Raw genomic sequence first — 72,089 nt, forward strand, 5'->3', positions numbered from 1 at the left:
GAACGGGACGTCTGATTGGGGAAGGACGTGAGTCACGGGGACTTTATTATCTAAAGCCTAGTTCATCTGTTTCCTGTCTTTCAACTTTATCTCCTAAACTTTTGCATGATCGTTTAGGTCACCCAAGTTTGTCTAAATTAAAAATGATGGTTCCAAATCTTAAAAACATTAGTGTCTTAGATTGTGAGTCTTGTCAGTTAGGGAAACATGTTCGATCTTCCTATCCAAAGACATCTGAGACACGATGTAATTCTGCTTTTTCCACTATTCACTCTGATATTTGGGGACCAAGTCGTGTTACTTCCTTTGGTTTTAACTATTTTGTTACCTTTATTGATGAGTTCTCTAGATGTACCTGGGTTTATCTAATGAAAGAGAGATCTGAACTTTTAGACATATTTATGTCCTTTTTTAATGAAATTCAGAACCAATTTGGAAAGACAATTAAAATTCTCAGGAGTGATAATGCCAAAGAATATTTTTCTAGTAAACTCTCATCCTTTTTATCATCTAAAGGAATCTTACATAGGTCAACATGTCCTCATACTCCACAACAAAATGGTATAGCTGAAAGAAAGAATAGACATCTCATTGAAACTGCACGTTCCCTGATGTTAAATACTAATGTTCCTATTCATCATTGGGGGGATGCTGTCCTCACTGCCTGTGTTTTGATAAATAGGATGCCTTCTTCTTCCCTTGATAATAAGATTCCTTACTCCATAATTTTTCCACACGATCCTCTATATCATGTCTCTCCACGTGTGTTTGGGAGTACCTGTTTTGTTCATAATGTCTCTCCTGGTCTTGATAAACTTTCTCCAAAGTCTATTAAGTGTGTCTTTTTAGGATATTCTCGTCTTCAAAAAGGATATAAATGTTATTCTCCCTCAACAAAAAGATACTATATGTCTTCTGATGTCACATTTTTTGAAGATACACCCTTCTTCACCTCCTCTAAGCAAGAATGTTCATCTGTTCAAAACATGCTTCCTATCCCATCATGTGATCCCTTAGTCATTCCTACTTCTTCAGTTCCCAATCACACTCAAAATGCAGATGACATTATTCAACCACCTCCTCCCTTGCCTGAAGATCCTCGAGACTCAGCTCCTTCTTCACCAGATTCCCAGACCATGGATCCTTCACCCTCTGTTGAATCTGATCAGGCTTGGCCTATTGCTCTTCGGAAAGGTATTCGATCAACTCGTAATCCTTATCCTGTTTATAACTTTTTAAGTTACCATCGTTTGTCTCCTACCTATTTCTCCTTTGTTTCCTCTCTTTCTAACATCAAAGTTCCTAATAATGTTCGTGAGGCACTTGATCACCCTGGATGGCGACAAGCCATGATTGATGAAATGCAGGCACTTGACAATAGTTGTACTTGGGAACTTGTATCTCTTCCTCCTGGTAAGAAACCTGTGGGATGTAGATGGGTTTATGCTATTAAAGTTGGTCCTACTGGTGCAATTGATCGGCTAAAAGCTCGTCTAGTAGCAAAGGGATATACTCAGATTTATGGTCTCGATTATTGTGATACATTTTCTCCTGTAGCCAAAATCAGTAGTGTTCGTCTTTTTCTTGCCATGGCTGCCATTCGACAGTGGCCACTTCATCAACTGGACATTAAAAATGCCTTTCTTCATGGTGATCTGGAAGAGGAGATATACATGGAGTAACCTCCTGGATTTCGTCGTGCTGCTCAGGGGGAGTCTAATTTAGTTTGTAAATTACGTCGTTCACTTTATGGTTTGAAACAATCACCTCGAGCTTGGTTTGGTAAATTTAGTCGTGTTGTGCAACAATTTGGATTGACACGATGTGAAGCCGATCATTCAGTATTTTATGGGCATTCTACTCCTAACAAATGTGTTTATCTTATGGTCTATGTTGACGATATTGTGATTACAGGAAATGATGTTGCGAGAATTGCTCAATTAAAAGATCACTTGTTCAACCACTTCCAAACCAAAGACCTAGGTCGGTTGAAATACTTCCTTGGTATTGAAGTGGCACAATCAAAAGAAGGAGTCGTCATTTCACAAAGAAAATATGCCCTTGATATTTTGGAGGAAACAGGTCTTACAGATTGCAAGCCTATTGATAGTCCTATGGACTCAAATCAAAAGTTAATGAGAGACCATGGTGAACTTTTCTCAGATCCAGAAAGATACAGAAGGTTGGTGGGAAAACTAATATATCTTACTATAACAAGACCTGACCTTTCCTATCCAGTGGGAGTTGTGAGCCAATTTATGCAAAATCCACATATTGATCATTGGAATGCTGTAATACGCATCCTTAGATATGTAAAAGGGAATCCAGGACAAGGAGTGTTATATGAAAATAAGGGAAGTTCTGAGGTAGAAGGATATTGTGATGCAGATTGGGCTGGTTGTCCAAATGATCGAAGATCTACCATAGGATATTGTATACTCCTTGGAGGCAATCTTGTATCTTGGAAAAGCAAGAAACAAAGTGTTATTGCTCGATCTAGTGCAGAAGCAGAATATCGTTCTATGGCCTTGGCTACCTGTGAACTCATGTGGATCAAACAATTCCTTCAGGAATTAAAATTCTGTGAAAATAAGACTATGAAGTTGTATTGTGACAATCAAGCAGCTCTTCACATTGCCTCTAATCCAGTGTTTCACGAAAGAACAAAACACATAGAAGTTGATTGTCATTTCATCAGAGAAAAGCTATTGTCCAAGGATCTCATTACAGAATTTGTCAGTTCTAATGAACAACTTGCAGATATTTTGACTAAGTCTTTAAGAGGGCCCAGAATTCAGTTTATATGTTCCAAGCTTGGTGCATATGATCTATATGCTCCAGCTTGAGGGGGAGTGTTGAAATGTATTATGCATATGTTACTGTGTAGCTACTGTGTAGCCCAACTTTGATGGTTGGGATTAATTCCCACCTACTACATACTCTATTTATAGAGTATCACACATTGTAATATATCATCTAAGAAATAAAAACTACTTATGTAGTTATTTTACAAAGGCAGATTGTCCAAACCTAAATAAGGGTGAAGAAAGAGGCCAAAAAGAAGTTCTTATAGAAAAAGAAGACATATATTTCTTGGGCGAAAGATAATGAATCTACAATAAGCTTAAGCGACTCTGATGATCAAGCCAACATATGTTCGATGGCTGATGATGACATCTCTAAAAATCAGGTTATTTCAAAATTAAGGACGAAGCGTTTGGGTGTGCAACAAAATTTGAAGTATGGTTTATCAAATTAAGGGGGAGTTTTTAACATGAAAAGAAGAATTTGATAATTTTTTTAAATTACTTCTCTTTCTTCCTAAGGTATCAAATATAGGGGGAGTTTAATTTTGTTTAAATTACTCAACAAGGAGAAATACTTCTTTATACTCTTTTTATTTATTTGTTATGATTTCTAAATTTATTGTATTTCTTATGTTTTGAATTATGTCTTTGGTTTCCCTTTAATAAAAATTATGATAACTATTATTTATTTGTTTTGCCTTTTTTTTTGGCATATATTTAGGGGGAGAATATTTTTTAATCATACATAGCTCTTTTTAATAATGATAAAAAAGGGGAAGAAATATGTTTAAAGACATAATTATATTTATCTCTTGTCTACTAATATCTTTTCTTTAAGTTATATATGAGTTACAAATTAGTACAAGTTACAAAATGCTTTAAATCAAAGAAAATCAAAGAGTTTTTTATCATCATCAAAACGGGGGAGATTGTTAGTATAAAGCTGAAGAGAAGAAGTTTTGATGATTGTCAATACCCAATTTCGTCCGGGTAAATAAAATTCATCACAAAAATAAAAAAAAAAGAACAAAAAATTAAAAAAAAATATTATTTGTTTTACTATTTGCACCCCCAAATTAAATTTTTTACTTCCTCACCACCCCTTTTCTCTTATCACACCCCACTCTCCTTATCACCATCCACCTCACCCTCCATATCACATTCCACATCATCTACCTTTTTCATTTACTTTTTCCACCTCATTTCCTTATTAATTTTTATATACCAACTTTTCTAATTATTCCACTTACATTTTTAATTATATCTTCTTCATCAATATTATTTCACCTACTTTCTCCACCAACTTTTTATATTATTTTCTTTCACTTATTTTTCACATTAACTTTTATTATTTACTATATTTTATTTCATCTACTTCTCCACCAACTTTTTATATTATTTCTTTCACTTATTTTTCACATTAACTTTTATTATTTACTATATTTTATTTCACCTACCTTCTCCACCAACTTTTTATATTATTTCTTTCACTCATTTTCCACATTAACTTTTATTATTTACTATATTTTATTTCACCTACTTCTCCACCAACTTTTTATATTATTTCTTTCACTTATTTTCCACATTAACTTTTATTATTTACTATATTTTATTTCACCTACTTCTCCACCAACTTTTTATATTATTTCTTTCACTTATTTTCCACATTAACTTTTACTATTTACTTTTTTCTATTATATTTTATTTCATCTAAATTTTCCACCAACTTATTATATTATTTTTATTCATCAACTTTCCTCATCCTTAACTCTATAAATACCTACATTCTCTTCACTTCACATACACACAATTACATAATATCCATCTCTTCTCTCTCAAAATCTCTTCATTCCATCCCAAAACTCTACATCATTTTTCTCTCACATTTTACTATTTCCTAATCCCTCTATACATAGTAAATCCCATACCATATTTCTACTATAAATTCATCTTCTTCACCATCAATCTATCTCTTCTCACAACTTATTACAAGCAAAGTCTTGCTTCATCATTCAAATCTTCAACAAGGTACACATTTTCTTTTCATTGTATTTATATGCATTTTGATCATTTTTTTAGTTTATAAATTTATCCTGTTTTCTACCACAATTTTATCCTATGCTTTTTCACATTTTTATGTCATTGATATTTCAACTCACTTCTCTTTCTTAATAAAAAGAAAATAAAAAAAATATAAAACTTTATAAAACATGTAATGATATAAATATCGGTATGAGTACTCGTGCGATCGTACGCATCAGCTTAGTACTCATTACCCAAAATATAAAATAAACAAAAAAAGTCGTATGAGTACTTGTGCGATTGTACGCATCAGCCTAGTGCTCATTACGCAAAAACAATAAAAATAAGAAAAAAAGTCGTGTGAGTGCTCGTGCGATCGTACGCATCAGCCTAGTGCTCATTACGCAAAAATCTAAATATTACATCAAAATCCCAAAAAAAAAAACTATTTTAGAGGTTAAGTACATGTGTGATCGCTCGCATCATCCTTGTGCTAAAAACCTTTTCTTCTTTCTCAAATAAAATTATAAAAATATGTCTTAAAGGGTTAAGCACATGTGTGATCGCTCGCATCGTTCTTGTGCTAAAAAACCTTTTCACCTTCTTTTTCTCAAAAAATACCAAAAATATAAAATCTTCAAAAACTAAAAACATCTACATTTTCAAACAACAAACAATCTCTCAGCCAGAACTACGTGATCCTTGATTCTCCATCAAAAGTGGAGATACGTAGGAGCAAGGCTAGTCCTTGTCAGGTTCACTTCCCCAAAATTCCAAATTTATCCATAATCGATTTCTCAAACAAATTTCTCAAACAATTCCTCAAACAAAATTTTCAAGCAGTTTCTAAAAGAACTACGTAACCCTGATTTCTCATTTTAATGAGAATACGTAGGAGCAAGGTCAATCCTTGTCGGGCATAAAAAACTAAAAAAAATATATTTTGTCTCTTTAGAGTTTTATTTTAGGGAATAGCTAAACATTTTGAAAACCACATTCGTATTCGCGTATTTAGTTAAAGGTACTGCCTTAGGGCAGGCGTTGTAGGGTGCTAATACCTTCCCTACACGTAACCGACTTCCGAACTTAGAATCTGGTTTTTCCTAGACCATGCCTTATTATTTTATGGTTTTTCCGTAGTTTTCCAGAATAAACTATGGTGGCGACTCCGAATCTCTTTTTTCAAACGCGTTTCTTTTTTTGGGTCGTCGTCCCGTTGCGATTTCAATTGCAAAAGATGACGACTCCGCTGGGGAATCTAGAGAGTCAGGCCATTTAATTAAATGTGTGAATTCGACGTGGTTTTGCTTTATGTTTTTGTTCCCTTTTTCTTTATCTATGTTTGATATTTGGAATAATTGCATGTGAGTTCTTTTATTTGTTCTTTATGTTTGAAATAATTGTTGGATATTGAATTCTAGAATAGATGACATGGTTATATCTGCCTGGGAGAATTTTCTGGTTGTTTTGCAGGTGAGGGTTTGGGTATGCATTGTATTCTCTCTTCACACACACTTTATGAATATCATGAGTGGGGCCCTATACCCGGGTCTGAGTGTAACTTAGAAATAGAGGGGTTGTGTAACGGTGCCATTTGGGACATACTTCCTGTTTGGCTATCGTGAGAACCCCAGCTGGAGTTTGTTTTCTTCACTTGTGTCTCCGCATCTAGTTGATGACTCGACTATTGTGGAGATGTTGTGAATGGGGCATAGCTCTAGTGACCATTGATCTTTAGGCTCAGGGAACCATCCTTGTGAGATCGCATGTACCTAACCTTGAATCTTAACCGTTGAACCTTCCTAGGGCACAAAGGGAGATGTGTGTCGTCTTATAACCGTTATTTTTGCTTCATAAAATTAAACACTTTGTACATATCACTATATCATTATGCGTCTTTCTCATGCATTTTTATGGTCTTGTTGTTGGTTCTAGGTAGGAAGTTATAAATTTGTGACTAAGCCCTTGAGGTAAAATGGAAATTAACATGAGATTTGAAGTTGACCGACCTTCAAGTTCAAACATTTTAAAGGAAAGGATAGCCATTGAAGCAGAGGAAGGAAATATGGATGGTCTGAGAGAACTGGTAAAGAAAATGAAGACATCCCAAAAGGATGCATTCAAGAAGGAGTATGGGAATTTATTGAGCCTGTTAGAGGTGGAGGTCCAAACATCAGCAATTACTACTTTAGCCAAGTACTATGATCCACCACTGAGATGTTTCACTTTTCGAGATTTCCAATTGGTGCCAACAGTGGAAGAATTCGAGCAAATCTTAAATATACCTCTCGAGGGAAAAGCTCCATACAACTACCTTGGGCAGTATACCCCTGTCTTGCAACTAGCAAGAATCATGAAAGTACATCCTATGAAGTTGGAGAGCAAGTTCACAATCAAGAGCAAAGTGGGGGGCCTTCCTCAAGGATACCTAAAGGGATACTTGCATCGTTTGGCTGAAGAGGAAAACTGGGAAACATTTATGGATGTATTGGCTCTTCTCCTCTATGGTGTCATGCTTTTTCCTAATGTCAAGAATTTCGTCGACTATGCCGTTGTGAGAATTTCGTCACTGCCATCCTGGCTGAAGTTTATGGGACCCTTAATCATTGTTATGAGCTAAAGGGAGGAAAAATGTTATGTTGTCTACCAGTGTTGTATATGTGGTTCATCTCCCGTGTGAGTGAGGACGCCTTGAATGCCACGTGTCACATGGATGAGCTATTACAGTGTAAACCAAATGTGAAAGGGGCAAATGAATGGGCGCAACTTTGTGCAAGTTTAAATGAGGAGCAAATTAAATGGTGTGTCCGTTGGCAACATAGATCGCAAATCATATATCATTGCGGGGGCTACCTTAATGTACCCCTCATGGGTATCAGGTGTTGTATTAATTACAATCCTATGTTAGCACAAAGGCAATTTGGGCGTCCTATGAGAGGATCACCTACACCCGTATCTCTTGTCATATTGCAGATCTATTATGAGGAAGGAACCTTTGTTGAAGTGTTTCACCAAGTTAGGAATGCTTGGGGCAACATTGTTCGTGCAGAAAAGGACCCTAGACCATGGACTATTGATGAAGGAATTCCTTACAGCCATTGGATTGCATAGAGGGTTAGGACAGTGAAGTTGCCTTTCAAGTTAATTTCTCCTAACCTAGATTATGAAAAATAGTTTCATGGGACTGAAAATGAAGAAGTAAAACCGTTGAAGGCAGAATTCGAGCGAATGAAACTAGAAAATATCAAGTTGACCAGTAATCTTCAGAACCTACAACATGATTATGTGAATCTTAAGCAAGGTGGTGTGGAAAACAGCGAAGCATACGAGGAGTTGTTAAGAAGACAAAAGCAAGACCTGGTAACGACCAACATTGAGCTGACCTTGAAAGACCGAGAATATGGTATAATTGAAATATCAAAGCGTGTTACGAAGCAATTGTGTGACCAATTCAAGAGGGACAAGCAAAAAGCACTAGAGGAGCTGCACAAAATGCATATTAGAATGGAAGACGTCGAACAACAGGCAAAAGCAGCGGTGACAAAACTGAAGAAGGAACGTTGGCATCGGGCTGAATCAGAGACGAAACATCAAGAGTTGATGAATCAGATGAAGGAGTATACCGTTGAACAAGAGCGAGTTAAGGAAAACTGGAGGAGAAATTTCTCACAACTAGCTTTCCTTGCCAATGAAGCCATTAAGGATGTCCCTAAGTTATTAGTTGATGCTGAGTCTGCATTGCCGATCTTTAACCCATCTAAGAAGGTTGAAACTTTCCTTAATTACTGCAAGAAACTGATGAGAGAAATGAAGAATGTGATGGTTGAGGCTCGTGATAGATGATCGTGATTTTGCATACCTCACATGTGTTGAACTTAAATGTTGTGGATGAACTGTCCTATTGACTTTGTTTCATGTTAATTTCCAGATTATACATTTGGTAACATTTTCACATCTTTATAACTTCTTACGATAGTAATTGCGTTGCTTTGCCTTTTCTCTTTTTCTTTTTCTTTTTTATTTTCTTTTTCTTAATTTATTTCATCTAATGAAATTCAGTTTAAAAATAATAATACGGCTCAGTCTCCAAAACACCCTAAAGGACACGAACCAGTGGCCAAATCATGGAGAACCAAGGAGAAGTTCAAGAGGGAATGAAAGCCGATATCCAACAGCTGAAGGAACAAATGAGTCAAATCCTAGAGGCCCTGAATGCCTTACAAAGCCTTGGAGATTCGTGCGCACAACGACCACAACAAAGAGTTCCAGAAGCACATACTTTCCCTTCCTATGGTCTTCCCCCGAATTATACTCCACCCTCAAGAGTGGACTTGGGACATCTTGACACTCAAAAGGCCGAAGGTAATGCAGTTGAAGTAGAAGGCGAGCTTGGGGCAACCACTTTCACAATTCTTGGGAAGACGATCCAACCAGGTATTAAGAGCATGATAATGAAAAAACAACCTGAGACGAAATCTTCATCTTGTGTCGTTACACCAGTAGATTTGAAGGACGACAAGAGTAAATTAGAAGTCTTTGAGAAGAGGTTGAGAGCCATAGAGGGCGAAGGAAGTTTTGAATTTGGAGATGCTAGAAAACTATGTTTAGTTCCTGATGTGGTGATACCTCTAAAGTTCAGGTTGCCAGAGTTTAAGATATATCGGGGAAATACTTGTCCAAGGAGCCATATAACCATGTACTGCAGAAAAATGGCAGCTTATGCCCACGATGAAAAACTTTTGATTCACTTCTTCCAAGAAAGTTTAACTGGCGTGGCTCTAACTTGGTACATGCGCTTAGAAACGACTCACATCTACTCATGGAAAGATTTGGTTGATGCATTCCTAAGGCAGTATGAATATAATAAAGATCTAACACCTGACAAAGTACAACTGCAGAACATGGTGAAGAAAGAGTCTGAATCATTCATAGAATATGCCCAAAGGTGAAGAGAAATTGCTGCTCAAGTAGAATTGCCTCTGAGCGACAAGGAGATGACTACCATATTTTTGAATACTCTACAACCACCATTTTATGAACACATGATAAGCAATGTCTCCTCAAGTTTTGCTGATATAGTAGTAATTGGAGAGAGGGTTGAGGATGGCATAAGAAATGGAAAAATTGCACTAGGCCCAGATCTAGTAGCAAGTTTAAATGAGTATGGTCCTAGACATGAGAAAAACAAAGAACGAAGAGCTAATTCACATTTTACTACCTATCCTCAAATGTCACATTCCTATGGGTCCAATCGAGCCATTGAGCGAAGAAATTACAATCGTGATGAAAAGGTCGCCAATTTTACTCTAATCCCCATGACCTATACAAAGCTACTGCCAGATCTTCTCCGTAATAACCTCATAGAGGTTTGTCCAACCAGGCTTGTACGACCTCCGTACCCAAAGAACTATGACACAAATGCCAAGTGTGATTATCATGAAAGAGCGTGTGGAAATTCAATAGAGGCATGCAGGGCTCTAAAGCATAAAGTGCAATCTTTGATCGATTCAGGATGTTTAAAGTTTGAAGAAAGTCAATCCAGTACTGTGGCAAGGCGTGAGTTCGCCTCTGCGAATGCCATGGACAAATGAAAAGGACTTTAGGACTATATAGGAAAGCATAGGTTATTGTAAAGGTGAAATTGATGTTGTTTTGCCCATGTTTTGATTGTCATGCTATGAGGACTATGCTCATTGATATCACGCTTTCATCCATGACTTTTAGTGTGAACTTTCATTACGTGGTATCTCCAAGGTTTACTGGAAATCATGTCCTAATAGGGTGTCGTGGAGAAAACGAAAGTTGCAAATAACAAAATTGAAAAAAATAAAGGCAATCTTGAGTCACTCGTCTTTCATGCAAATTGCCAAACTCTTTTTTTTTTAAAATAGCAAAAAGGAATAAAAAATGATAAATCAAAAATAAAAGTTGTAGTGTCAAACTTTTCCGAGGTCAAATGTCTAATCAAAAATAATAATTTGACGTTTTCTCTCAAGACGTTTGTGCGCATGTTGCTTGAAAACTCTCACCCTTCACCTTCCAAGAATAAATGATTTTCCCCCAACAAACACTGTCGCTACCCTCAGTAACAAAGTAAACCTTTACACTGGGGCAGATTAGTCTGGCCAAAAGTTTTCTCGCTTGCGCTAGTAGGGTGATCCTTGAATCCATTGGGACAAAAAGAAGAAGAAGAAAACAAAAAAAAAACAGAATAAGTCAACTAGATTCAAAAACTCGAAAAGGCGATCTAGAAAGAAAGAAAAAGGAAAAGAAAGGAAAAAATGACTCGTGTTGAGGTCATCTAATCGTAGAATTAATCTTTTGAAAGTAAAGCAATCAGAATTTGAAATGATGTGTGGCCTTCTTTCTTTATCTAAAAAGAAAAATTATATCCATTGTCACCCCGTTTGAGCCAAAAATAAATTCTTTTTCAAAATTATTCCCAAGCAAGGGTTATCATCAGTATGAGTCAACTCGGAATGCAAATGAAGAGTACTCAATGATCAAACGAGGGGAATCCTTCAAAATGGTAAACAAAAAAAAGAATCTCAAAGTGGTAATAATTAAGAAGAATGAAAAACGAAGTTTGAGAAAAAGTAAAAGATGCAATGCCTAGATGATAACTCTTGTTTTAAAAAAAAAAAAACCAACAAACATTTATTTGGGCCTTTATATCTTTTCTTTCAATACCTTTTAGCCCCTAGCCATGTTACAAGCCTAATAAAGTCCACGAAGATTGAATAATGATTGCTCAAATTTTCATAAAGCTTAATTTTGTGATAAGACGAAATGACTTCTAATGTGTCCAAAAAAGGAAAAAGAAAAAGTTGAAAATGAAAAAAATTGAAAATAAATGAATAAAAAATAGGTAATGTCTCAGGAAGAGGGGATCTCCCTGCCAACTAGCCAGAACTACGTGATCCTTGATTCTCCATCAAAAGTGGAGATACGTAGGAGCAAGGCTAGTCCTTGTCAGGTTCACTTCCCTAAAAATCCAAAGTTATCCATAATCAATTTCTCAAACAAATTTCTCAAACAATTCCTCAAACAAAATTTTCAAGCAGTTTCTAAAAGAACTACGTAACCCTGATTTCTCATTTTAATGAGAATACGTAGGAGCAAGGTCGATCCTTGTCGAGCACAAAAAACTAAAAAATATATATTGTCTCTTAGGGAATAGTTAAACATTTTGAAAACCACATTCATATTCGCGTATTTAGTTAAAGGTACTGCCTTAGGGCAGGCGTTGTAGGGTGCTAATACCTTCCCTACACGTAACCGACTCCCGAACTTAGAATCTCATTTTCGTAGACCATGCCTTGTCATTTTATGGTTTTTCCGTAGTTTTCCAGAATAAACTATGGTGGCGACTCCCAAATCTGTTTTTCAAATCGCCCGTTTCTTTTTTGGATCATCGTCCCGTCGCGATTCCGGTTGCGACAATGATGTCTCAAAGTCAAGTCTCAAGTGCTGTTGTTGCAAGAAGATCTTCATGAAGACTTATCTTGTGTTAAAGCTTTTGTAATTTAGTAGATTTATGTATAGGATGTGATTTATCTTTAATTTTATTTATTGTTTGTTTTAGGTTGCGTTAAAATTCATTTTGAATAAGAAAACTTGATTTTATACTCAAAATAATCGATTATCAAATTATAATAATCGATTATCAGTAATCAAGTATGACTTGCCATAATCGATTATCATAAGCAATTATGAGAATTTTTAGCAAGTTCTTTTTTATCGTTGTGTATTCATTAAATGCATAATCAATTACCATAAGTGGATAATTGATTATCCCACGTTAAATAACTGGCAACAAATTTTTGGAGGCATTCTTGAGTGAGATCTCTATAAATTCTATTAGGACTCCCATTCTAAAATACGAAATATGTTTATGTCAAAAATCTTATCTGTTGTGTGTATTGATAAGTGTTCTAGGATTTGTGTAAGACTTGTGCATTGGCTTTGAGAACTTGGTGTGTGCATAAAGCGAGAACTTTCACTAAGAGTGTGATTGAGTGTTGTTGTTGTTGCTCAATTAAAGTCAGTCATCCTTTGTGAAGATTCAAAGGAGGTGTTCATCCTTTGTGAAGATTCAAATGAGTGCTTTGTGAAGATTCAAATTAGGTGTTCATCCTTTGTGAAGATTCAAAAGAGGTTGTTCATCCTTTGTAAAGCATTCGAAGGAGGTGTTCATCCCTTGTGGGTTTCAAGGGAAGTGAGTTTCATCTCTTGGGATAACAAGAGAGGTGTTCTAACCTTAAACTCTTTCATTTTCTTTGTAATTGTAATAGTTTTTTGGTTTGTGATAGTGAAGCGTTAATTCTCGATTGAGATTAACAATTAGACATAGAATCTGTTATCTAAACCAGTATAAAAATCACCTTTGCAATTTTCTTTATTCTTTACTCTTTTATTTGTTTAAATTGTTCTTAAAGAATTTATGTTTTATTTGAAAATTATTAAAGATATTATTTGCGATAAGAAATCAATTTATCCCTTTTGGTTTGTTGTAGATGCTAATCATTCCGTTGCATCCCTCGTTTGTTTCTTATGATCTAGTGTACTTGAAAAAGTTCTTTATAACTTTTGTAGAATTATGCGCGTGTAGCTGTTATAATATAATATAAGTCTAAAATATTTGTTTTCGTGTTTTGGTGATTGTAGGTTTCTTTTCAGGTTATTGACGCTCTGTAGCAATCATTCCCTGATGGGCAGTTTGATTTGGTGTTGTCCATGGAGAGTGGAGAACATATGCTTGCCAAAACTAAGGTTTCAATTTAATTTCTCTTCAACTATAAACATCATCAATTTATATACATCCTTTTGATTTGCAGTTCTTAGTTCACCAATTTGATGACAAACATCTTCTATTTATACATATGTAGTGTAGGCATTAAGTTCACCTAAATCACTAGGTCCGACCTGTCAAGCTCTTCTGATCGTCGACCTGGCGACTCTCCTGACGGTTGACCTACTGAGCTCCTTTGAAGGTCGGGCTGCCAAGCTCCTTTTTACGAGTGGGTTGTCGAGTTGTGTATAAAGGTCGGGCTACCAAGCTGTTTTTCAAAGAGGTCGGCCTTCCTTCCAGAACACCTCCTTACATGTTTTGCACATTTTGCACATGGAATAAAGCCTTCTATATAGTTGGTATGCCACTTGTCATCTGATTCACGAATCAATGCAAGATATTAAAGTATTGTGTTAGCGTAATAGAGAGCTACTGTGTTTATAAATACATAGCTCTCCACATTGTATTGATACTCTTCGATTATTAGTGAATTGTTGTCGAGATTAATCGATATTCTTTTTTCTTAAGAGTCACCGTTTAGAGGTTTTCTATAGCTTTCTCTAACCTCCTTCCCTAGACTAGGTTGATCCTTTCTAGGAATCTGCAACATATTTTGTCTCATTCACGCCATACGAACCACTCCTCGTCATTTTGCTTTCATTGAGTCCAGACTGTGGATTATCATGGCAATTTACTATCATTGTGATTGCTCGTTATTGTTTTTGAAAAAAAAAGACAATATATAAATGAGCATTCGTCCAAGTCCAAAGTTATGTGTAATCTCTAATAGTTATGCTTTCTATTGATATTTTGTTTGTTTGTTAAATCTTTTGTTATCATAAGAAAAAAGTGAGATCGTTGAGACCATTGGTTGTCTAATTCCAAAAAGTCTTTTCAATAGAGTTTTGATGATAACTAAACTTAGAAGAACTTAGTCTAGTACATGCTTTACTCATATAAAACTTTTAATGTGTGTTTTATGCAAGCTTTAGTTCTCCATATTGTCTATCCTTCTCATCGGATACAATTCATTTGATCTCTTCATGAAGGCATTAGACGAAAGCAAAGTTCGTTGAGAAAGCGCATAAGCATCAAAAGAAACAAAGCACTTTAGACAAAGTGCATTAGTATTAGATGAAGCAAAGCACATCAAATGGCTCTTGTATGTAAGAATAAGCAAGATCAAATAAGTGACTTTAACCAAGACATATTCAATGAAGGCAATGAGGTTCACAAGGGAAAGTGAGCTAACTAATTGCAATTTCAAACTAGTTATGACCAATAATAGATGAAATTGTAAAAATTTCATGATCCTTGTATTTTTATGGAATCTTTCCCTATTTAGTGAAGGCATATCACTCAAGTGAAGTAGTTGTGTTCAAGAACATATATCTCTTTGCTATGGTATATTATGCATTCATTATTTAAAATTAAATAGAAGTCAGTCAAATTTATGGCAAAGACGGTCCTAGGCAAGCATGTGTGATAAGCATCGTATGATAGACATAATCGATCATCTTATTATTGCACAAAAGTTTTTCTACATGCACACATCAAAGCGTTCGCGATCTCAAATCCTCAATTAAAGAGTTGAAATCGGAGTAAGATGATCCTCCTTCCTCCACAGCTCGTTTTGCCATTTTAGCAATATCCTTGGCTCTGTTTCTAATTTCCTCTGCTTCATCACCCACCATTATCCTCTTTAGAGCCTTCTCTATAACCTCCTTCTTCACAGGCTTCCCTCCCATTAACCCAATCCACGTTTGCACCCCAACACTCACCCCAATCTTAACTATGTCCGTCAAAAACTTAGCATTGTAAAATTGCTCCGCGTACATGGGCCATGTCACCATTGGTAACCCCGCACACACTCCTTCCATAGCTGAGTTCCATCCACAATGAGTCACAAACCCCCCAACCGCTATATGATCCAAAATCATCACTTGGGGTGCCCAACCCCTTATGATCAAACCCTTTCCCTGATCTACCGTTCTTTCTTCAAACCCTTCTGGAAGCCATTCCAGATTCTCACTCGACCCTTTCTTCACAACCCAGATGAAAGGCTGCCCCGAAGCCTCCAAACCCAACGCAATTTCCTTCAGTTGAGCATTGGGGAAGGTTGTCATGCTACCAAAGCAAACATAAACAACCGAATCAGGTTCCTTCGTATCAAGCCACTTTAAACACTCGTGCTCGTCAATCGTTGCTTCATTTCCTCTGTGTACTTTTTCAGCATTGTCCCTATTGGACAAACAAACTGGTCCCAAATGCCACGCTTTTCTTCCAAGCTCGTTCCTATAATGATCTGCGTAAACTGGTTCGAGTTCGTAGAAGCTGTTGGCGATCACGCCGTAGCTATTCAATTCCGACGCGTTAGCTTCTTCAAGAATCTTGGTGAATTCCAAGTCGTGCTTCGGGGTCTGCGGAAGCTGCATCTTGGTGAGCATTATTTCCCCCGGCAGATTCGGAACCACGAAGGGCTCGCTGTACGAGGAAACCTTGTCCTGCGGCTTGTATTTTCTCACGCACGCGGACACGCACAATGGGAAGAATCCTAATCCGTGGAACACAATCCTAGGAATCCCGAACTTGGCAGCAGAGTCCGTAGCCCATGGGAAGAACATGTCGGCGATTATGAGGTCAGGGAGTTCTTGCTGCAGCAGCTGCTCCAGTGGGTCCCGCAGAAGCACGGTGGACTTCAAGAATGGGATGATCTGCATTCCGGAGAGGCGGTCGGAGTTCTCGCAACCTTCGGGCAAGCCAGTTTGCTCCGGCGACGGGAATTTGATGGTTTTGATGGTGATGTTGGCTTTTCCTACGGTTCTTGAAATGAATGGCTCGTTGAGGGGAGTGGTGACTACGGTGGTTTTGAGTCCTCTTGAGGCAAAGACTCTAGCCAGCTCAATAGTGGGTATGATGTGACCATTTGCGAAGAAGGGGAAGAAAAATACGTGAAGCTGACGATCGTGACCCATGGTGGGTGTGTGAGAAAAAGATATTTTGCTGCTACACAAACTAGAGTGGCCTTACTTTGGTTCTTGTTCCAGCTACTTATAAAGTAAGAAAACGTTTTTTTAATAATTTTTTTTGAGAACTTTTTAACAACAAAATAGTTTAGGATTGATCTATTTCAAATGTGCAGAATAATAAAATAATTTGTAAAAAAAATAGTTTAAAAAAGTTGTTAACATATTATAGTTTTATAAAGTAGTAGCCGTTGAGCAAAGGAAACCGCGTTTTGCACGGGTTAACATTAAACTACCATTTTTTATTCACGTCATGCATTAGAATATACTTTTTGTAGAGCGTGCATGGTGGAGCTGTACCCCCACGCGATCCTCGAGCGTATAATAAAATGGAAGAGTAATGTGTTTTAGTTTTAGAAAATGGGAGTGAACATTTGGAACAATTGTTTGTTACCGAGTAGATAGATATATGGTAACTTGTTATAAACACTTTCATATATTATAACATGATATGTTAGAAGTATTGATTAAATACTCAATCGTGATGGAATTATTTAATTATATTTTATTTAAGATAAATTTCTCTACTTTACATGTTATATTATACTGTTAGTTGATTTTATAATTTCATTATTTGTAATCGTTATTGTGTTCAGTAATAATATATTGCCAATATAGAATTATAAATGTTAGTTGCTAACAGAAAAATGTATGGAACTAATTGAAAGAAAAAAGATGTTCTTGCAAGTTTGGTATTGCAAAAAGTTACAGATAACGTAATGATTAAAGGGTTAAATATATTTTTAGTCCCTAAACTATTGGTCGTTTCTGGTTTTCGTCCCTCTTTCAAAATAAGGTACAATTTGGTCCTCATTCTTTTCGAAACTTTGGTTTTAGTTCTCGAAAACTAACACCGTTAAAAATGTGCTGACGTGGCTAACGGTAGACTGACACACGATTTTTTTTTCAAGTGTTTCTCACTTTTTCTCCCCTTCTCTCTCTTCCTTCCATCTTCCACCCAACTTCATCCCTGGTTACATCTTTTTGAGTCTGCATATCAATGCTTTACTGCATCATTGGCATTGCAGTAAAAGGCTGTTTAAGTACTTGTCATAAAATGGAGCTCTTCATACGTCTTCCCTCCCCACTATTCAACTTCCTTCCCCATTTTGAAAGAAGAGAAGGAGATGACATTAACACCTTTAATCAATTGTCAAATAAAGTGCAACATGAAGATTCTGAAAGGATAATTTTTCTAAGCTTTCATTCCATAGATAGAGAATCCATCTGCTAAAAATTCCAATATAACACTCTTAATATCGGGGTTCAGTGTAGTATTAAGATTAACGGAGACACTAGGAGTATTGTGTTAGTAGGACGGGTGGTAATAGAATATTACAGTCATAAGGATTTATTAATGGAAGGTTATCTTGAATAATGCGAAATCCCTTTGAAGCAACTATTTGGGTTCGAAGGAAACAAGTACCATGAAATATTCGAAGTAGAAGTTTGAGTTTTATGTGGGGAAATTGAGATGTATAGATCTAGTACAACACGTCATGCGTATTTTCTTAAATTTTCTAATGGGGGAAGCGAAGGAAAAAATAAAGTTGCATCTAGCAAGGGCTTTAGTAGAAATGAACAACACCCGGATGATTGATGAGAAGAATCCGGAGCTTACAAATGAAGGATTGAGTCCTGCATTGGGAAGTGGAAGCATAAATTTTCCATCTTCCAGAAAAATATTGGTGGAAACAGTATCTAAGATGAGTGAGCTTCTCTAGCATGTTTTAATCAGAAACAGGAGTCTTACAACTGACAAATACTTTGGACATAATGCATCTTTTTGAAATAGGGGTGGTGTGGTGGGTTCAGAAGGTGAGAAGAGGGGTGTGCTTTTGATGTTATGAAAAATATGGGTCTGGAAATATATTCATGACTCTTACGCGTGAATTTAATTTAATAAGAATTTCATTTCGCCCCAATTTGCATGAGAAAGATGTAACCAGGGATGAAGTTGGGTGGAAGATGGAAGGAAGAGAGAGAAGGGGAGAAAAAGTGAGAAACACTTGAAAAAAAAAATCGTGTGTCAGTCTACCGTTAGCCACGTCAGCACATTTTTAACGGTGTTAGTTTTCGAGGACTAAAACCAAAGTTTCGAAAAGAATGAGGACCAAATTGTACCTTATTTTGAAAGAGGAAAGAAAACAAAAAACGGCCAATAGTTTAGGGACTAAAAACATATTTAACCCATAATTAAATAATTATACTGAAAATTATCCTAATTATTGAATACCAATTGAAATGATAGTTAAACGGAATACAAGTCTTATTTACCTTTAAATAATTGATTGATAAATTTACACCAGGTATAAACATCAACGATCGTAATATAGTCATTTAGGTTTTAGTTATAATTCTTTAATTACAATAATTTAAAATTCTATGAAAGAATTATTTTTTTCATTATCTATGGTTTTAACGGATGATAAATACATTTCTCACGACTCGAAAAGTTGTCAGGAAAAATATTATTGACAAATAATTTTTAGTGATTTTGTGTGTAATCGTCATTATTTGTGGAATTTTTCAAAACCTCAGCTACTTGTAAGGATTTACAAAAGTCGTTAGTACTTGCTAGGGTTAAGAAAAATTGTTAGTATTTACAAGAATTTCTCGAAATCGTCAGTAAAATTTTGAGTTTACATAGTTGTGGTTTCCATAACTGTTGGTAATGTAAATAATTTAATTTTTTTTATCATTCAAATGATTTGATTATCATAAAGAAATCAAAAGAATTGAGATTTCATTAAATCCCTAAATTCGAACAGGATGTCTTCTTCGAACAAGATGTCGAAGGACCATTTTTACCAGGCTTTTCCACCTTCAATCACTACCTCACCCTCACCCACCTCGCTGACGAGATAAACCACCACCAGACCATCACCGTGCTCGCCGTCGACAATGGTGCCATGAATGCCCTCCTCGACAAACACCTCACCCTCCCTACCCTAAAATCGTCCTCTCCCTCCATGTCCTCTTCGACTACTTTTCACCCAATAATTATGGTTTTCTTCATCATTCATATAACTATTCACCATTACTTTTAATCCTTGAATTAGGCATGCCGACACCATTTTCAGTGCTTATTTTATTCCTTTTAAGAAGGGCACAAGAGAACTGAGGGAAGGGGAAGCAAAGTCTGATTCCAATCAAAGTACTCCCTCAATCTTTCATCTCTAATCTATTAGCACCCAATTTTACAGAGAAAAAGCTTGGGAAATGCGGGGCAAAGAGTTCTCATATTTATTATCCCCGATTTTTTATTATCTGCACTCAACTCATTGACTAACAAACTCTAATTCATAATTCATCGTCTTTCACCTGCAAGTTTAATTGAATAAAAAAAAAAAGAAAGAAGATCTCTAAGATCCATGAAATTTACCATTACCAAGGTTTGCACACAAAGAATTTTTCTTTTATAATAGGAAATCAGGTATACAAAGAAGAAGTTGAAGAAGAATTAAGAGCATAGGAAGGTGGCATCAACGACACAAGCATGAGATCCATGGTGTCACAGTGGCTCTCCATGTGTGTAGGAGATGATGGAGAAATTGAGTTACCACGAAGAATCACAGCGCTTCCGACGTGGGTAAGGTCGTCGACAATCTTCATGGCTCTAATCAGTGGCAAGGGTGGTAGCTGAACGAAAACTTGTTGGCCCTAGTGGTGGCCATGGAGGATCTACTAAGGAAGGGGATGAAAAGTTGCCTTTCTCTTTTGATTGAGTGACAGGAACCCTTAAAGATTTGGGCTTGGATCTTTTTGCTTGTTATGTTTCTATTTTCTTTTGTTTTATTTATTTATTTTATTTAGGTTTAATATTTTGCTTTTTCATTTGTAAATTACACATAATGCGAGCTTTATATGCCACTTGCTTAACAATTGTGCAGTCACCATGTCAAAAGAATATGTAGACATATTTGAGACGATTATGCAAAAACAGATACCTCGAAAATAATTAAACCTAAAAAAAGTTATTAAACGAATTTAAAAATTATTGATGGTTGAAAAATATTAAAATATGATATAATAAAAACTGCCTAATTAACTTAGAAAACTTGTCATGACACTATCAATATTAATAAAGTTAAGATACATTCATTAAAAATAGGAGGTGAAGTGTCAGCACTTTTTAAGGTGAAATGAAAAAAAAAATAAGTAAAAACTAGTTCTTGAATCGTAGGTAAATTAAAAAATATACTTGAAACAAATTGTAATTTTTGGGAGCTTGCAAATAAAGAAGTAATAGAAAAATGTTCGAGATATAAATCACTTAATATCAATTAAAGGAATATGACATACGAATCTAAACCCAAGGACCATCCACGTACCTCTGGTGGGAGCAGGAACATTAGAGATGTAGGAAGTAGAAAAATTGAGGTCCAACTATATGATGGGTGGATGCAACATATTCTTGGGTCATCCAACATAGAAGGCAATTGAACTAAGAATGAAAAAGGAGAGAATTAGAATCAAGGAATTGCACAAGACCAATTAACCATTTTCAGTTTACAAATTTCTTTTGATTATATAGGGTTTAAGTTTTGCTCCTTGTTAATTTTTATTTAATTGATTCTTCAAAAATATTTGTAGTCCTCTTTATTTTGTTTTAATTTATATATCATATTTTACTGATTAAATTTTTTATTTTGAATTTCTCTGTTCGGAAAAAAGATAAACACTAAGAGAATTATAAGTACACATCATACAACAATATTTGTATTTTATTTTACTCTATTTTTTATTGAATATATATATATATATATATATATCCAATAACTAAAACAAAAATAAAATACAAAAAATTGTTTCGAAGGAATTTTACAAAAAAAATTAAAATAAATATATTACATATATATTTCAAGCTTCAATAAATCAAAAATTTAAAGTGAGCGTTATAATTTTCAAATAACCATTGAAAAAATATTATTATTATTATTGAAGATACACGTGTGTGTACGTTTACTTTGTTATTATAATAAAAAATAAGTTATTATAACAAAATTAATTGAAAGTATTACTAAAATTTATAAGTTGTAAAAATTAATTGGTTTTTCATAAGGATGATTTTAACAAATGATGGATTTGACTTAGTTATAACACTTTGTACTGAATGCCTCACCTTAATCTTCAAGTTTCTCAAAGCATGCATAAGAGCAAAATGACAGGACACCAAATAATAGAATCCTTTTTTTTTGGTATTAAAGGTATTCAATTTCACAAAATATATTTCAACCTTGAATAAATCATTAACACCGGCAGATCTCGCAATGGTGAACCCAACATTAGAGCAAAAGCATATGCAACATGTATTCTTGGAACATTATACGCTAAGAACAATGTCTATTTAAATCTGCTCTTAACCAATCCATGAATGCAATGCCAAACATATTATACTGTCTTCCACTTCTCAGTTCCTTACACTAAAAATGGTAGGAACAAGATAATAAGAGAAGAAATAAAGAAATAAATGACATAAGAATTATTTAATGTGGTTCACATACAAATGTCTACAAATACATATGTATATATGTATATTTATGTTTAGTGTATCTTTCAAGCTTTATAAAAGATTGCTTATATACCTAAATAGATAACATCTCACAATACTGACCGATGTGAGACTAAATTAAGCTCTACAATACTAACAATTCTCTCACTTGTAGCTTGATTTATATTATCACTTAGTGAAATTGCCTTCATCATCAAATACTCTTGAAGGCCAGTTGAGGTAATACAAAGCCTCAACTTATTGTTGTGACAATCTTGGTTAACTTGGAATCTTCGACAAAGACAAGTCTCTATCATTTATCAAGTTTATGATAAAATGATACTTCAACTCAATGTGCTTGCATCTAGAATGAAGAATTGGTTTTTTAGCAAGATATATAGAACTTTGACTATCATTAAATAATGGAGGGTCATCCTACTCTTTCCCTAATTCTTTTAGAAGGTTCTTCATCCATATCACCTCCTTCACTGCTTTTGAGATAGCTACGTATTCACCTTCAGTAGTTGAGAGAGAGACTCTTCCTTGAAGTTTAGACTTCCAACTAATAGTTATATCACCCAATGTGAAAATATAACATGTGCTCTTTCTACCATTCAGATCTCCTTCTAGGTCTGCATCAGAGAACTCTTGTAAAGTGAGATTGCTTCTTCTAAAAGACAAATGCATTTTTGAAGTGCCTCTTAAATATCTCAATATCCATTTCACACCTTTCGAATTCTCCTTTATAGGATTTAATATAAACCTACTCACAACTCTCACATCATGTTCTATGTCAGTTCTAGTGCAAACCATAACATACATCAAGCTCCCTACTGTAGATGCATATGGGACTTTAGACATGTAATATTCCTCTTCATTTGTTAGAGAAGATTGCCCTATTGAAAAACTTAAATGAGTTCCCATAGGTGTATTCCTGGTTTTAGCATTTCACTACAAGAAAATTACCAGCAGATTATTACCGACGATTGTTGATCCATTGATAAAACACATTTATCGGCGAATTTACCCATGGAGTTCAGATTGATACTTACCGACAAGCCTATGGTCGTCGGTAATGGACTTGGTTACTTACCGACAAATATATCCACCGGTAATACCGTCGGTAAACATCATCAATCATTACCGACGGGCGATGGTCGTCGGTAAGCTCTTCGACCCTATGAAATCTGAACTTGGTTTCCCTCTCCCCTCATTTTTGTTTTCCACCAAAAACCCTTCCCCCAACCTCCCTCAACCCCTAATTTGAAACCCCTCAGGTGGTGGCACGACAATGCACGCTAGGAGTTAGTGGCACTGGCGGTGTAGCGAGCATGATCGTGGTAGTGGCGGTGGCGCGAGGCTGATGGCAGTGACCCTGCTCGCGATTTGTACAATTGTCCCACATGCCTTTGGTAATCGATTACAAGACCCCTATAATCGATTACCAAAGGCATGTATGTCAATTGTACAGAAAGTTGAACGTGACTTCCTAGCTGGGTGAACTAGGCTCCCCATGTATACCTGGACTTTGTTTTTTAGTGATTTTTTCAATTTGTTTTTCTTGGATGAGTGAGTTTCCTTATCAAGACTTCAAATCACATTCCACATAAACTTTCACTACAAGAAAAAAGTGTATTACATACAGCAAAAATCCGTATATAAGACCCAAAATCCGTATATAATACGTCTTTATATACAGATTACATACGGGCAAAAATCCGTATATAATACCATCGTAGCTAAATTTATATACGGATAAATCCGTATATAACTTATATACGAAAATTATATACGGATATATCCGTATATAAGTTATATACGGATAAATCCGTATATAACTTATATATGGAAATTATATACGGATATATCCGTATATAACTTATATACGGATAAATCCGTATATAACGTATATACGGAAATTATATACGGATATATCCGTATATAACTTATATATGGATATATCCGTATATAATTTCAGTATATACGTTATATACGGATTTATCCGTATATAACTTATATACGGATATATCCGTATATAATGTTCTAACAAGAGCTAAATAAATATCCTGTATATAGCAGTTCTCCATGCACAATATACAAGCAGACCTGGACATTATAGTGAACATTCAGCATTGTTATAAACAAACCTGGACATTATACATTACACATTGACATATAAATTTAATAAGGTTTTCAGATACACTTAATCCACAAAGGAAACATTGTATATGAATACATAAATATTGTTTACATGAATATAACTGCAACATTTGGTAAGTTCATCAACAGATTGTAGTTGTTGTTCTAAATAAGTTCAACAGTAATGGAAATAAGTTCTATAAAATGCCTAATAATGCATGTAATCATTTCCATCTTGTGGTTGTTCATCTGGTGGTTGCTGGTGTGGTGGTTGCTGTTCTGGAGGTTGCTGTTCTGGTTGGACTACATTGGGTACGTCATTTTGAACTTGAGGATTTTGAAGGTTTAAAAATTGTTGTGCAGCCGCGGCGGCTGAAGGCGGAAGGAATGGCAGGAGGACGCCAATAAAGCCTTCAAGATTTTGAAGCTGCTGACCATATTGTTGTAACTGCGATTTCAGGTTAAGAATTTCTTCTGAATTTTGAGGTTGAGCAGTAGAAGATGCCTGTGTTTGTTGGATGTAACTATCAACACAGTCATCTTGGGAAGTCACATTTCCAATGTCGTATACGCGTCCCTTGTATTTTCCACCAGCAGCCTCTAACCAACATCGGTTTCTCAATCTTTCCTCCTCCGCAGGGTCTAGAGGAGAAGATGTTGAGACACCAACAGATGCAGTCTCAGATCTAATTTGAGAAAATTTTGCAACAAATTGTTCCTGTTAAATGAATAAATATTATCATTACACATGAGGTTTAAAAACCGTAAATTTATAATGTGATAGAGTTAGTACAAACTTACATGGGTCCGCCTAGACCTTTCGTCCACAAATTCTCCTGTTGATTGACGAATATGTGTCTGCTGAAATATTTCATCAACATGCACAGACCGACCAAGCTCTTGTGACTGCAAACAAAAGGAGTTGTTAATAAATATTTGTAAAGTTTATGATTACAAATATAACAAAAAAAATGTACAAGTTATATACCAAACGAATAGCATGCTCATGCACGCTTATAGATCCTCTAGTGTGCAAACAACCACCCTTTTCAGATGTCCGATTCTTCTTTGCCGTTTCACACTTTTGTCTATAAAGTGGCATGTTCCACTTTTCCAAAAGAGCATTCCAAGTATCGTCCCCCAGCCAATCAGGTCTTTTTCCTAGAGTTCTAGCTTTTTTATACATCTCTGAGAGTCTATGAGATGCCTTGGTGTGATAATTTTTTTTGACCTTTTCCTCATCTTCAGGCTTCCATGAAACCCTTCTCTGTTATATTAGAAATAATAGGTTTGAATAAGTAAACAAGTTCAAAGTATAAATTAAATGCAGGACACCAACTATTGACTTGTAACAGGATTAGGAATGAAAATTGTTTACCTTAAAACGTTCGAAGAAGACATCTCTGGTTGACTTAGGGATTGCACCCCATGTTAGCCATGGCTCATCAAACTGTTCCTTGATGGTGGCTGTGATTGCCTTGGATGCAGTTTTTGTAGGATAAAACCTAAAACAAAATTAAACTCAAACATTACAATAATACAACAATGAATTGTGTATATATTAATTGAGTTATTTTTTTTCTTACCCTCCTCCAACGGGTGTAATCATTGGACGACTATTGGAACATGCTTCCATGTTATTGGCGGCTGAACTAGAATGTGGATCTGCATCCTCTATACCAGGTGATGCTGCAATATTTCTGGGAGTTGATGGGTTAGAACCAACATTGGGAGAGAGTGAAGCCTGAAGATAAGGAGGCACTTGGTATGGAGTGGGTGTCAAGCCAGGCACTTGTATTGGAGGTGGAAGAGATGTACCAATAGAGGTAGGTGAAGATGTAGGAACTTGATGTGGAGTGGGAGTGAAGGCAGGAACAACTAATGGAGGTGGAACAGATCTACCAGTAGAGGTAGAGGTAGGTGTAGTTGGTTGACTGGTTGAACCAATTTCATTATTGAAACGTGTCATCAACTTCACTACGTAAGTTTTCTTCCCCTTGCCCTTATCAGAATTTCCTTAAGGTGGAATAGGAGGGCCAGAAGGACCTGATGCCATATTCTTGAACATAATATATATTTTTATACAATAGAAGAAAAGAAAATTTAGAAATAGTACAATCAGAGATAAATGCAATATATATATATATATATATATATATATATATATATATATATATATATATATATATATATATATATATATATATATATATATATATATATCAGAAGAAAGATAAACAGACTCAACCATTTTTCAACAGCATTATTCCTTAATGAGTCCAACCATAATAAGTGAAGTTTGCTCACTTCAAAACCTCTATTCCAAGCCAAAGCCCGCAAGGGGATGTTTTAATATGTTCAAGGTGTATACATACATACATATATATATTTGATGTCAAAGTTTTAACTGTAATGTCATATTCAAGTGTTGGATGTATCACTATATATCTTTCTCTAGCCAGTACATGAGTTGCTTGCACCAATTCATATATGAGGTTGAATCTATATTGTGTACGCACCAAATGGCTTTGCATCCTAATTGGAACTTCTATTATGCGAATCATAGGGAGGAAACAAACACAGCTAGCGTCCATGAATCAACAAATGTAATCAATCATACAAATTGTTACTAATAACAAAATATCATTATCTGTTTTGTAAATGGTAGAGAGAGAGAAAGGGGTGAGAGGGGTCGTAATCTTGAACTCTTGGACTATTGTTTAGAAGTAGAATTACTAGTCTTCAGGACCAAGAAAGCCTGGTAACATGCAGGGAAAGGACACAGACCAGTAAAAGTTTATTAAAAAATTTGAAAAATTAAGCTGCAGCAAAGGACAAGGTTGTCACTCACGTGGTTCAGTTCTTTTGAAGTGATTCTGCTAATGGGGTTATGACATGTGTCTGATTCCCACAAATGAAAGCCCTCGAACATGGACCAGTCAAACACAATCAGCAAATTCTTGGAGATTAAAAGGCTGTTCAATTTGTCCTCATCCCGATTTTGGTCTTCCATTTCCATTTACTTCTAAAACTACTTCCATCTTATATTGTCTGTGATACCATCTAAACCTAACTTAATTTCACATTAAAAACTTCTTCTATATTTAATGTCTATGCTCCTTTCCCAATGCCAGATCTCAACAACGAACTAATTTCTAGCTAGATCATTCTTTTGTGTCTATTTTCTTCATAATAACTTGCTTGTGCACAATTTATGTAAGTTTTTTCTTAAACATAAACTAATTTTGGTTGAATAACAGGAAGATTATTTCATGTAATACGTAAAAAATAACTCATTGGTGGTGTCTTAGAGATGAATTATTCCCACCTCGTGCTATAGTTTCTAATGATAAAAACTTTGGAGAAATTCAACAATAATGAAAACTGAACCAGACTTAAAAAATATAATACCACATTTAACTTAAAATCTTACTAAAATGGATTTATTATTTATTTATCTTATAAAATGCTTGATTTTCAGAAAACTTAACAGTTTTTTTGTAATATACATAGAATGGTTTGGAATGGAAGGTCGTTGTAAAATTCATGCAAACTGTTTGATCATTGAAAATGGGTACTGTTGAGCATGGTTGGAGGCAATAGTATATAAAAGACATGTGTGAAGAGTAATGAATGATTGTTTGGGAGACAGGTATGGACCTACATTTGAAAAAACACCTTCCAAAAGTGCTCATCCTGTTAAGAGCCTTTCTTTCAGCCAGTAGTTGCACTGTGATATAAGTTAAAATAGGACAAGTCACGCCTTCTAAATCTATTCATTAATTATCCTCACGATGTCCATATGGAGGCACACCCACGGTAGCAAGAAGGGAGCAAGGAAGTGAATGATGGTCTTAAAGAAGAGAAGGAGGCTTTGAGAAAAGTCTCACGGTGGTGCAGTGGTCAGAAGCAAACAGAAGAGAAGAAACCCACACACTCAAAGGAAATTATTTGTTTATTTGGCATGGGAATACACGTAGGAAATGGGGTGCAACTTTCCCTTATTTTCAGAAAAGTGGAGACTTCTTTCATTGTGGCATGCGCAGGAAGAATGAAGAAAATTCTAAACATTTTTTGGAGGCAGCAAGCACACTGTCACCGAGAAAACACACAACACTCAAAGCAGCAATTGATGATAATGGGAGACCAAAAACATAGGGAAGCTGGCTGGAACGGATGAAGGAGAGCACCTCCAAGAATATAAGAGGAGAGGCTGGTCGTGAAGTGAGGGGTTCCAGAGAGGCAGGACGGACGGGCTGGGAGAGGTCCTCTCTTCCAGTAGCTCTTAGAGTAATCTCCATGTAGTGCAGTGTAGTTCTTCACTAAAAATGTAATGTAGTGTAGTGTAGTGTAGGAGTAGATAGTAGAGAGTTTGGAAGGAGAGCAGAACCGTGGAAGAGTGTAGAGGCTGCAAGGTACGGGACTGCAGCTGGACAGGGAGCTGGACCGTGAAAGTGCTGGAACAGTAGGAGATGGACACTAGAGGAGAAAGCACGACACTGTGTGGTGTGCATGTTCTAATTTGATTTTCCTATTTGCTCTACGAATTTCTTGCACAAATTTAAATGCAATTCAAAGTTGGTTTCATGTTGTTAATTCCAGAACTGTATACTGTTTTTATGTTGATACTGTTTTTAATTTCTGCTGCAATTTAATCTCTGTTGTTGTTTACCTACCGTTTAATTTCTACTGTTGTTTGTACTGTGTTGTTGATTATTGCACTTTCTGTACTTACCTGCCAACAGGTGAAAGAATATATTTGAAAATTCTGTACTTACTGTTTGTACTGTTATTATTTACTGCTGTAATTTTAATTTTTTTTTGGTTTTTACTGTTTTACTGTTTCTATCAAACACTTCCTAAATTAATAAAGTTAAATAAATAATGAGCAATACACCCTAACTCTTAAGATTGTGGACATCATTATAATAAAGCGACAAAAATAAGGAGCAATACACCCTAACTCTATTCAGTGCTAGAACTATGAAATTCATCTTCATTGTCATCTTCACCCTGTCCTTCTGCATTGTATTCTTCTGATTCCGTTGTATCTTCATCTATTTGCCCTTGAAATGATGAAATATTGTTAGGGTCAACTTCTTCAAGACCAGCTTCTACATCTTGTAATCGGACTACTTCTTCAACTTCAATGATGTCATTAACATGTGACATTTCCTCCACTTGGTATGGCACATCGGCTTCTACATCATTAGAATCAATGCGACCTCTAGGCTTCGTTTTTATCGCAACACACCAACCTCGTTTGTCCGTGCGTGATGTAGGATATGGTACATAATACACTTGTTGTACATTATGTGCAATGATAAAAGGATCAAACAACACATATCTTTTATCCATTCGAATATCCACAATGCCATACTTTGAATCCACCCTTGTACCTACTCTCGATGGATCAAACCAATCACAATAAAATAATACAATTTTCTTTTCAATGGTTGTTGAATTGTATTCCAACTCATAGATGTGTTTAATGACACCATAAAAATCATCTTGACCTCCTTCTGTTAGCCCTTTAACATGAACCCCACTATTTATTGTCCTCTTGCCCTGACTCCATGCATGGGTATGAAATTTGTATCCATTAGCAAAGAAGGTGTGCCATTCCTTTACACACCTTAAAGGACCAAGTGATAAATCTCTAAGATGTTGGTTTCTCACACTTAAAGGATCGTTATGAACCTACAACCATTCATGATATGAAACTATTCAACAATGTAATCTTAAAAAATTAAGGAAGAAATGAATGTGTAAGATTGATAGGAAGTCGTACTTTTTGCCTGAACCACAATGGGAAATTAGCATGTACGTATGTCGAACTGTTTGACTCAGATAGTTGATAGACATGTAAGAATGAGCTGTCAACATGTACGTCCAGATTAGATCAAAGAAAATTAATTATATCAAATGAAAGAATTGGGAAATATAATTTATTTTGGAGGCTTACTGAAGGTAAGGTTCAACTTCATTGCAATTGATCAATACATGAACATGAGCTGATCTCAATTCTTCATCACTTAACCAATGTGTTGATTCCCTTCCAGAATGACGGCCAGGTTGGTTAAACACTGATAATGTTGTCGTAAAGCTTTCTATTTCAATGTCTACTTCATTTCTATTGCTTTGTGGTGTTAACATGAAGTTTTTGAAATAGTGGGAACAAAAATGAGTTGTTTCTCTGTGCAAGTATGATGCGCAAATAGATCCTTCAACCCTAGCCTTATTCTTTACTGAACGTTTAGCATATTCCATGAACCTACAAATTTGAAATTGATGTGTTAGGGTTTTTGAATTATGCCTGGTAAATTGAACAATAACATGTCATATGGGTACCTTTCAAATGGGTACATCCACCTATAGTGGACTGGTCCACCAAGTCGTGCCTCATATGGAAGATGGATAGGGAGATGTTCCATAGAATCAAAGAATGAGGGAGGAAATATTCTCTCCATCTTGCACAGAATGATGGGAATGTTTTCTTCCATCTTCGCCAGGTCATCCTTGTTCAATGTTGTAGAACACAAATCTCTAAAGAAATGACTTATCTCTGTAATGGGATTCAGAACATGAGCCGGTAAAGAACTAAACGCTATAGGAAGTAAGCATTCCATAAACACATGGCAATCATGACTTTTCATCCCAATGAGCTTTCCCCTATTCACATCAACACACCTTGACAAGTTAGAAGAATATCCATCAGGCATCCTAAGACCTTTTACCCAATGACAAACTTGTTTTATTTGGTCTGTTGATAGTGTATAATTTGCTTTTGGCTTATACATGTTTCCATTGCTATGACTTTTTAGCTCCAAATCTTTTCGTCTACAGTACAAACTTATATCCATTCGGGCCTTGTCATTGTCTTTTGTCTTCCCCACAACATTCATCACAGTATTAAAGATGTTGTCAAAGAAATTTTTTTCAATGTGCATGAAGTCAAGATTATGCCTTAACAAATTATCCTTCCAATAGGGTAGATCCCAAAAGATGCTTTTTTTCGTCCAATTATGCCACTCACCGTATCCATCAATTCTTGCCGCACCATTTTCAGTTATTTTAGGATAACCATTGATTCTATTCCAAACTTCAGGTCCTGTAAGATATGGTGGTGCGTCATCCATCTCCACTTCCCCCTTCTTGAAAGCATTCCTATTCCTCCTAAAAGCATGGTCTTTCGGTAAAAACCTCCGATGAGAGTCAAACCATGAATTTTTTGCCCCATGATATAATCTAAAAGCCTTTGTATGCTCCATGCAATGTGGGCATGCCAGTTTACCATGAGTGCTCCAGCCGGACAACATACCATAAGCAGGAAAATCATTAATTGTCCACATTAGCATGGCCCTCAAAATAAAGTTTTGTTTCCTTGAAATATCATATGTTATCACACCTGTCCACAGCTTCTTCAATTCGTCTATCAAGGGCTCTAAGTACACATCTATGCCAACCTTTGGATTGAATGGCCCAGGAATGAGACATGTTAAGAACATGTAAGGTTTAGACATGCACATTTCTGGAGGAAGATTATAAGGAGTGACAATAACTGGCCAACATGAATATGGTATATTTGATGCCTGTACATATGGGTTAAAACCGTCAGAGCATAAACCGAGTCGAACATTGCGTGGCTCGATACCAAAGTCAGGATATACTCTATCAAAGTGCTTCCAAGCCTCTCCATCGCATGGATGACGCAAAACACCCATCGTCGACATGTTCTGATAGTGCCATGTCATTTGTCCTGCAGTTTGTGTTGAGGCATACATTCTTTGTAGTCTGGGAATTAATGGCAAATAGAACATTGATTTCATAGGAACTGGTTTGCTAGTAGTTGCTCCCGTGTTACGTGGTTGATATCTTGGCTTTCCACAAAATTTGCATTCAAGCAATGCGCCATCATTCTTACCATATTCATTATCATAGAAGAGCATGCAACCATCCACGCAACAATCAATCCTCTGCGATTGTAATCCCAACTTTGATACACACTTTTTTGCATCGTAGTATGTTTTAGGCAAACCTGATTTGATGGGTGTTGCATCCATAACCATTTTTGCAATAAAATCTATGCATTGGTTAGGAATATTCCAATTTGACTTGCAAGCTAATAGTCTGACACACATTGATAATTTCGAGTCTGATGCTCCTCCATACAACGGCTGATTTGCATCCAACAAAAAATTAAAAAACCTTTGTGTTTCTTCATTCGGAGCCTCTTCAATGTTATTAGAAGTAGATGCTTGCCACGACTCATTTTGCCTAAGAGCATCATGCACCATGTCTTCCATTGTTTGAAATTGGTTAATTTGACCATCTTCCGTCTCTACAGCCATCGAACTGTCATGATTCTGTACATGATCTTCTGGCATTATTTCCCCATGATCCTTCCAAATGAAATAATTAGGCTTGAAACCGTTCTTGTAAAGGTGAACCTTCACAACTCTTTCGTGCAGAATCTTTGTACAATCGCACTTCAAACGTTCTTGTTCACAAGCTTTAGTTATAAACTCTTCAACACCTAATACAAAAGACTCTTTCAAAGCACCTCTTCCTCTATGACACCTATCGTACATCCATGCACGATTTGGTGGAGAACGATCCATGTTCTGTACATAAATCGATTACAAAACAATTAGCCAATGCTTAATATACGTCTCTATATTATGACACGTACCCTATCAAATGGCTTCCTAAAGAATAACCTAAATTAATTTAGGTCCTCTTCTCTCTATCTTAGAATGTTTTTCAACATGTCTCTATCTTTATACTTGTTTTGTACATGTAAATCACTATGTACAATATTATTGTTTTATATTAATCACTATGTACAATATTGTTTTAAGGTTTCGATATAGAAGGATATTGGCCAACCTACATTACGTTGAGCTAAATAATTTTAATCAAAAAATCAACATTTAAAGAACTAAATAACCCTCCTAATATGTTACATATAGTTGCATAAGCATACATTTGCAATTGGACGACTATTTGAAGGTTTAGGTCTTACTACGAGCTTTGGTTGATGGTCAAAATAAGCTTGTTTTACAGTGGATTGCAGGTACCGAGTGCAACTACAAAAGAAACAACATCACATATCAATTTATAATAAGTAATAAACCTACCTAATATAACGCACTTGATATAATATCATTCATAAATAATAAAATATCATATAAAAACTAATTATTCACATATACTTACCACTAGCAATGAACTTGAGAACTGGATTTCTTGGCCTGTACATATGTGAAGAAGTTTTAATACACTAAAATATGAAAAATGAAAGCTCAGAACAGTATACTAAACACCAATTCAAAATTTCAATGTGCATATTAGAATTTTAAATTAAGAACACCAAGGTAGTAATGTATATGTTTGCAAATTTGGGTCTAAAAGTTTAGTAATGCCTAAATACACGAGACTAATCAAAGTTTAAAACAAACAGTATATAAGTTTGATAAGTTTGATAAGTTTGATACAGTATACAAAAGAAGGAAAAAAGAAGGTAGTTAGTACAGTTGTAATTACATAACTGTAACAGACTATTATAAATAGTCTTATTAGGAGGTGAGCAGGAAGTTTTTTTGGGGGCTTTTGGAGAAGGGGAACTAGGACAGTTAGGGTCCTCTCAAAAGACCTTTGTTTTCTGCTATACTTTGTTGTTGTGTTCCTACTACGTTGGTAGGACCGTTCTCTTCCGAATAAAACATTCAAGAATCTGTCTTGGTATTTTCTTTATGGGTGTTCTATCAAATGGTATTCAGAGTGAGTCAACGTGTGGGTCAAATCAGAATATGGGTACTCCTCTAAAGTCTGTTGAACAAAAATAAGACTGACAACTGAATGCTGGATCACGTGGCGCAAATTAGATATTCCTATCTTTGTGGGAGATGATGTGTTTGGCTGGACCAACCGGTTGGAAAGATACTTTCATCTCCAAGAAGTATCTCAAATGGAAAGAATGCAGACTGTGATGATAGCTTTGGAGGGGAAGGCCTTGCAATCCCACTTGGGAATCATTCAAATTGGCAGTGGTTCATCGCATCCAGTCCAACATGTTGAAGAATCCTTTCGAGGTGGTTATTGCCTTAACTCAGACTGGTTCGGTTGAGGATTATGTTGAAAATTTTGAATAGTATGCAGGGCTGCTAAAGGGGATTGATCAAGATTATCTTATTGGGATATTCTTGAATGGATTAAGGGATGATATTAAGGCAAAAGTGATGCTGTATGATCCCTCAACTCTGGCATAATTAATGATGAAGGCTCAAATGATGGAGGAAAAAATCATCCACTACTGAATTGAATGGCACGTTATCATCCACTAAAAATTCAAAATTTCAAAGACTATTTTGATTCATCTTTGGTGGCCATGTTACACTCCAGATAATTAATTTGCCAGAATATTTCTTGTTTATGTTTTGTTTGATCATAGTGGTTTACTTGAATTTGTCAGTTTTCAAAAATTGACCACTTATTAGTGGATTCTCAAAGTGGTGCATGAAGTTCTGAAGGTTCATGCACACAACAACAATGGCTGCATCTCAACTTGTCAAACACTGTTTGCCTTCCAGACTGTGCTTTTTAATCTAAGAATTTCACAGAACTTTAAACATGATTAGCAGAATTTGTTTATTAATTTTTGTTCACAAATTCAAGATGTATATCTAAGATTCTACCATTATATAAGACAAAATTAGGTTTATATTTTTTATCCATAATTTATAATTCATGTATGTTTCTTTGTTCTAGTGTTTTTCTTTTATGTATCTTTCTTCATCATTGAAGAAAGTGAAATTTTGTAGATGAATTAACTCATTACTTACCATATCCACGATATAAAATAATAAGGAAAAGATAGAGAGAAGAGAGGAAGGGTTCTTTTTCTATTTGTTTTTTAATAAGTCAATGGTTTATTTATATACAAGTGCTGGAGTTATGATAATAAAGATAAAAATATAAAAAATATATTTTAACTTCACAATCATGCTCACTATTTAAAATTCAGTAAATTATTGTTGAAATAGTGGTAACTAATTAATATATTAATTTAAGTTTCCCAAGATATTTAGAAAAGATTCTAACTTAGAGATTATTATTGGTCAATGTATAATGAACAAGATGATCTATAGGAAAGGATGCAGGCTTCCAAGCTAACATACAACTAGAGTAAGTTAAGATAATACTTTCTTTCTTTAGTTAATTACCATGTAGAAAGACAAAACTTCAATCCTAAAAATAAAAAGAAAACATGATTCTTGATCTCAAAAATATTATTAAAATAATCTTAACAACATTGTAATATATATATATATATATATATATATATATATATATATAATATTTATAAACTAATTATTTTAAAACTTTAGAATTAGAATTTATATAAAAATATTTAAATGAATTGACTTATTGCCCGTCACTATATTCAAACCTTCCTCATTATCTATAAACTCTTTATGACAGGTTAAAAAAAGTCACTCTGATTAGGATCTGTGGATTACTTACCTATATTGTTCACCAAATAAAATTTTAAATGTTAATTACTTATAATTTTATAGTTTTCTTTATTTATAATTAAGAAAGTGATATAGTGAAATGTAATTATGTTTAGTTAAAGTATGAAATGATAAGTTGATATAATATAAAAACAAGTATTAATCATCAATTAATTTTTATAGTCTATAAAGGGAAGGGACCAGTGGAGAATAAAGTTGGGTCGGGTTTCAAAATCAACTGGATAACTAGAAGTTTCTCCAATGACGTGGGAAATTCTATTGTCGCAAGTAATCATAATAGAGGGAAAGGGGGGACCCAGACATAACAAGTAGCATCATTAGTCACCAGGGAGGGTAGCCAACCACATTTACCTAACCCTTGTCTCCTCGACTTACCTAACTTCTCTAAAATTTTAAATATTATTGTCCAAACACAATGTAAAAGTCGAAAATATCAACAATTTCCGATACTTATTGCGAAGTAATCGGTAAGTGAAAATGCATGACGCCAACGACTATTCTTCGTTCATAGTGTGACAATTGTATCCTACTCATCAGCACCACATTACGGATTCAACAACAAAAAATCAATTAGAGTTTACTTAGTAAATAAACACACCAGTTTTGCCTTTGCTAATAGCAAAATATGAACCATGATGTTGGGCTTTTGCTGCAAAATGAGTAAGAACTTTTCTTATAAGCAAAATGAGTAAGAACTTATAAGCAAAATGAGTAAGATGATGTTTTTTCATCAAACACTTTATAACCCAAATTGAAGACTCATTCTCATTACCGCACAGAATAAGATATAACATATAATGATCACATTCAAAGACATTTTAGAGTAACACCAAAGATGACAAAAATGAATGGTTATAATTTAGACACCAATAAAGGCCATTAGAAACGTAGGTGAGAAACTTATATTGCTTGGTTTCTAATCCCATGAAAAGAGTACAAAGAGATCAAAACCACTAAAAGAAATAGTTACAAGAGACTCACAATAAATAATCTTCAAAACATGTTTATCGTTGCTATTAATGATAATCTGTTCCAACGTGACGTGGTTCTTTGAAAATACTAAAGACAATAACTCTGCAGTTCTTTGTCATCTAATCCAACCATAGTTGTCTCATGCATATATACGGTTTATTATTTAGATGGAAGTTTGAAGAGTTGAGATTTAAACCTACTGGTATAAAAAGGTTGTGAAAATCATTAACAAAACATAAACTACAATTGCATACAAAATTCCGGAGTTGATCACTCCGCATTTCATACTATATGTTACAATCTATAACCAACCTATACAATGAAAAAAGCCCATTCAACTTCCATCCTTTGGCAATTCAAGCTCAAGGTTGCAAGGAAACAAAAACACAACCATCATATCTCTTGTACAGGAATTTTGGTGTTTCAGATGCAAATATTTGGACCCTATTAAGGATGATAAGTAACAGTTGAGTGTACTGAGCTACTAGTGGTGCAGACCTTAGCACCATAGCTTAAAGTTGGGAGCAGGAGCTCTGCCTGCGGAAAAGAACTGTTAGAAGGCACATCTAACAGCAGATTCTCAGAACTCTCACCAACATAGTTAAAAGAATCCAACATGTGCAAGCCACCAACACCATGTGGCAAAGAAAAAAGGCTTTCTGGGCTGAAGCTTGAGCCTTCTTCTACAACTTCTTTGCCTTCACATACAGGATTTATAATCACCCTTATGGGGCTCCTCATTGTTGTCTTCAATTCTGAAATTTGTACAATAACTTACTTAGTTGTGCAAATCTCAAGTCCGCTTTCTATCTTGACATTGGTTTCATCGCTGTCACCACTTATATAAGCATCATGGCAGCTCATGAAGTACCTCTGAGTTCTAGTGGGGCACAACCTGTTGAAGCAGCAGCAGGGGAATCGGGTGCTGCTGGAGAAGCTTTTCTGTGGGAGCTATTCGGGACAGTCAGATATTTTTCAACCCCAGTATGGACAATACTGTCCGCTACTGCCTTAACTTGGATTGGGTGGTTTCCATTTCTCCTTTTTGATACTGATTGGATGGGCCGAGAGATTTATGGTGGTGAACCAAATGAAGGCCCTAATTATGATACTGGAGTTAGAATGGGGGCAATAGGCTTATTGCTTAATTCAGTTGTTCTTGGAATAACGTCTGTACTCATGGAGAGGTTATGCAGGAAGTGGGGGGCTGGGTTTGTGTGGGGAATCTCAAATATCTTGATGGCTGTCTGCTTTATTGCAATGCTTATTGTAACCTATCTGGCAAATAGAATTGCCTATATAGGCAAAGAACTACCACCAACTGGCATTGTGATTGCTGCATTGACAATCTTTACCGTTCTTGGGTTTCCACTTGCAGTAAGTTGCTCTATTTCTTGCTAAAAGCATTTTGTTTGTTCTTTTTCTGCCAATATTGAAGGCACCCTTTCTGTCTCCCATGTTCCTTAAAACAAAAACTCAAATTCTGTCTTTTTGCATGGTTTCAGTGACTCATCATATAAAGTATCTTAGTTCATTTGATTTTGTCAGCATGATCTCTTTAGCTCAAACTGCCTTCTGTTCTCCTATGTACCTTAACATAAACAGTACTATTATGTCTCCTATAGTGTCTTGACTCAAGCTTGGCAGTAGTTTTTAACACAAACTGGCATTTTCTATCTCGAGAATCAAGACATGTCAAAATTTAAAATTTGGACATTACCCCATTAATTGTGCATGATTTTGCCAATATATTATTTGAGAGTTCTGTGTAAGTTAATCTGGGTTCATGGATCAATTATTTCAGATCACTTACAGCGTTCCATATGCCTTAGTTTCCACACATATTCAGTCATTGGGGCTTGGCCAAGGTGAGCAGGGTTGATAGCTTATTCTTTCTTGTGAGTATATTATTGTATTTTATGGCTACTTATATTAACTGTTAGTATTTCCAGGATTGTCAATGGGGGTCCTAAATCTTGCAATAGTGTTCCCACAGGTATTACTTTTCGAATTATCCCCTATTTCTTGTTTCTTTTGTTGGATGGGGTGAGGTGGGAGGTTGAGAACCAAAGGAAGTTCTTTGCAATTGCTTGTTTGGCATTCCCAGTAGATTTTGTGAAGAAGAATCTTTCTACTTAAAATCTAACTCAACTTCACAAAATTAATTTGTAAAGTGAAATTTGCATTCATATGTATCCTATAATTTGGCTATATATTTAGTCAATGTGAGATTTCTAACAAAAAAAAAATCAAACCGAGACAATCAACAAAGAGAAATTAAGAAATGTGGTTGAATTTGTAAATCAGTTTACCATTATAGAGTATTATTATAAAAGTCAGTGAACCTCTGTTGCAGAACACATGGTTATAAAGACAGAGGAGCACTACATTACATTACGTCATTCATTTGAACAAACTACAGCTGTCAGTTGTTTACTTCTAACAAATAACTAACAATTGTTCTATGTGTTTAGCCTTTGGATGTAAAACATGATTGTTCATTGAATTTCCATCACTGAGTGATCACATTAAATAATCAGAGCGCCACAAGGGATTGCTTGCTAAGTGAGTCGAGTTTGAATCCATAATAGAGCAGTAGTAGCAGAAGCAAGAATCACATTTATAAAAGCTAATTTCCATTACAAGAGAGGAAATTAAAAACACCTTTTTGTGGTTCCTTCGGCCTTCGCAGCACCAAGTTCTACGTCTCAGCTTATACCGCAACATAGCAGCCTCAATCGATGCCTCGTCAAAATCCAACTACGTCTTCCCAAACGAACCAAAAATGGGGCAATGAAAATCAAATCAACACAGATTAGGTTTCAATTTTAAAGATTTCTAACCATTACAGATTACCATAAACATGAACGAAAAGAAGAATCACTTACCAGATTTAGGGCTCCAGAGAAGAATGATTTACAGCTGCAGAGAAGAGACGATCTAGAGGGGACATGACTCAAGGTTTCAGACGAAGGCTCGACACGAGAGCTGACTGAATGTTCGAGAGGAGAGGTGAATGAATGGTTGATGAAGGATTGATGAAGAGGGGAAAGAGAGTTCGAGAGAGAACAAGAGTTCTAGAGTTCGAGAACATAGTTAGGGTTCGAGAAAGAGGGGAAAACAGTGTGATATGCATACATAATGTCTCATTTATATACGGATATGAATCCGTATATAATTGTCCATATATAATTTCATTATTTCTTGTAGTGTTTTTATTCAATAACAATGTTAATTAGAAATATCTAGATATATATATTAGCATTGCCAATAATAATTATTGCATTCATCTTTCATTAAGTTAACTTTACAATGATCTTCATTTAGTATTGTCAACCTCATTTTAAAAAAATTTAATACACTTATCACAACTGTTTGGGACCATATCCAACGTAGAGAGTTTTTAGCGCACGATTTTTTTAACGTACGCGTCATCTTCCTTCATGCGCTCTTACACATACATTTCCTTAAATTCTACACTTTTCTCTCCAAAAAAACCCACCCCTCGAGCTAACCCATCTAACACATAACTCATTCAAGACACACCTACCAATCTTAACATTGTCAAACAACTCTAAAAACTAACCAAATTATGTCTTTTCTATGCAGGTCCTCTACTCCGGAGTCAATCTTCGATTCAAAGCACCAACTAAATTGGTTTTGAAAGAATGTCGCTCACAAAACTGCATCAAAAATAAACTTAGCATGTCGTAACAATCCAAAAAATAATTAACGAAAGAGGAAACAAGAAAGGGGAAAGGGGAAAATGGAAATAAGAAAAAGGATAGTAGACATACCTTACTCCCATCACCAAAGTCACCAGAGGTATCCATTTCGCAACCCACAACCCAACAAAGGGAAAAGGTGGTAGTTGTCTAAGTGGTGAACGTTGAATCGAAAAAAGCACTACCGTAATGAAGGACGACAACATCTTCAGTTGGTGATGGTGGAACAAAAGGGAAAGGGGTCGTTGGTGAAGATGGTGGTCCGATGAGAGAGAACAGAGAGAGAAGGAAGAGAAGGAAAATTAAAATGGAAGAGAGAGAGAAACAAAATCAAAATGGAAGACAGAGAGAGAACGTAAATTTAAAATGGAAGAGAGAGAACGAAAATCAAAAGCCTTTTGCCTTTTCACGTCAACATTTAAAATAAAAATAAATTAAATGAGCCAATAGATTGCTAACACATGGCCGTTGTCAAAATGTTAACAAAAAGTTGTTAATATATCAAGATCCGATTATAAACACAACAGTCAAACATGCACCTACTTTTTTGTGAAGGTAAGTCATGTGTGAGCATATGAATAATATTTTCTTTACATATTCTTATAATGCACAACTATATTCTTGCGGTTCACTATAGCTCAAGATGAAACCTATACTTATTTTTCTTTAAATGATACCAATATCTTATGAAGATCTTCATATTACTATTACTGGCTGATACTGATTTTTCCTCTATCAGCATATTTGAATTTATTAATATTTGTTATATTATATATATTTTAAGTCATAAAGTATTTGGCTTCTAGCTCCAAATACCTCTTTTCATTATCAAATTGTCATATACTTTTTTATGAAGGTACTGCTGAAAACAAGATGTATAAAATAATGAATGCTATGAGATCATTACATTCACATTCATACACATAAACATTGACAAATCTTTGTAAAAGTATTTGGGTAAAACTTTTATGCTAATAATAGTGTTCTTATCTTTTCCAATTATAGCATAATTGTCTCACCTCAGGTCTAGGACAAAGAAAACTTTTACAAAATAAAAGTTTGTCTCTGCATATGATATATATCCTCATTTGGAATACCAATTGATCTTGACTTACTATTAGGAGTTTAAACTTGTAAATGGTATATAGTTGTTTATTCCAATGCACTCAATCTGTTTGGAGTTTACTGGATTCTTGGTTTGTCGTTATCTTCAAATTATAAAGATGTTTTCTACTTTTTTTTCTAGTGTCCAAAACAACCCAATGACAATGATTGCGGGTATTACGTGTGTCAATATATGAAGAAAATTATCACATACTGTGAAGAACGAACAATTCCAACTGATGTAAGTTATCTTCATTGTCATAATTAATTTGTAGTAAAAATTTAATTGACTAATTTTATATCATTTTTCTTTCTTGCAGTATTTTTCTAGTTGCAGATGTTAACTATATCGTGACAATCAAATCATTGAAGTTAGGGAATATTGGTGTTTAAAATTTAGACCAATAGATAATGTTTTTTTAAATAAGCTCTATCTATAATAGATAACACTTATTTAAATAAGGGCATATATAACACTTTTCTTATAAGCACTATCTATAATAGATAGTGCTAACATAAATAACGCTATCTATAAAAAAAAGCGTTATCTATGTACTTTTTGTAGTATTATTGAATATTTGATAATATCATGGTTTCTATGGTTTTTATTTTGTGGTTTTTTTTCTAAAAATAATTAATTGCTATTGAAATAACAAGAAAATAGGTATGAGTACGAGTACGAGTATACTTATTATAGGTAGGAATAAGGATGAAACAAATTTTTGTTACTATTCAGTATAAGAGTGAGGATGGGTATAATTTTTTACTTCAAAAATAAAAATGTATATAATTCGACGTGTAGAGAGTGATTAAAGATTTCACATAGACTAAATATAAAACAAGTTTAAAGTATATAAGTGGAGACAAACTTTATCTTATACAAGTTGATTTTGTAAAATTAAGTTAGATTTAAAGTTTCCTTCTTAAAATTTATTTCCTTTTCTAAAATTATTTAAAACTTATTTCCTTTTCTAAAATTATGAGAAACTTTTAAATCCAAATCCATCAACTTACATATATGTAAAAATTTGTGCCATGTGCCTCGACTTTGGAAAAGGATGAAAAAGGTATGCACACGATAGTAGAATCATATTCAATCCAAAGCTTTTCAAATTTGCATTCCAAGCATGCTCTGGTCCATGTATGACTCCATAATTTCAGGATTACCTCAACGTCCCTATAAGCTCCATCATTGTTAACTTTAATCTAATTAAGCATTGAGAATTGTCAAATATCAAAAGTAAAAACAACTTTCCCTGGTTTAGTCAATGTCGACATATATCTAATTAACATTGCGAAATTTGTCATGATATTATGTGTTTCGGTAGGGTTTGGAAGTCTCTTGCTCAAAACACTCCATGTTGACTGTATGACGGACAAAACTTGAAGACTGGGCGAACTTCGAAGACCGGACGGACCTAAGCACTCCTAGGGGTATTGAAGATCGGACGGGCAGGGCTCAAAGTGGACGGACGTTGCTCTAATCACTCCAGGTTGAAGACCGGACGATCGTTACTCCATGCACTCCACGTAATCGTCCTCCTCCTTCTCCAAGACGGATGGGCGGACACTTGTCAAAGGCACTCTGACGCTCAAATTAGTAATGTAACCGAGCGTTTGGAAGAGTAAGTAATACATGTATATTGTGCATCCTTTTGTAGTCTGTCCTCGAAATCATACCTGAGACTTTTATTTATACTGGTTGTAATGGGCTTTTACCTCTCGCCGGCCTAATGACGACCCAATAACGCCTTAATCTTCATTAGGGGCTTTAATTAGCTATTATCATTTATAACCTAACCATGTGGTCGGCCCACTGGTTGGTCTAATGGTCGGTCGGCTCGGATGGTTGGCCTGTGTGGTTGTCTTGGACGGTCGGCCTGGTTATGCGTAGGAGACGGTACGGTACACTAGGGACTGTATGGTACATCATTCCCCCAAGCCCGAGCGTGATATTAATGATGCGAAGGGGTTTTGTAGATGGCCTTCCAGAAAAGGACGAGTTTTTTGGTTTGCTTTCTTCTTTAAGTCCTCTCTACTTGTTGATGACTGAATGGAAGACAAAAACGAGTCATGCCTTCGTCGGCCGAGCTGGATAATCTACTGATCCTTACTTTAAGTAATAAGTCGCGAAGATCCACGGTCGCCCACTCTCGGTGAGGCTGGCCGGTATATCTTTGTTGAAGATCCACGATCGTCGTCGTTTGGTGAGGTCGGCCGGGATTCCTTTTTTGAAGAACAGTTGTGAGGCTGATTGGCCGCATGCTTGATCTTGAGGCCGAGCCATTGGGGCCGAAAATTTGAGGCCAAGGTAAGGCCGGAAGGTTAGGGCCAGATGGCTGAACGAATACCTGAGGCAAAGTTTGAGAAAATACCTAAGGTCAAGTTATGACCGGATAATTGAGTGCAGGTGGCCATGATCGGATGGTTGGGGCCAGATGGTTGAGTGCCAAATTTGGCTGAGTAAATGTGATGCCATGGACGACCGAGAAGAGGAGTCTAAGGTATGGTCGAACAGGTCAGACCAAACACTAGATGATAAAATTTGGCTAAGAGGTTAAGGCCAAATAGCCGATATCTTGAGGCTGAATGACTGATCTTGAGGCCAAGGAGGCCAAGAAGTTAAGGCCTTTGGAGGCCAAGTTGAGGCCGAGTTACGGCCAAGAAATGGCCGAACGGTTGAGGCCTTTGGAGGCCGAGAAGTTGATGCCACCTTTGACTTATGTTCTTGTGAGGCCATGGAAGGCCGAGCAGGCGAGGCCGGATGGGCGAAAGGTCGGCTGAGCATCTGAGGCCATGGACGAAAGGTCGAGTAGTTGAGGCCGAAGGGTCGAATGGTTGACTTCCTGTGAGGTCAAGGTATGACCGGACGAATGATTATTGATTCTAGGCTGAGGCTGAATGGCGAAGGCCGAATGATTGCTGTTAGAGGACTGAATCCAAATGGTCAAAATCGAAAGGTCGGATGACGGAGGCTAGATGGCCGAGGCTGGATGATTGAACCCGGACGACTAAATAGTTGAGGTCGGGCGACCAAACTTTTGAGGTCGGATGGCCGAATTGTTTAACATTTGATGCCCTTGACATACGAGGCCGAAGGCCTAGTTGAGGTGGCCGAGTAGACGAGGCCGAGCAAACGAGGCCGAAAGGTTGACTTGATGTCCCTCTGAGGCACCCCTTACTGGTTCCTTGTGGCTACAATGTGAAATACTAGCTCGGCCCCACGGTGGGTGCCAAAATGTTTCAGTAGGGTTTGGAGGTCCCTTGCTCAAAACACTCCACGTTGACTCTATGGCGGACGAAACTTGAAGAATGGGCGAACTTCGAAGACCGGACGAACCTAACCACTCCTGGGGCTATTGAAGATCGGATGGGCGGGGCTCAAAGCGGACGGACGTTGCTCTAAGCGCTCCAGGTTGAAAACTGGACGGTCGTTACTCCATGCACTCCAGGTAGTCGTCCTCCTCCTTCTCCAAGCCGGATGTGCAAGCACTTGTCAAAGGCACTCCGACGCTCAAGTTAGTAATGTAATTGAGTGGTTGGAAGAGTAAGTAATGCATGTATATTGTGCATCCTTTTGCAGTCTGTCCTCGAAATCATACATGAGACTTTTATTTATACTAGTTGTAATGGGCTTTTACCTTTTGCTAGCTTAGTGACAACCCAATCACGTCTTAATTTTCATTAGGGACTTTAATAAGCTATTATCGTTTATAACCTAACCATGTGGTCGACCCACTTATTGATCTAATGGTCTGTCAGGACCTGTGCGATCGTCTTGGACATTATGTGCAATACGGTACACTGGGGACCGTACGGTACATTATGCATACATTTATTTGAAGTAAGGGTAGGTGACACTACTTTACATTTCTTTGACACACATTTCAAAGATAAATAATTATAAAAAAGTTAGCTTTTTGTGGTTTTAGAAAGATAAAAAAGAGTAAAAGATAAAAAATTAATAATATCAAATGTAATATTTTTGTGTATGTTAAAATATTATTTGTGTTTATTTGGAGAATCCACTTGTCTTACATATTTTGTGATGATACGTATAAGCGTAATCAATATGTATCGGAATCTGAAATCTAGCAGAAAATATTTTTGTGGATTTGCTTACGGAAACCCCTTCCTGATTGTTCAGTTTGTCAAAAGTTAGTCTTTAAGTAAAATTGATTAGGTTAGCATCCATCACTTTTTGTGTAAGGTCGTTAATTCATACGTAATATAATTTATAATCCGTATACGAAAATAATTTAGAAAATTATCTTATGAATTTCAACCTATCACATGATTATTGTATTTGAAAAAGTAAGTGATTTCAATAAAGCTTTGAAAGCTTTTGTAATAATAAGAAAACCCAGCCATCCTGTCTCTTTTTAGTAACGGTTCTTGGATCAAGTAATTTCTACTCATTTTGTGAGAAAAGTAGGTCCAACGGCGGAAATTATCACTTTTAAGCTCAGAATGAATAACACCCGAAAAGAGTTCAAGATGTAATATAATACATATAATCCGTTATTTCACCATTAACTGATTGGGGTATTTTATAATTATTATACTTACAATTAGTTAAAAGATAAGAGTAAAAAAATAGTTAAATTACTATTAATTTTTTTCCATTTTCACTTTGTATTATAGAAATACAAGCAAATTGCTTTTAGGTGCATGTATAGTTCTTTTTGTCACTATCATAAAAGCAAGCAATCACTATATAAATATCCACCAATGGACATTGGGAGTTGAAAACAAGAGACCTAATAGATAAAAAAGACATTTAATGTGGCCTTAGGGAATGCATAGATCTAGGCATATAACATTGGATTTCAAGTAATGCAAGAAAGTAACAAAGCTCTTTTTCTCGTATTCTTATGCGTAACGAAAATGTGTATGGAAAGGGACCTAAAGGTTCTTTGATGAAATGCTCTTTTTCAAAATTTTAGCCCTGGTTTGCGCATGTGCGAGCTTGAAGCTCCTGAATTAAGGCCTCAACATCGGCGTAAGAAGTTCCACCTTCTTCCACAGCTCTTGCAGCTTTTCCTGCAATGTCTTTCGCTCGCCTTCTCATTTCGTCTGCCTCTACGCTCTCCACCATCAGCTTCCTCACTGCCACCTCCACCTTCTCTCTTCCCACTAACCCTTTCCATTCTGCATTCCACGGCCACCACTCCCTGTTCCCCACTTGGACACCAGTCTTCAGAACCTCCGTTATCAACTTCTCATTCGAAAATTGCTCAGCCGTCAGAGGCCACGTGATCATGGGCACTCCCGCACTCACACCTTCCAGAGTCGAGTTCCATCCGCAATGAGTCATAAACCCTTTAATCGCAGCGTGCTCCAGAATCAACAACTGCGGAGCCCACCCTCTAAGCACCAACCCCTTACCCGTTTCCTTCATCCTCTGCTCGAACCCTTCCGGAAGCCAGTTCCCACTCCCGTTTTCTTTGTTTTCTGATGGGTTGTGGAGAATGTTCCCCACCACCCAAATGAACGATTGCTCAGAGGCTTCCAGGCCGTAAGCAATCTCCTTCAGCTGCTCAGGGGGCAACCGAGCCAGGCTTCCAAAGCTGGCGTAAAGAACAGAACTGGGTTTCTTAGAGTTTAACCAATTCAGGCAATTTTGTTCGTCGATAGTGGGTGGCTTCCCTCTTTCGGTTTTGTCCTCTTTGCTTCTGTTGCAAAAGGACACTGGTCCTACAATCCATGCTTTATTTCCCCACTTGCTTTTTATTAGATCAGCATAAGCTGGTTCCAAGTCGTAGAAACTGTTGATAAGAGTGCCGAAACTCTTCTCCTCTAATTGCTTCATGCCCCTCACCCTTTCAGGAATCTCAGATGGGTTTCTCAGAAAAGGAGGAAGCTGAGACATCGTCATTTCGATTCTGTCGGGAATATTAGGAACGAGGAAAGGCTCCGAGTCTGTACTCACACTCTCAAAAGCGACATGTCTTAAGTTCTCCTGGACGCAGAGAGCGAAGCACCCGATGCCGTTGAAGAGGATTCTGGGGATTCCGAGCTCGTAAACGACGTCGCCGGACCAGCGATGGAACATGTCGACGACGATGCAATGTGGGCGGCGTTGGAGGAGGAGCTGGCGCAGTGGTTCGAGGAGGGCAGAGGTGTCCAGGAAGGGACCGACAGAGATGTCTGACTGTGGTACATCGGCGGAGAGAGTGTGAATGGAGATGGGAAGACCGAATTTCTGGTCGCGCGTGATGCATTTTTGAAAGAGAGGGGTGGTCGACGGTGTGGCTAGAATGGTTGATGAGGCTCCGTGAGATGCAAACATTCTTGCTGCGTCTATCATTGGGATTTGATGGCCTCCCCCTACGTAGGGAAAAAAGAATATTTCCACCGAAGGGGTTAAGGTCTTCATGTTGAAATGGAAATGTTTGCTTAGCTTGGTGTGTTCGATGGAGGAGCAAATAAGGTTAGGGAGGTGAGTTATTAAATCTCACCTTCTACTATTTATTTACATGGAAAAGGTTTCATGAATATTTCTCAATTTTTCTATCCTTATTTAATATTTAATAAAAAATATTATTTTCTTAGTGTTTTAGGTAATTCATTTTAAATTATGTTACATTTTAAGTAAAAGTATTATTTTATAAGTGTACGATAGCGATTGAATGAAAATGGTTGTTTTTGTGCAGACGGAAAAGCTTGGAGCAAAACGTCATGAGTGACATATTCCAAAGAATGCGCCAAGATTATTTGACTAGTGGTGTTCGTCTGAAGTTTCCAATCGCTGTTATTGGATAGAATTGTCAAACACGTGTGGAAGTAAAGCACAATGTATAGTCTGTCATCATAATTTTCTTCATACTTGAATGATGCCTTTTCTAGAAGCTCAGATACAATTACGGACTATTCTTTGTTGGGTATATCTATATGAAGGGGTGAGTGAGATCAGTAATAAAAATACTGTGATGGCGTGAGTGAGATCAGTAATAAAAGATAGTTTTAAAGTCTCTTTGTATCTCTATTTTCATTTAGAATCTTAAATAGGTTTATTTCTTTTTTTACGTCTCAATTAGATCCTTATTTGCTTTCTGTCAAATTGATGAAACGCCGTTAAGAAAAGTGTGACGTGACATGACATGTTGACAGTGTAACTTTTTATTACATGGCATAAAAAATGTGACTAAATTGTATTTTTTAATTTTTTAATTAAGAAATGAAGTGTACAGAGTGAAAATATAATTTAAGTAAGAGCAAAATTGGAAAATCAAATTAAATTAAGTGTTGAATTGGAAAATCATATTAAATTGGAAAATCTTCAAACGATCGGCTCTTGTGCTTAAGTCGTTCGGTGTCCTCCTTCTTCTTCACTGCTCGACCTCGCTCGGTAGCCTCACTGCCTTTAGCCGTTCTATTCCCTTCTTCTTCTCCCTCACTGCTCAGCCTCTTCCTACATTCTGCCGTTCGGTCTACTAGTAATAATATCCTATAACAGACTACCGCCAAACCTTAATTCCCTAACCTAGCCAATGTCGCCGTCAGCCACGTTGTGCCGCCAACATCATCCTCGTCGAACCACAAGCCGTTGTCGCCAACCTCCATGGTCGCCGCACATTCATCTTCATCACCTGCAAACCCAGAAATCAGAAAATCCCAATTGCCATGTAATCCTAAATCGCAAATCTCTTTCTTCTTCCTTGCGGCTTCGCTGCAACCACTGGTTAGCGACATCATCTCCTCTATCATTGCATCAGAAACCTGCATCAAATCCAAGCTAGAAAACGCAGAGAAACCCAAGCCGCCGCGACCAAACCCCATCGCGAATCGAACTCGAAATTTCCTCCACGAGAGAGAGCTTGTCAAAGCGAGAACCTGTTCCACCGCGATTCGCGCTTCCGCCATCGATCTCCCCTGCGAGATTCAAGTTCACACTACCTAATCGCATCTTCTACACAAAATCGTGAAGCAACCTTGCTTTATCTTCTCTGAATCACGCCTCCAAAAGCTGTCACGAGACATTCTCAATTAGCGCCCCCATGTTCTTTCGCGGCGCATGAAACTTTCCCCCTTCCCTCCAATCTGAAACCCTAATTTTGGGTGGGGAAGGGGTGGCACAGGCGATAGCCGTCAAATTAATTTAATTTGATTTTCCATTTTTGTCCTTACTTAAATTATATTTTCACTCTATACACTTCATTTTTTAATTCAAAAATTAAAAAAAATAGAATTAATTTACGTTTTTAATGCCACGTAATAAAAAATACACTGTCAGCATGCCATGTCACTCCCTCCTTAACGGTGTTTCATCAATTTGACGGAAAACCTTTATTTGATTCAATTTTACAAAAATAAGGACCCAATTGAGACGCCAAAAAAGAACGGGACCTATTTGAGATTCTGGACGAAAATATAGACCTAAAGAGACATTAAACCTAAAAGATAAAAGTAACTTTGCAAATGATGTGCTATAATACTAAGGAAAATGTTACTTTGACAACATTTTTTTTACAACATTCATTATATGATTGATCCAAAATTATTCCACAATCAATAATAATAATTATAAACACCAATATGGACCAACCACAGAATGACAAGTAAATGGTATTAAAATGTTGTCAAAAAAATGTTGTCAAAGTATCATTATCCTAATACTAAAGTGATTGTTATATGAGTAAACAAATATCCCTCATAAATTAGAGAGTTCTATTAAGTTTTGTTAGTTTGTTGATATTTAAAATGTATATATTTCAATTGAATTTGTCATTGTTAGTGATATGATTATTATTTGTTATTTTAGCTTATTTATTTATTTTCAAGTATTAATATAAGGTTTTATAATTAATAAAAACTAATAATACAATTAATAATAAAATTACGTGATTTTTGTTGTTTTAGTTGAAAAAAATATTGAATTATGAGATTATCACGCTTTGAAATGACTTCAGCAAATTGAAAATAGACTAACATTAATGCGCTCCCATGCTTTGAAAGATTATAAAAGGATGGTAAAGTTAAATTGGTGTCTTGCGGAACCCAAAATCAAATTAATCAACATATGAAATCTCACACAAAAAATAATAGGAATATTTAATCTCTCAAAAGTCAAGTTTAGATTTGTTACATCTTTTATTTTGGATTTAGAGTATGGTAAGTTAGTTTAAAGTTCTTGTTATGGGTATGAGGTCAGGTTAATGGTTAATGGTTGTGTTTTGTAGGTTGAAGTATTGAGTTTGAGTTGGTGATTGATTATCTGAGCTAGTACATGGTCGACTAGCCTATTTGGTGATTAATTGGTCTTAATGATTCCGAGTTGTGGGCTGTGGGTTCCAAGCTAAAGGATGTTTGGCTTTTCGGTTAGGCTCGACTCTAGGGTGGTACATGTTCGATCGCCTTGTTTGGTGGCTGGTCGGGCTTACTGGTTGACCACTCAAGCTATGGTTGATTGTCCAGGCTGTGGTGGACTGGACAATCATACGATACACATGCCCTCCAGGCTTGAGCCTTAAATGATCAACAAAGGGGTTTGAATTTGAATTTCGTCATTTGGTTCATGTTGTTCTCATGTTGCAAGTGTAACCTGAATAAGAGGGTTTCCCTATTTGGAATTCGTTCTTATGTGTCGTGTTCCTTATGGTTACCAAAGGGTTTAATGTTGAACACTTGGTCTTATGGTGGATAACAAAATGTTTCAAGTGTGGGGTCAAGGTCAATAATTTAGGTTGTGTTGTGTTGTCCAAAGCACCAAGTTGGTGATTGGCTATCTGGGCTAGTAAACTATAGTAAAAGCTTCTATTACTGGCGGATAATTATCGAAGACCTCAGATCCATTGGTAAATGTTAATGACCAAAAGGATTACCAATGGTCTATTGTCTTTCCTTTACCGACAAATATATATGTCGGTAATGAGTTGGTGATTTAAGTTATCGGTGAATATGGGCTATCTCTAAAGTCTTCGATGAAATGAGGACAAAATTATGGTATTCCCTCTCTTAATTTCATTTCTCACCAAACCCTTATTCTTTCTCTCTGCTTTCCTCAATCTCACCACTCTCGCACGAGACTTTTATTTGTTCATTATCGGTATAGGTTTCGCTTGCCTCCATTCTCCTTCAATCGCGACGTGGTGGTCGTGAGCCTCCATTCAAGTTCAATCGTGCTTCCCCAATCTCCATTGGGGTTCACTCTCGTTGTCGAGACTCCTTGTCGTCGAGGTAACATCTCTTCCTTCCCCACCTACAACTGCAAAGATCTTTTGGCCATTTAACACTTCTAATTCTGTCTAAGTTACAACATGAGTTGAATTTTTGATTCTTAAGTTGCTTGGACATGCCTAGTTATGGTTTTATGGTATGGGTGGTATGATTAATGGTTGTTTTGAATGAATTATAATGCTTGAAATCTGTTTAATACTTTACCCATTATAAATGTTAAATGTTGCTATGTTGGTCTGTCATTAATATTGATATGCATTGTATAATTGGCATGGTCAATATGTCTGGAATTTATTTGTCTTGGCTTAACTATGTTTGATTAAAATAAAGTATCATATTAATTGTAGTGTTTAACTAATTGTCTCTCTATTGAGACTACTGTGATGATATAAACACTAGCATGATGTGTATGCACGTGAAGAACTGCACTCTTATTGATTAAGTTAATTAACATAGACCAACGCTCTTGCCAAATCACCAAACTACAAAAGAAATAAAGCAATGTGTGATAGTTGCACCTTCAAGGCTAAAATAAAATGAATCCTCGTCTAATCTAGAAACTTCATTGCACTAAGCTAACCCTAATCAACCATTGCACATCTAACCTCAGAAGTTTCAGTCAATGGCCTTTTGTTGGTAATTTTGAGGCAGTGTTTGAGTTTCATCTGTTCTTGGGAGCTCCAATCTAAGCTCAGTTGCATTGAGATTGAGATTAGTCTCGTACATGGCAGTGCTTTCCATCTCTTCCTAGTAGAGTCTATTATCCAAAACACCCTATGCCAATTGCTAGAGCCTAAAAGACTAGTTTCTTATTCAACAATTGAACTGAAAAATAAAGGAAGGTGTTTGTTAATTTGTTGGTTGGTCTACTATTCTCTTTGTATGTAGCTTGTGAGATGATGATGATAAGACTTGAGATCTGATAAAAGTGTAGGAAGGTATGTTTTATAGGGACATGGGAAGATAAAGAGGTGGTGGTGTTGTGTATGTATGGGAAATGATATGAATGAGTTGTGAGAGGGTCATAAATAAATAAATAAATTATGGAGAAAGACATGGTAAGCTCGGAAAGTTGACATGTTTAGGTTTCCTAGGAATAAAGTTAGGTAGTTAGTTAGTTCTTGTTTTGTTCATTCGTTTTCCAGTTTTAGCTCTCTGTGTCAGAGCGATGCAACGGAATGGTTAACGCATTCAACAAACCAAGAGGGGGAGAATTGGTTTCTTATCGCAAATCGTTCTTTTAATAATTTTCTCATGTAAATATAAATTCCTTAAAACAATTTAAACAAATTAAAAGAGTAAGGAAGAGAGAAAATTGTACAGGTAATTTTTATCCTGGTTCAGATCAAACAGATCCTACATCCAATTGTTAATCTCAATTGAGAATTAACGCTTCACTAGCACAAATCAACAAACTGTTATAGTCACAAAGAAAATAAAATAGTTTAAGGTTAGAACATCTCTCTTGTTACCCCAAGAGATGAAACTCACTTCCCCTATGACCCACAAGGGATGAACACCTCCTCTGAATCTTCACAAAGGATGAACACCTCCTTCGAATGCTTCACGAATGATGATATGCTTTCAACTCAGCAACACCAACAACACTCAATCATATTAAAAAGACGCTATGTATGACATAAAAAAGTTTCTCCCCCTAAATTTGAGAACTCCCCTTAATATAAGCCATAACCAAATAAATAACAACTATCATAATTTTTATTAAAGGGAAACAAAAGGCATAATTCAAAACATAGGAAATACAATAAATTTAGAAAACATAACAAATAAATGAAAACTATATAAAGAAATACTCCTCTTTATTGAGTAACTTAACAAAATTAAGTTGCATTTGATACCTTAAGGAAGAAAGAGAAGTAGCTTAAAAAAAATTATCAAAATTTTCTTTTCAAGTTAAAGACTCTCCCTTAATTTGACAAATCATACTTTATCAAAAATACTTATTTGGGTCTTTTAAAGTTAGAGAAAAATTATTTTATAATAGGAATCCATGCATATATTCCATTTGGAACATCATAATGTTTTATTCTACATTTACTTGATGTACGACCCTTTTTCATGCAATAGAAATATGTAGCAACGTTTGGTTTTCTATTATTATTAGTTTCATGTTCTACCCAAACTTTATGGATTCTATTATTTTTAATTTTATAATTATAGTCATAATAGTAATTTTGATTATATTTAGGAACATATTTGATTTTATTTTTATAATTGTAATCATTATAATTATAATTATATTTAGGAATATTTTTAATTTTATTACTATAATTATAATTGTAGTAATTATAATTAGTTTTAGGAATATATTTTACAACCTTTTCAATTTTTGAATTATTACTACTTTCAGTGTTGGTTGCTTTACCAAGAGGCTTCTTTTTATTTAAACAAGAAATACATTCTTCAATTTTGGTATATTTGCCTTTTTTTAATATAAAATCTTGTTTTTCAAATCTTTATTTTCTTCAAGAACTTTACCATGATTTGATTTCAATTCTTTAATTTTTTATGAGCATTATTTAATTTCTCTGATTCACATAATAATTCTTTATACGTATCAAGTAATTCATCTTCACTATAGTATGAATTTTGAGAATCGCTAGAGTTACTTACTTGACTTTTAGAGATGTCATCATCAGCCATCAGACATATGTTGGCTTGCTCATCATAATTGCTTGAGCTTGTTGTAGAATCATTGTCTTCCTCCCAAACAATATATGTCTTCTTTTTCTTAAAGAACTTCTTTTGGCCTCTTTCTTCACCCTTCTTTGGTTTTGGACAATCTGCCTTCATATGCCCTCTTTCCCCGCAATCATAACAACGATAATTTGACAAAGATTCCTTCATTTCGTTCTTTTTACCTTTAAATTTTCTTCTCCCCTTGGACTTCATGAACTTGTTAAATTTCTTAATGAAGAGATCCATATTTTCTTCATCTTCTTCAGAGTCTTCTTCAATAAGATCTTTGTTTTTACTAATCTTAGATTTGAGCTCCAGAGTCTTTTTCTTTCCTTTCTCTTCATCCTTGTTCAGTCTTCCGAGATCCATTTCATGTTCTCTCAATTTACCAAACAATGCAGCCATTGACATGGTGTTGAGATTTTGTGACTCACTGATTGCAGTCACTTTTGGTTGCCAAGACCTGTCCAAAGATTTAAGAACTTTTATATTTAATTCATCATTTTCAAAGGACTTACCTAACCCAATGAGATGATTCACAATATGCGTGAAGCATTTCTGGACATCTATAATTGTTTTCCCTTGCTTCATGCGGAACATCTCATAGTCTTGGATTAAAGTATTTCTTCTAGCTCTTTTAACATCATTGGTTCCTTCATCGGTGACTCTCAGCATCTCCCACATTTCTTGAGCATTTTTACATGTTGAGATCTTGTAAAACTCATCAATAGTTAGAGCAGATGATATAATATTACGAGCTTTACCGTCAAGTTGAAATCTTCTTCTATCTTCAACATTCCATTATTCTCGCGGTTTGGGTTCCTACAAATTTTTAATAAGCATAGTAGGAACAAAAGGACCATTTGTGACAATTTCCCAAATTTCACTATCAATAGATTCCATGAAAATTTGCATTCTCACTTTCCGAAAAGCGTAGTTTTCTCCCGTAAACAATGAAGGTCTATTGATAGAGGCACCCTTAGCAAAGGTTTGATGTTGCCCCGTCATTTTAAATTACTATCAAAGCAAGCTCTGATACCAATTGTCAAAGTGGTGCAACGGAATGGTTAACGCGTTCAACAAACCAAGAGGGGGGGAATTGGTTTCTTATCGCAAATCGTTCTTTTAATAATTTTCTCACGTAAATATAAATTCCTTAACACAATTTAAACAAATTAAAAGAGTAAGGAAGAGAGAAAATTGCACAGGTAATTTTTTATCTTGGTTTGGATCAAACAAATCCTACATCTAGTTGTTAATCTCAACTGAGAATTAACGCTTCACTAGATAAACCAACAAACTGTTATAGTCACAAAGAAAATAAAACAGTTTAAGGTTAGAACACCTCTCTTGTTACCCCAAGAGATGAAATCCACTTCCCCTATGACCCACAAGGGACGAACACCTTCCCTGAATCTTCACAAATGATGAACACCTCCTTCGAATGTTTCACGAAGGATGACAGGCGTTCAACTCAGCAACAACAACAACACTCAATCACACTCCCTGTGAAAGTTCTCGCTCTATGCCAACAACAACAACACTCAATCACACTCCTTGTGAAAGTTCTCGCTCTATGCCAACAACAACAACACTCAATCACACTCCCTGTAAAAGTTCTCGCTCTATGCCAACACGCTAAGTTCTCAAAGCCACAACACAAGGGTTATACAAACCCTAGAACACTTATCATCGGACACTATAGATAAGAATTTTGAAATACACTTATTTCGTATTTTAGAATGAGAGTCTCAATCTAATTTATAGAGATCTCACTCAAGGATACCTCCAAAAATCTGTTGCCAACTAATTAACGTGTGATAATCAGTTATCCAATTATGGTAATTGATTATGCATTCAATGAATGCACAACAGTAAAGAACTTGGTTAAAAATTCTCATAATTGCTTGTGATAATCAATTATGGCAAGTCATAATTGATTATTGATAATCGATTACTATAAGTTGATAATCAATTATCTTGAGTATAAAATGAGGTTTTCTTATTCAAAATAAATTTTACGGTAAACAATACATAGAATGATAGATAAATCACATCCTATACATAAATCTATTAAATTACAAAAGCTTTAACATAAATCAAGTCTTCATGAAGATCTTATTGCACTTGAGACTTGACTTTGAGACATCATCAAGATTTCTGATCTTCAGCTTTATGCTAACAGTTTGCTTTAGCCTATATAAAGGCTTCAGTGGTCATCTAGATACCTATTTAAATAGTGCTTCCTTAGTAGGGTTGTAGTAGTAGTAGCGTGAGTTAGTTTCTTTAAAACTTTTTTCTCTGGTTCTATACATTCCAAGTGTTATTCAACTTTCCTGTGATGTTTTTGTTTCATCTTATGATTCTTGTTCTTCTATTGTTGCTTCTCTATTGATTTTAGTTTCAAATTCATGCATTCCGTTAGTTAATTTCTTCCTTCTTTATAAGAAATTTAAGTTCAATTAATGAACACTTGGTTCTCATTCTTGAATTTTATCTAGACTTAATTTTTGGATTCAAGATTGAGTTTTAAGGAGTACAAAATGACCACTTACATACTAAGAAGTCAGAATTGACCCTTGACTAGCAAGAATGAAGCTTAGTAGGCATTTTTTTGTTTTTTTTTGCATAGTTATCCTTGGCTGTTTTATACATTTGAACTTATTTTTGCTGATTTCATCTTTGATTATTTTGTTTTGAGTCATAGAGTCACTTGTCGATTTTAGAGATAATGAAGGTTGTAGTCCTACCATTTTGAGTTTTATTCTCTTTTTTGAACTATCTTTGTTGTTTTAAGCCAATTCTTTTTTTTTTCTTGCTTTTGTAGGTTAACCTATATTGCTTTACTGTTTTGAGATTAATAGTAGTTATTTTTAGGCTTAACACCTATTTTGGTCCCTCGGTTCATGACATTTGTTCAAAGTGTTCCTACCTTTTTTAAAAAGTTCAAAATTGTCCCATATTGTGTAAAAACAGTTTAAGTTGGTCCTTTTCGCTCATGACATTAAAAACTTTAATGGTCTAGTGGTCCCCTTGGCCAAAACTGAATGAGTTCTCCACTTCTTCATTTGTGTGGCATGTTGAGGTCAAATGAGATGTCAATTTTAAAAATAAAAGTTAATGAGGTGGAAAAGTTATTCTTAATAGATTCTCATCTACTTCTTGCTAAACCCAAAAGCTGCTCACACCCAAACCACTACTAGAAAACCACAAACCGCAACCATTACCCTCCAAACGAAAAAAAATTACAGAATCTCAAATTAAAACCCTAATCCTAAATTACGAGTTTAAAAAATGTAGAGAAGAATCAAGAACAGAAATTCCAAATAACATAACCTAAATCAAAACACTAGCTCATAAATCGCAAGATTAAAACCTATAGAGAAGAATTAAGAACAAAAACCCCAAATAACAGAACTCAAATCAAAACCCTAACCCCAAATCGCGAGATAAAAACCTGTAGAGAAGAATCAAGAACAAAAATCCCAAATAACAAAACCCAAATCAAAACCCTCACCCAAAATCACGAGATTAAAACTTGTAGACAAGAATCAAGAATAGAAACCCCAAATCAAAACATGTAGAGAAGAAACCAAAAATAACAGAACCCAAATTCAACCCAGCCAATCATGTTCCATAACCAGAAAAGGAGAAGATGACCCCTAGCCAAGACAAAGAAGAAAAAGAAACCCTACTGATGAGTCAATATTTTCTTCACTTCACTTAGCTTATTGTGCTAGATTTAATCAGGGAATTGTGCTTCATTGTCCAGTATTTCCCCATTTTTGCTAATTGTGCTTAATTTGACCAGAAATTCTTATTTTAATTAATTTGAATTATCTAAGCTTATTATTTTCATTATTGATTGCAGGAAAATTTTGGAAATACATTTTGGGACTTTAGAAGGGCTACCACATAATTAAAGATTCTCCATATAGGCATTTTAAATTTAATTATATTGTAATTTAGTTGTTTAGGACTTTTTGAATTAACTTGTGCACTTTGGACCAAATTTTGGAAATGGATGTTAGGCCCAAATGTGGGGGGTGGCTGACTTGGCACCCTAGGTTTTTTATGCCAGCCACCACCCACAAAAAGACACATATTTTTCATTTGGAAAAAAACTCTCGGTCACGGCCAGAATAAAGGAGCAGTGTTGGTGTGCACATGGATGCGAGGCGCTGATTCATTTTCAGGAAAAAGCTAGCAGCGGTACACACGTTGAGCTGGAAAGGAGGTGTCACGGCTTGACTGGGAGAAGCCGATTTCAATTTTTTTAGAAGCACACGGTGCATTCATTTTCTTAGAAGGAGAGAACGCTAATTCATGGATAGGAGGCGGTGATTATTTCTTTGTCATGGCTGTGATTCATTTGCTTTGGAGAAGGTGGTGTCACGGCCTGGGAAGATGCACAAGCTTTAATTTTAATTTTTGAAGAAGCGGTGCAGTAGGGGATTGAGTTTTTTCTTTCTTTCTTTTGGAGAGCTGTTGTTACGTCTAGGGAGCACCACGCACGCTGATTTGATTTTTGGGAAGATGTACACAAGCTAGCATTTTATTTATTAGAGAAGGGATTTTCATTGAAGCATTGCATTTTTATAATGTTAGATGCATATACTGATTCAACTATTGCATTCAATTGGATTACGCACGTTGAGATTGAAATTTCATTTTCCTGCTATTGTTCACCAAGTTTATATTTCCATGCCTCATTTTCCTTAGCTGGAATGCAGGCATATTTAAATGCCGCTAGGTTCTTTTCTTTAGTGATTTATTTTTTTGTTTTTATTTAATTTTAATCTCACTTTAATGTTGTCTATTATGTTTAGTTGTGATAATTTAGTTGTAATGTTAGCTTAAGTTAGTTGGGTTGGTCATTAACAAAGTTACATTGTTTCTTTGAGATTTCCTGGATTGTTCTTGTGTTTATTTTGCTCTGCCTGGAATTTTATGAAATCTGATTGTGTTCTTGCAATGGGTATACACTTAGTTTCCCAATTGGTGATTGCATCTTCGCTTAGTTGATCAATCTATATAGAACACATTGGATGGAATGGATGTATTGTGTTCGCTTAGTTCGCGATTATGATAGCATGATTGCTCTTTGCTTAGTTGATTCATTCACGTTGGATTAAAGGTTAGAGTAGTTTATTCATGAGACTCTTGCACTTTAATTATTATGTTGCTGCTCTGATTTGGCTCATTATTCAATATGTTTTATGCTTGCGATTGGGTATACGCTTAGTTGCCTAATTGGTGTTTAATCTTCGCTTAGTTGATTAGACTGTATAGTGCAGGACTGATTGGATTTATGCATTGCATTCGCTTAGTTTGCAGTTTTGAAGACCGAATTAACCTTCGCTTAGTTGGGTGATTCGTGTTGTATTTGAATTAGAGTAGTGTGTAATGGTCGTTAATCTGTTATTGGAAGCATAGTAATTAAGTTAATGACCAACCGTATTTTTTTATCTCTGTTTACATTTGTGTTTATATTCGTGTTTTAATTTAGTTCATTTGCATTCAAACTCTTCACCAACGCCCCCCACTACGTGTCTGACCTAATTCTCGAACCACATTTGGTCCTTGAGAGACAACCTAGGAGTCACTTCCTAGTCTATACTACATACTTAATTGCACATCAAATTTTGTATGGGGTGCGACACCCAACAAATTTTGGGGCCGTTGCCGGGTACCAACGGTTTGGTTTTAGGTTTGTTGTTGTGTTAGTGTGTGTTGTGTTTTGTCTTGTGTTGTGATTGTGTTATTTTGTTTTGTGTGTGTTGTCATGTGTGTTGCATTTAGATAGCTTTAGTTGCATATTTTCATTGCGTATTTCCTTTCCCCCTTCTTTCACCATGTCTACCTATTTTGATTATGAGCATACTGCTTCTTCTGCTTGTGCCTATAATTATGATTCTCCTTTTGCATGTTACTCTGATTATGGTTGTCATGCTGATTTCTATGTTGAGAACAATATGACTCATCCTCCCACTCGTGAGAGTGCTCATTGGGAGTTGGTTACATCAAACGGGGATGATGATCATTGCGTTTTCACCAATGGACTGATACATTTGTTGCCTAAGTTTCATGGTTTTGCAGGTGAATGCCCACATAAACATTTGGAGGAGCTCCATCTCATTTTCTCTGCAATGAAACCTCCACATGTCCTTGATTATCACATTTTCTTAAGGGTATTTCCGAACTCATTAAAAGGAGCAGCTTGGGATGGGTTTTATTATCTTTTTCTAGGATCCAAAGCCAATTTTGGACAAATTCTTCCCTATTCAGTATGGTTACAGCAACGATCCTGGATGGAATGATCCTAAATTGGGATGGTATGTACCCCACAACAACATCAATATCAAGAACCATCATTCTAGAGCGCTTGTATACCTCCACTAGTCCAGGAACAACAGCAGCTGCAGCTTCATGAGCCTGCTCAATTAGCTCCTCAACCTTCTATTTTTGAGCTTACATTGAAGGAGTTGTTGGAGCAGATGCCAATGCAGAACATTCAGTTTTAACAGGAAACAAGAGCTCATAATATGCCATTTCAGCAAGAGACCAGAGCATACATTCAAAACTTGACTGATCAGATGGGGCAGATGGCCACTCAACTGACTGAGGAATAGTCTCAAGATTTAGAGTTATCATTTCAGACTGTTCAGATTCCAGATGATGTTAGTGCCATTGACTTTTGGGATGGGAACCAGAGTCATGTGCTCACTATGCCACCTACTTTCCCACCGCCCTATGTCCCTACTCTTGCATCTGAGGAGACAGATGAAGATTTTGAGGACCAAGCAAGTATGAGCAACACCTTTGAGCCAGGTAGACCACTTTCATCTTCCACCACTCAACCAATCTTTAGGGAAGTTGAGGTAAACATACCTTAGATTGATTATTCTGTTGATGATTGTGTTATTCATGATTATGCTATTGATAGGTATGTTGATGAGCATGTTTTTAATTCTCCCTCTCTGCATCATGAAAATCACTTTTTGCTATCACATTTGAATGTTTATTCTCCATGCATTGAACATGAATTTGAGCATGTTCTTGATATTGCTTCTAAATTTGAACTTGATTCATGTTCTGAGAGTATATCTGATGTTCATCCTGTTACATTGGGATTGGGTGTTGTACCTCTACATATAGATTCTTTGGAGCCATCATGTACTAACCATGTTGCAGGACGTACACATGAATTTGACCAACAAACACCCTCGGTGGAAGACAAAGGTGCTCGCATACACAAAAGCTTGAAGGTCAATAGGCACCAACTGAACCCACTCATCAACAATCACTTCTTCTTAGATCCAACTGTGGAAGACATTTCCCTGCTCGATCAAATCTGGCAGATGAAATCATTCCTCAGAGCTTCCTTGCTGAATCTTGTGGTGGAAAACATCTCCCTGTTTATCCAAGTTTGGCAACTGCCACCATAACCAAGGGAGTTTTCTTTTCTCTTCTCCTCCTTTCCCCACTTTTATTGTACTTGTCCTTTATTTGTTCACTATTATGATTTCTAATCTTATTGTCTGTGACACATTGAGGACATTGTGTAGTTTAAGTATGGTCTATTGGGGGAGATTCTGGTTTTTCTTTGTTAGTTTTTGTTTTCTTTGTTAAAATTTTTTCTTTTCTAGGTTGTTTTTTTGGTATCTTGTATACAGTTTTTCATGTTTCCCTTGCCTTCTGGACTTTGTTTAGGTTGCAGGTTTTTCCTTCACTTCATTGATACTCTAATTGGCTTGAAATCCTTGCTTTTCTTTGCTTGAAAAGATGATTATGATGTTTGAGAGGTTGATTTGATTGAGGCAATTACCCTGTGTGAGATTTGAGCCACTTTATGTTCTTTCTTGTCTGATATGTCTCTTGATTGCTTGCACACATGCCTTGGCTTGACTCTTTTGATGATTCTTGATTGATATGCATGTTTGGAAGTGTTAAAGGCAGTTTTGTTCTTGAGCCTCTCTAGCCAAATAAGCCTACCTTGTTTCGATCCTTTAATAACCTTTTTGAGCCTATACTTTCCCTATTTCTTTGTTTTGAAGCTCATACACTAGCCCTAAGTGAAAAACCATGTTTACCTTAACCTTAGGAAATTTTGGAGCTTTGGAAGTGTTTTGGGAACATCTGTGGTCTCCTTGGGGATTCTATGAATTGGCTACTTGGTTCCTCTTCTTGTGTTGCTTTCGTAAATATGTTGTGTATCTTATCTCGTACAGTTGTGTCCTAAAGTGAGAGAAAAGAAAAAGAGACAAGATGAGGAAAGAAAGAAAAAATAGAGAAAAAAAATTGTAAATAATGGAGTCAAGAAGAGGATTGAATTAGAGGTTTTGGGTGTGATTTGACTGTGTTTACACTTGTTCCCCATTGCTCCTCTATTTCTTTTGGTTTATAGCTTCTCATCCATATTATATCCTCCCTTGTCCTTGACCCCATTACATCCATAAAATACCTTTTGATTTGAACATGCATATGTTTTGAGTGTTGATATTAATTACTTGCCAAGTCTGTTGTTGTTTGCTTTCTTGAGTGCATTGAGTTGAAATTGGTTACCCTAGACACTTGAGAGAAAAAGTGATAGTGCATCTCTGAGGTTCTGTTGCTTTTGATTCACCTCTTGAGTTGATTGATTATTTTGCCATGCTTGGAAGTGCTTGGATAATTTCATGAGTATTTGCTTTCCTTGATTTTGTGTTGGATATTGTCTACTTCTTTTCTTTGTCCAGATTCCTTGAGGATTGTGTAATTTTGTTTTTGTCCTTGTGAGTCTTTGTTTTCTGTGTGCTTAGGTTGTGTCACTTCCCTAATGTCCTTTGAATTATTCCTTGATTTGCGTCTTGATTTTTCCTAGGAGTGCAAAAGATTAAGTGTGGTCTATTTTGATGAGTCAATATTTTCTTCACTTCACTTAGCTTATTGTGCTAGATTTAATCAGGGAATTGTGCTTGAATGTCTAGTATTTCCCCATTTTTGCTAATTGTGCTTAATTTTGACCAGAAATTCCTATTTTAATTAATTTCAATTATCTGAGCTTATTATTTTCATTATTGATTGCAAGAAAATTTTGGAAATACATTTTGGGACTTTAGAAGGGCTGCCACATAATTAAAGACTCTCCACATAGGCATTTTAAATTTAATTATATTGTAATTTAGTTGTTTAGGATTTTTTGAATTAACTTGTGCACTTTGGACCAAATTTTGGAAATGGATGTTAGGCCCAAAAGTGGGGATTGGCTGACTTGGCACCCTAGGTTTTTTGTGCATGCCGCCACCCACAAAAAGACACACATTTTTCATTTGGAAAAAAACTCTCGGTCACGGCCAGAATAAAGGAGCAGCGTTTGTATGCACATGGATAGGCGACGCTAATTCATTTTCAAGAAGAAGCTGGTAGCGGTGCACATGTTGAGCTAGAAAGGAGGTGTCACGGCTTGGCTGGGAGAAGCACATTTCATATTTTCTAGAAGCACACGGTGCATTCATTTTCTTAGAAGGAGAGCACGCTGATTCATGGATAGGAAGCCCTGATTATTTCTTTGTCACTACTGCTGATTCATTTGCTTTGGAGAAGGTGGTCTCATAGCCTGAAAAGATGCACAAGCTTTAATTTTAATTTTTGAAGAAGCGTTGTAGTAGGGGATTGAGTTTTTTTTCTTTCTTTTGGAGAGCTGTTGTTACGTCCAAGGAGCACCACGCACGCTGATTTCATTTTTGGGAAGATGTACACAAGCTGGCATTTTATTTCTAAGAGAAGGAATTTTCATTGAAGCATTGTGTTTCTATAATGTTAGATGCCTTTACTGATTCAACTATTGCATTCAATTGGATTACGCACGTTGAGATTGAAATTTCATTTTCCTGCTATTGTTCACCAAGTTTATATTTCCATGCCTCATTTGCCTTAGCTGGAATGCGGGCATATTTAAATGCCACTAGGTTCTTTTCTTTAGTGACTTATTTTTTTGTTTTTATTTAATTTTAATCTCACTTTAATGTTGTTTATTATGTTTAGTTGTGATAAGTTAGTTCTAATGTTAGCTTAAGTTAGTTGGGTTGGTCATTAACAAAGTTACATTGTTTCTTTTAGATTTTATGGATGGTTCTTGTGTTTATTCTGCTCTGCCTGGCATTTTATCAAATCTGATTGTGTTTGTGCAATGGGTATATGCTTAGTTGCCTAATCGGTGATTGCATCTTCGCTTAGTTGATCAATCTATATAGAACACATTGGATGGAATGGATGTATTGCGTTCGCTTAGTTCACGATTATGATAGCATGATTGGTCTTTGCTTAGTTGATTCATTCATGTTGGATTAAAGGTTAGAATAGTTTATTCATGAGACTCTTGCACTTTAATTATTATGTTGCTGCTTTGATTTGGCTCATTATTCAATTTGTTTTATGCTTGCGATTGGGTATACGCTTAGTTGCCTAATTGGTGTTTAATCTTCGCTTAGTTGATTAGACTGTATAGTGCAGGACTGATTGGATTTGTGCATTGCATTCGCTTAGTTTGCAGTTTTGAAGACCGAATTAGCCTTCGCGTAGTTGGGTGATTCGTGATGGATTTGAATTAGAGTAGTTTGAAATGGTTGTTAATATGTGATTGGAAGCATAGTAATTGAGTTAATGACCAACCGTATTTTTTTATCTCTGTTTACATTTGTGTTTATATTCGTGTTTTAATTTAGTTCATTTGCATTCACAAACTCTTCACCAACCCTCCCCCCCTATGTGTCTGACCTAATTCTCGAACCACATTTGGTCCTTGAGAGACAACCTAGGAGTCACTTCCTAGTCTATACTACATACTTAATTGCACATGAAATTTGTATGGGGTGCAACACCCAACACCTACGAAACCCTTAGGGACACGCTAAGGCTGATGTGTTCGAGAACCAGAAAATAGAGAGGTAGAAACTTAAAAGAAAGAGGGGGAACCTTAAAATAGAGAGGGGAAGAAGTTGTTAATTAGGGTTTCATCAAAGTGAATAGGGTTTAATTAAGGTAAAGTAAATTTAATTGTAATAGAGAGGGTTGAATTAAGGAAAAAGACTTTTAACATTACCATGTCAATTAGACTGATCCTTACAATGTATTTTTGTCGTTAGTGTTGTTAACGCCATTAGCAAAAAAGACCAACTTGAATTGTTTTTACACAATATGGGACAATTTTAAAGTTTTTAAAAAAGGTAGGACCACTTTGAACAAATGTTACGAATCGAGGAACCAAAATAGGTATTATTTATTAGTTTCATTTGTTGTTTTTAGATTTTGTTTACTAACTAGTTTGAACTAAACTAACCAGTTTTTGTTTATTATCTTTGCTGATTTGAATTCACTAACATGCATTTTTCTGTTTTGAGTTTTCCTATTAGATTGTAATTTGTTGATTTGAGTGTGTTGAAGTATCATTTTTAGTTTTCTAAAACTTTTGTTGTTACAGTAGTTTTATATAAACTCTCTACATTACAGGTAAGGGGTTTATGGAAACAACACATGAGTTTAAAGACATGGTAAATAGAGGTGGACATATAAAGGAATTGGTAATCCTATGGTGGAAGTGAAAGATAAAATCAAAATGCTAAAATAAGATTTAAACATCTACACTAGCTAGTTAACTAAACTCGAATAATAGTATGGTTAACTATTATATTCCCTAAAACTAACTAAAACCTACTTTAACAACTAATTTAACTAGACTAGTTAAGTAATGAAGTGCAAACATGAGCTATTTGGTTGAGTCAACTTCCAACATTCTTTCCAAGGCTCTGCAACTCCTAAGAAGTGTCTTTTGATGTCCCTTGAAGTCTTCCACAATTGGTACAAAGCTAGGATTTGATTTCCAAAAAGTCAATTCAAAGTCAGCATTTCATATTTTTGCCAAACAAGTGCAATTCTTTACTAAACTAATGTTATACTACTAAACTAATAAAGAAATCTAACTAAAATAGACTTATAGGCATATTAAAACTAGATTACCTAGACTGGTTAACCAAAATTAAACTCCTAAACCTATAAAATCAAGACTAAAATGCTAAAAAGAAATGACAACCTAGATACTCCTACAAATATATTAAAACCACTCTATTCACACTAATTCTAAAATAAAGTGAATAGCTAATAAGAGAATGTACTTTAACATAAGCTAATGGAACATAATTTATAACTACTAAATGCCTTGAATTCAAATATACTACAATTATAGTAAATTGAATGACCACTTTGCCCTATTGCCTTGAATTTAGTTTAAGGCATTTCTTGTTATATAGAATAAAATTTAGCATACTTCATCATCCTAAGTTTCCCTTCCATGATCGATTTAAGTAGTAAGAGGTTTATTACTTATGTCACACGAACTTTTGTTTTATTTTGGCTAAGTTTCTCCCCATTTGGCTTGTCACATAACATGGCCGAAGTTCAAAACCACCATGGGTGGATGTATAACTATTGTTATAGCGGAAGGATAGGTTTGAAAGAAGTTTTTGTCGAAGGAGTTAAAGATTTTGTCTAGACGAGGGAGGGGATTTGAATAGTGTTTTTGGAAAATGTTTTTGCAACCCTTCTAATATTGCATGTTGTCGAGTGTGTAAAATATTCTTTCAAAAGGCTTAGACGCTTGACTTGAAATATAAGTGTTGAAAAGATCAGTGTATTATTCAAAATATTTTCTGTTACAGTGTTTGTAAAAGCTTCCTTTAAGAGTAAGAATCGTTTAACCTCTAAGTTCTTATATTTTCTAATATAAATCTCAATTGTAGGTTTTATAAGAGGATCGTTTAGTAAAGAGAAGAGAGAATAACACAAGAGATTTTATACTGGTTCACTTCAACTGAGCTCCGTCTAGTCTCCTCCGCAGACAGTTCCACTATAATCTTCACACGGCTACAAATGAGTATTAACACCACTCTTGGTACTTACCTAGCATGACGAGATTTCCTTTGAGTATTTGCACAACTCTTGGTACTCAGCACCCTACCGAGATTTCCTTGAGTATTTGCACCGCTCTTGGTACTCAACACCCTGCTGAGATTTCCTTTGAGTATTCACACCACTCCTGGTATTAGAGTACCACGCCTAAATTTATCAACTCAAAAGAGTTCAGTTGTAAGTGTTTTAATTCTCTAAAGATCTGCAATCAATGATTACTTACAAGCAATTTAGACTAAATCTCTCTAAGAGAGGATATGATTACAATACAGTCTAAACACTCGTAGGTGTTTCTCTCTAAAATCTTACAACAGTAAGAGATTTGACGCTTAACCTCGAGAGTGTCTCTTTCTCTTTTCTCTTCTCTTCTTTTTTCTTCAGCTCAAATGAATTCTTTTCTTTGGGCTCCATTCTCTCTTTTTCTCTTTAGGATGGATATGTCGTTGTAAGCTTTGCGCACTTTAGCTATCCTCTATTTTATCCTCTTGATTTTCTTCTTGAGAGATCTTTTATTTATACGCTTTTCGAATATTTTTCCATTAGGTTGCGTTTCTAGTTCATAGTCTTGATGCTTGTGTTTTCTCTTTCTTATTTTCGCAGCAGACGTTGTGTAAGTCAACTTTGTCAGAGCAGGCATGCTTTTTGATAACGGTTGAAAATACCGTTATCTGTGATGTGATTTTGATACTAAATTCACCTTTTTCTACTTAGAAACTTGCTTGAAATCATGTTTTTCTGTTAAGTTGTGTGAATAAGAGAGTTAAGGTTGAACTTGACGATTTTATGACTAAATTCCCTTGTTTTGGCAGGAAATGAGATAATATGGCAGCAGACCTGGAGTGCCAAGGAGATGGATCTCAGAAAGAGCTGAAAAAGCACCAGAAAGTAGGAAGGCCCGAAGCTTGAGTGTTCTTTTTGGAGCCGTCAACGCCAAAGCCTACCGCACACCGCTTGGGCGCCCTTTTTGTGGCGATGAGCGCCACTTTTCCTGAAGAACCACGCTTCCTTGCCTTCTAAGCGAAGCTGAGCACTAGTTTTAGTATAGCAGCATGCCCGAGCGCCTTTTCTAGGGCGCTAACCGCCACTTTTCCTGAACCACGCCTGCTTGCCCTCCAAGTGAAGCTGAGCGCAAGTTTTAGTATCGCAGCACGCCCGGGCGCCCTAAGTGGGGCGCTAAGCGCCAACGGGATGAGCTTGGGCTTTCTCTCTGTTTTGATTCCGCTCTATTTAAATGACCAAGATGCCCTAGGTTTTGTATCTTTGGCGGAGGAAGCGCAATAACACACTTTTCCACTCTTTGAAGGCGGATTTGGATGCGAGAGCCTCTATCTTCAACTTTTAGGGTTTTTCTATCTCATTCTTCTCCATTGTACATCTAGTTTCACCATGACAATGGGGAACTAACTTATATTTGTTGTTGAGGGATGATATAACCTTGTGACATCTCACGTATTTGAATTGATTCTTAAATAATTTGTGCTTCTTTCATTAACTGTTAGGGTAATTCTTTTCTGATCAATGTTTGCTTTGCTTAACTCATTCATAGCATGATGTATGAATTGCATGAGTGCCGAGAGGTTCCTTACAATTCAGGTTCTTGTAGAATTATCCCCAAGAGAATTATTCCTCAAGGATGGGGGTCTGAGTCTTGGTCCTCTTAAGCTTCTGATCTTCAGAATTAATTATTAGACATGCTAGGAATCGTATGAACTAGTAATTAGGGATAGGCTTTCTTCATCGAGGGATCGAGTTTTAAGTAATTTAGTGAGTGACGTTGACTTTAATGAAAGAAGAAGAATTCTTATATACATGAGAGTAAACTTGGTGAAATCTAACCCCCAACAACATATGCATCTCATAACATAAACATCATTCGTTCATCGTTGTGTTACTCTTCAATTGATCAAAACTGCATTCATATTTAATTTTCTGCATTTGCATTCTAAACCATTGATTTCGTTCCTTTTAAGTCTTAATTAATCGAGTTATCACACGACTGTCTAGTGTTGTGAGTCTCTTGGAACACAATACTTGGTCTTACCGTTTTATATTTCTTGTACGATCTGGTACACTTGCTGGGGACTCACGATTTAAACTATTCTATTTGTGTGATTCTTGATTAACTTTCACTTTATTTATTTTTATTTATTTTATTTTTCTTTATCTTTATTTTTTTATTTTTTTTATTTTAGTCTTGTGTTTTGTTTTGTTTTTTATTTTTTGTGCTAACAGTGCTTTTTAGGGTTTTGTGTCTAGTTTATGCAAGATACTATTAGGACGAGAAACAGAAAAAGTTATGAACCTCTCCTTGAAGGACTGGAGAACAGTAGAAGGACAAGAAGAAACAGGATATCTAGAGAACCTTCCCCAGAGACACTTTCACAGACTTCACAATCCAATCAGGAAAGCATGGACAACAATGGTGGTAAACGTACTTTGGCAGATTATGCAACAATTGTTGGCCCTCATCATTTTAACAGCATTGCAAGGCCCAGGGTCAATGCCGCAAGTATGGAGATGAAGCCTGCGTTGATACATCTGGTGAAAAGCAACCAATTCAATGGACTGTCACATGAAAGTCCATATGAACATTTGGGCACCTTCAATGAGATCTGCAATACTGTGAAGCTAAATAGAGTGCTAGATGATGTTATAAAGTTGAACTTGTTTCCCTTCTCATTAGGAGGGAATGCTAAATTGTGGTTGAACTCTTTTCCTGAAAATAGCTTTACTGAGTGGAAAGATATGGTTGCAAAGTTCTTGAACAAATACTTCCCACAATCAAAGATCAACAAAGGTAAATAGGAAATTTCATCTTTCAAGCAAGGCATGGAGGAGACTTTAGGACAAGCATGGGATAGATATAAGAGCTTGCTGAGAAAGATGCCTACTCATGGTTTTGATGAAGCGAAGGTAGTCATTTTTTTCCTTGGAGTTCTTGGCTCACAAACAAAATTGATGTTAGATGCCTCAGCTAGAGGCAATATCAAGTGCAAGACTCCAGAGGAAGCCTATGAATTGATTGACAACATGGCTACCAATGCTAATGAGATGCACAGTGAAAGAGGATCTCCACCTCAACATAAGGGAGTTCTACAGTTACAATCTCATGATGCTTTGCTTGCACAAAACAAGATTATTACTCAACAATTGGAGACTTTGACAAAGAAGTGCTTACTGGGAGGCAACCCAACTTTCTAAACTTATCTTTTTAATTTATGTTTGTGTTTATGTTTTAGTATAGGTTATTGTACTTGGCTTGAATTAACTATGCTATAATGGTTTGATTATGCTTGGTTGTGTGATAGGTATTGCTTTATGATGCTCCATTATTGATTGATGTTGAGGTGATGCATGATGTGCTTATATACAGGTGATGGCTCACAATTTGTGTGAAACAGATGCATGAGTAAAAAGTTGATTGAGATAGTGAGCATGATGTTTATCTGAATTGTGAACTTGAAAGTAACCTATATGAGGATTGGGCTTCATAGTTTTTGTGAATAATTGCCATTACTTTGAAAGCATGAATGATTTTGCCCAAATTCTCTGTGATTGAACTACTTGCTTGCAGGTTTCATATGATCAAGGCCATCTTTTGTTATCCCTTCTCTTTAGCCTACACAGGACTTTAGCCCAATGAAAAAAGAACAATTTGTTCTAACCTTTGAACCTTGAGCCTTAAGCATGTTTTGAAAACGCTGTTTGAAAATCTTTACCTTGAGTTAAGTTGAGAACATTTATGAGGTATTGATGAAGGTTCAAGTTTGTGGTTGATCGGAAATTTGAGAAAAGAGAACAAAAGAAAAAGCATTGAACTAAGCAGTGAGCAAATGAAAAGCAAAAGCAAAAGAAAGGAAAAATGAAAAGAGAGAAAAGAAAAGCTCAATGCAAGGGAAAGTTGGGAGTAAGTGAGGATGGTTCTGGGAAAGAGAGGTTGTGTTTGAATGATGAAATCATAGATGTCTCTCTTAACTCAAGGATTTTGTTCCTGAAAAACCAATTTTCTTCTTAGCCCAGCCAAGCTACAAGCCGAGAAAAGACCTTGTGATGAAAACTTGTTTGTGAGTATGGCTGATTGTGGTTAAATGAAAAGCAAAGTTAATTTGTGTGACATTGTGATAGTAGAGTGAAAGAGACACCAACACCTCACTATACACTTGTGAGTTTGAGTGATACATTTTTGAGTGCTTGAGTGATACACTTTTGAGTGCTTGAGTGAAACACTTTCCTTGGTGAGGAGTAGTTCTTTGAATTCATGATTTCATCTTTGCTTAGTTGATTGATCATTCTTAAGGATAACATCTGTTGAAGTACATGAGCATCGCATTGAGTTTGATTGAATTAAGGCATATGTACATCTTGACTGACATCTTTATTCTGAGTTGATAAAAGTGATTACTTGTCCTAGAAGAAAAAGTTTTGAAATAAGCTGATCCATTGTAGTAATTGTTTAGAAAAGCTGAGTTACATTTTGTTTTTCTTGAGGACAAGCAAAGTTCTAAGTTTGGGGTTGTGATAACGGTTGAAAATACGGTTACCTATGATGTGATTTTGATACTAAATGCACCCTTTTCTACTTAGACACTTGCTTGAAATCATGTTTTTCTGTTAAGTTGTGTGAATAAGAGAGTTAAGGTTGAACTTG

The 72,089-nt window shown here is 35.8% G+C and overlaps 4 protein-coding genes across 16 annotated transcripts; 1 reads left to right on the forward strand and 3 right to left on the reverse strand.

The window, feature by feature from the left end:
• Window positions 1-15,120: 15,120 nt before the first annotated feature.
• Window positions 15,121-16,711, reverse strand: LOC108343395 (scopoletin glucosyltransferase). Its single transcript, XM_017581650.2, has one exon. The coding sequence runs from the start codon at window positions 16,593-16,595 to the stop codon at window positions 15,174-15,176; it is 1,422 nt and encodes a 473-aa protein (XP_017437139.1). The 5' UTR covers window positions 16,596-16,711; the 3' UTR covers window positions 15,121-15,173.
• A 4,133-nt stretch (window positions 16,712-20,844) lies between these two features.
• Window positions 20,845-40,837, reverse strand: LOC128195472 (uncharacterized). Of its 13 annotated transcripts, none has more exons than XM_052873225.1 (10): window positions 39,677-39,909; window positions 39,453-39,554; window positions 36,415-36,465; window positions 33,499-33,533; window positions 33,305-33,368; window positions 25,866-26,325; window positions 25,658-25,784; window positions 25,268-25,546; window positions 25,081-25,185; window positions 24,318-24,997 (listed from the first exon to the last, which is right to left on the reverse strand). In XM_052873225.1, the coding sequence occupies exons 6-10, from the start codon at window positions 26,246-26,248 to the stop codon at window positions 24,488-24,490; spliced, it is 1,404 nt and encodes a 467-aa protein (XP_052729185.1). In that variant the 5' UTR covers window positions 26,249-26,325; window positions 33,305-33,368; window positions 33,499-33,533; window positions 36,415-36,465; window positions 39,453-39,554; window positions 39,677-39,909; the 3' UTR covers window positions 24,318-24,487. The 13 variants fall into 13 exon arrangements, 11 of the variants coding, with proteins under 11 accessions (XP_052729185.1, XP_052729183.1, XP_052729179.1 ...); XM_052873223.1 differs by having other exon boundaries at window positions 25,866-26,338; XM_052873219.1 differs by lacking the exon at window positions 36,415-36,465.
• Window positions 37,340-40,517, forward strand: LOC108319178 (sucrose transport protein SUC4-like). Its single transcript, XM_052873231.1, has 4 exons — window positions 37,340-38,165; window positions 38,593-38,656; window positions 38,741-38,784; window positions 40,398-40,517. Exons 1-4 carry the CDS (start codon window positions 37,641-37,643, stop codon window positions 40,500-40,502), a joined length of 738 nt encoding a protein of 245 aa, XP_052729191.1. The 5' UTR covers window positions 37,340-37,640; the 3' UTR covers window positions 40,503-40,517.
• Window positions 40,838-46,314: 5,477 nt separating the features above from the next.
• Window positions 46,315-48,049, reverse strand: LOC108341782 (abscisate beta-glucosyltransferase). Its single transcript, NM_001329832.1, is given in 1 exon segment — window positions 46,315-48,049. A coding segment is annotated over 1 exon segment (1,437 nt). The 5' UTR covers window positions 47,997-48,049; the 3' UTR covers window positions 46,315-46,559.
• Window positions 48,050-72,089: the final 24,040 nt, after the last annotated feature.

The sequence above is a fragment of the Vigna angularis genome, chromosome 1 (genome assembly GCF_016808095.1).
Source record: "Vigna angularis cultivar LongXiaoDou No.4 chromosome 1, ASM1680809v1, whole genome shotgun sequence".
Classification (NCBI taxonomy): domain Eukaryota; kingdom Viridiplantae; phylum Streptophyta; class Magnoliopsida; order Fabales; family Fabaceae; genus Vigna; species Vigna angularis.

Excerpts from the sequence above, each read along its gene's own strand:
- LOC108343395 (XM_017581650.2), bottom strand. The coding sequence starts at position 16,595 with ATGGGTCACGATCGTCAGCTTCACGTATTTTTCTTCCCCTTCTTCGCA.
- LOC128195472 (XM_052873202.1), bottom strand. The coding sequence starts at position 32,900 with ATGGATCGTTCTCCACCAAATCGTGCATGGATGTACGATAGGTGTCAT. Across the intron at positions 30,554-30,630 it reads TGGATGTACCCATTTGAAAG|GTTCATGGAATATGCTAAAC; the intron begins GTACCCATATGA and ends TCAAATTTGTAG. Across the intron at positions 30,156-30,244 it reads GAAGTTGAACCTTACCTTCA|CTCATTCTTACATGTCTATC; the intron begins GTAAGCCTCCAA and ends ACATGTTGACAG.
- LOC108319178 (XM_052873231.1), top strand. The coding sequence starts at position 37,641 with ATGGCAGCTCATGAAGTACCTCTGAGTTCTAGTGGGGCACAACCTGTT. Across the intron at positions 38,166-38,592 it reads TTCTTGGGTTTCCACTTGCA|ATCACTTACAGCGTTCCATA; the intron begins GTAAGTTGCTCT and ends CAATTATTTCAG. Across the intron at positions 38,657-38,740 it reads GTCATTGGGGCTTGGCCAAG|GATTGTCAATGGGGGTCCTA; the intron begins GTGAGCAGGGTT and ends TAGTATTTCCAG.